The sequence below is a fragment of the Oncorhynchus clarkii genome, chromosome 24, assembly GCF_045791955.1.
Source record: "Oncorhynchus clarkii lewisi isolate Uvic-CL-2024 chromosome 24, UVic_Ocla_1.0, whole genome shotgun sequence".
In the NCBI taxonomy this organism is placed as follows: Eukaryota; Metazoa; Chordata; class Actinopteri; order Salmoniformes; family Salmonidae; genus Oncorhynchus; species Oncorhynchus clarkii.
The window spans coordinates 23,755,686-23,827,774 of record NC_092170.1 but is presented as its reverse complement, the minus strand read 5'-3'; positions in this window follow the sequence as shown (position 1 = coordinate 23,827,774).

Sequence of the window (72,089 nt, the reverse complement as noted above, 5' to 3'; positions counted from 1 at the left end):
ATCCCGTCAAAACAACAACATTCATCCGGGAGGGACAGAAAAGGCCCAAGCATCCTCCTACGAAGCCAGAAACTGGACACCTAGACATGGCCCTGGACTGGAAGATGCTTGTCGATATTGGCCAGCAACTCATTTTTCCACCTGAGATTGCTTCTACCAACCTTAGGCCAGACATGGTACTCTGGTCCCCTTCACAAAAGGCTGTGTACATCATAGAGCTCACAGTCCTGTGGGAAAACTCGGTTGAAGAGGCCTACGAGCGTACGAAACTGCGTTACACAGCAGACGCAACTCAGCGTGGCTGGAATGCAAAAGTCTGGCCAGTTGAAGTGGGATGCAGAGGATTCGTGGCTTCTTCCACCATCAGGTTGTCAGAGCAGTTTCTCAAGCAGCTGAAAGAGGCAGCCAGTGGATCTGCATCAAACGGAAGGACCCTTGCTGGGCTATAACTTCATGACCCCCCACCCACACCTGAGAACCCAATTAAGATCCCTCCATCTTGAGGAGGGCATATGAGGTATGCGGTCAGCTGTAGGGCTGGCTCTGGGAAGAGTACGCCCCTGCCTTGCATAGTCCCGTGGGAAATCTTAATTGGGCATGGGACACAAGCTAAGGCTTGATCACCGTTTAGCTGGCCACCTTTGATGAGGGTATTTAGTGATTAATGGCCGAAACACCCACTGATTTGAAGGCACACTACTGAGGATGTGTCCCAAAATTGACATCTTAACCCAGTCTAAGAAATAAACCTCCCATGTCACTCTGTCAACATCACGGCAAATCTCATGTGAGTGCATACCATCTATTGGTACAATGGACAGTTTTTAACATCTCGTCCCGTGTTTTATGATTCTGATTCTGATTTAGGATGCCTCATCTTGGGAATGTAGTGTGCTCTAACCTCTTATGTACTGTACTATAGCAGCCCCTTTGGCCTGCACCAGGGCATATTTGACAAAGTGCACCAGCATTAATTATTAACTGTGCTTACATTCCCTCTAAACTTGCCATCACATCAATCTTTAACCCATTATTGGCTCAGGGGGACTTGATGAGTTTGACCTAAACGGAATGGATTTTGCATCAGACACTGGTAACCAGAGACATATCATCAACCAAGGAAGATCTTGCTGTTACGAAAACATCTGACTCAATAAAAATGGAATCTTATTTTCTACCTGTACAATCAACACATAAACAGTAAAGTGCCAGTTGAGACAGATTGTAACAGTGAGTTGTGATGCTCCCCCTAAGTCCTTTACGTTGACACTGTTGGGACACCTTGAGCCAAACACTTAAAGTACCAAGGGATTTATAACATAATCTTCAACCGGAAGGAATCCAAGATCTGAAATCAATGGCCAAAAGAGTGCATCTATATGCCATAAAGACCTGAAAGACCTTGCAAACTGCTATCATTGCTAGACTCTAAGGCATTTAAATAGTGCAGCGTCGACACAGAATGCTGAGAGGGTAATAGCTTCCTAGAATCTTATGGGAGCCATTGCATTTACCCCCCCCCCCAGAAGGTTTCAGAGTGAATCTTTCCTAGGGTTCATATTTTTGCTGATTCCCTAACATGTAGGCAGTAGGTTTGACCCAAGCAGCCACCAGCCCATCTGTTACAGGCAAATGAGTCAGAAAGCCTTTAAGCGATTTCATCTATGCAGGCCTATACACATCAGTAGTGAATTAAGGCCCCTCCAGAGCAGCCATAGATAACACACACCATTCAGATGATGGGTTGTTGACTGAATATAGGAGAATGACGATTCCACACTGGAATTGTAGCTTCCAGATGTCTGTGCCTGATATGGAATTTAATGAAACAACATAAAAGGGGAGGGGGGGAGTGGGGAAATAGGCTTGTTAAAAGGGAGGGGGGTAAGAGTAGTGAAATAGGCTTGTTGAAAGGGAGGGGGGAAAGAGTGGGGAAATAGGCTTGTTAAAAGGGAGGGGGAGAGTGGTGAAATAGGCTTGTTTCATGCTGAGAAGCAAAGAAAAAGCATAACAAACAAAAACAGTGAGGCATGAAATCCAATCCGATGCCTGTGATTGTATATGAAAATCAACTCCAACATAGACAACAGAAGGTGATAAAGTATGTTAAACAATATCGCTGTTTAATATCAGATCGGATATGAATAATGTCTTAGGAGTTTGATTTATATTATTATTAACACATGAAATGCACACCATTCTCCTCTCTCTCTCTCTCTCTCTCTCTCTCTCTCTCTCTCTCTCTCTCTCATCTTCTCTACCTGCTTGGGCTCCCTGGGCTCTCTGACAGTGTCACATAGGTCCTCCGCCATCTCATCCTTCCCTCTCTGACTATATCAAGCAGTTGGTTGCGCTCTCATATACTGTATCTCTCACATCATGAGATTGACTGCCTGAACGGTGTCTCCACACTACTCATCTCCTCCAGAGCCACCCCCCTCTTCATAATCCTCATCAGCTCTAATGCCCCTGAATCAGAGGCACACAGGTAATTACCAACCCATCGTCTCCTGGCACTCCTCCACCCATCTATCAATAAGCCTTCTGTGGTGCTCCCCATCCCATCTACCTCCCCCCACACTCCTGTGGGCCCTATCTCATAGTCAGCAGCACTAGCCCTGCAATGGCAGCAGACAGCTTTCCACATTACTTTCCATATCCAATAGCATTCCACAGAGTAGAAGAGTAGAACTCTTTCCAGAGATCAGCACTGATGAACTAGTTTGCAGTTTGAAATGGAGCTGTACGACTTGCACAGTATGTGTTGTATGATGCGGGGTTGGATGGTTAGGGATAGATGGTTGTGATAGGGTCGATTACTGTCTGTTTAACAGACAAGACAGTGGAGGACATGGCTGTCCCACCTAGGCTATGAAGAGACTCTGGACATATGGCACTCACAGCTTAATTACAATCATATTGCATAAATGTCCTTTTACTCCGCGCTACTACATTCTTCATGGGCTTCAATTTCATTACACTCAGTTAAGGCTGACACACATTCGTGTACAGTGTATTGCAGTTCTTTGACATTTGAATAACTGGACAAAGTGGAACGGTAGTGATCCGTGGTAAAGCAATGAACTGACTTTTTAAAATAAAAAGCAGTATTGAAAAGGCACAAAATTAACTCTAAATAACAAAATGTGTTGTGATTACCATTTAACTTTCAGTGTATGCACGCATCTGTTCCATTTAAATTGTTCATCCGTATTCCTTCTCTTCATATGTGAGCACTGTGTAAGAATCTTATTTTCGCAAAGATTGAGATTTTGCCCCAAACTATTCTTGACTCGTAGTGCAGGGGGGTATATTATCCCAATTTCTGTTCTGATGCTAATTTCTCCATAATTGTTAAAGCTTTAGACTACCATAGTAATTCAACTGTCCATATTAATGTGCACTTAACTATTTATATTTTGAGTATGTCAGCACCTATCAGCAAAGACGGTATCTTCAAAAAGACACTCGAACAATCGTTACAGCTCAGAGCGCCATGGAAATAGAACAATCTCTTTTTTAGTCCACTTTGTCCTTTCCACACTGTGGAATGCCCACACAGTGACTTGGTTTCATGTCACTTCCTTTTGGTTGAGGGTCAATTAATAATGGGTACTATTTAATGAAGGCCAAATATAAATTGTAGTAAAAATGTATCGAAACATGTTGGCTTGTTAAATAATTATGGAACGCAAATCGATAGTTTGAAGTTAGACTCGGCACTTGTCATCGCACAGTTCCATGATCAGCGCAGGCAATAAGAGTATATTTATTATATCATAGTATTGTATACTATTCTCCATATTAAAATGTATAGTATACACTACTTCCAACATTACCATTAATGAACATAATTAATCAAACCACCTTTTCTTGTTTGTTTGTAAACACTCTCCAACCCTATTTTTCCATGTATTAGGATTTATGATTATTCCATGAAAAATTAAGTGAAATATGCGAGTGTTTTTAAATCCATTCATGGGTTCTGAAACGTAGACAAATACAAATACAGTTGAAGTCGGAAGTTTACATACACCTTAGCCAAATACATTTAAACTCAGTTTTTCACAAATCCTGACATTTTATCCTTGTAACAATTCCCTATCTTAGGTCAGTTAGGATCACCACTTTCTTTTAAGAATGTGAAATGTCTGAATAATAGTAGAGAGAATGATTTTAGCTTTTATTTATTTCATCACATTCCCAGTGGGTCAGAAGTTGACATACACTCAATTGATATTTGGTAGCATTGCCTTTAAATTGTTTAACTTGGGTCAAACGTTTTGGGTAGCCTTCCACAAGCTTCCTCCTGACAGAGCTGGTGTAACTGAGTCAGGTTTGTAGGCCTCCTTGCTCGCACACGCTTTGTCAGTTCCACCCACATATTTTCTATAGGATTGAGGTCAGGGATTTGTGATGGCCACTCCAATACCTTGACTTTGTTATCCTTAAGCCATTTTGCCACAACTTTGGAAGTATGCTTGGGGTCATTGTCCATTTGGAAGACCCATTTGCAACCAAGCTTTTAACTTCCTGACTGATGTCTTGAGATGTTGCATCAGTAAATACACATAATTTTCCTTCTCATGGTTCCATCTATTTTGTGAAGTGCACCAGTCCCTCCTGAAGCAAAGCACCCCCACAACCTGATGATGCCACCCCCGTGCTTCAAGGTTGGGATGGTGTTCTTTGGCTTGCAAGCCTCCCCCTTTTTCCTCCAAACATAACGATGGTCATTATGGCCAAACAGTTTTATTTTTGTTTCATCAGACCAGAGGACATTTCTCCAAAAAGTACAATCTTTGTCCCCATGTGCAGTTGCAAACCGTAGTCTGGCTTTTTTATGGCGGTTTTGGAGCAGTGGCTTCTCCTTGCTTAACGGCCTTTCAGGTTATGTCGATATAGGACTCGTTTTACTGTGGATATAGATACTTTTGTACATATTTCCTCCAGCATCTTCACAGGGTCCTTTGCTGTTGTTCTGGGATTGATTTGCACTTTTACCACCAGAGTACATTCATCTCTAGGCTCTTTCCTGAGCGGTATGACGGCTGTGTGGTCCAACATACCACAATGTAAAGATTTTACTGAGTTAAAGTTCATATAATGAAATCAGTCAATTTAAATAAATTCATTAGACCCTTCCCTACGGATTTCACATGACTGTGCAAGGGCGCAGCCATTGGCCCACCCACTTGGGAGCCAGGCCCATTCACCAGGGAGACAGGCCGAGCCAATAAGAATATTCAACCAATCCCTATCCCAATCTGTGCCCGCACATGCTTCAAGATGGCCACCATTGTTCCTGTTCCCAAGAAAGGTAACTTAACTAAATGACTTTCGCCCCATTGCACTCACTTCTGTCATCATTAATTGCTTTGAGAGACTAGGACCATATCACCTCCACCCTACCTAATATCCTAGACCCACTCCAATTTGCTTACCGTCTCAATAGGTCCACTGACGATGCAATCACTATCACACTGCACACTGCCCTATCCCATCTTGACAAGAGGAATACCTATGTAAGATTGCTGTTCATTGACTACAGCTCAGCATTTAACACCATAGTACCCTCCAAACTCATCATTGGGGTGGCAGGTAGCCTAGTGCTTAGAGCGTTGGACTAATAACCGAAAGGTTGCAATGTCGAGTCCCTGAGCTGACAAGGTAAAAATCTGTCATTCTGCCCCTGAACAAGGCAGTTAACCCACTGTTCCTAGGCCGTCATTGAAAATAAGAATTTGTTTGCCTACTTGCCTAGTTAAATGAAGGTCAAATAAAATTAAGTTCAAGACCCTGGGTCTCGACCCCGCCCTGTGCAACTGGGTAGTGGAAGTTCTGATGGGCCACCCCCATGTGGTGAAGGTAGGAAACAATATCTCCACCCCGCTGATCCTCAACACATGAGCCCCACAAGGGTGTGTTCTCAGTCCTCTCCTGTACTTCCTGTTCACCAATGACCGTCCACATCGACGGGACAGTAGAGGAACATTTTAAGTTTCTCAGTGTACACATCACGGACAAACTGAAATGGTCCACCCACACAGACAGCGCAACAGCGCCTCTTCAACCTCAGGAGGGCTTTTCATCTAAAACACTCACAAACCTTTACAGATGCACAATTGAGAGCATCCTGTCGGGCTGTATCACCGCCTGGTACAGCAATTTCACCACCCTCAACCTCAAGGCTCTCCAGAGGGCAGTGCGGTCTGCACAACACATCACCGGACGCAAACTACCTGCCCTCCAGGACACCTACGGCACCCAATGTCACAGGAAGGCCAAAATGATCATCAAGGACAACAACCACCCGAGCCACTGCCTGTTCACCCCGCTATCATCCAGAAGGCGAGGTCAGTACAGGTGCATCAAAGCTGGGACCGAGAAACTGAAAAACAGCTTCTATCTCAAGACCATCAGACTGTTAAACAGCCATCACTTACATAGAGAGTCTGCTGCCACCATACAGACTCAAATCTCTGGCCACTTAAATAAAGTAAAGTTATCACTAGTCACTTTAAATAACGTCACTTTAATAATGTTTACATATCCTACATTACTCATCTCATATGTACATACTGTATTCTATACCATCTACTGCATCTTGCCTATGCTGCACGCATTCGCACATCCATATATTTATATGTACATATTCTTATTCTTCCCTTTACGTTTGTGGGTATTTGTGTGTATAATGAAGTTCTTGTGAATTTGTTAGATTACTTGTTAGATATTACTGCATAGTTGGAACTAGAAGCATAAGCACTCGCTACACTCGCATTAACATCTGCTAACCATGTGTATGTGACCAATAAAATTGGATTTGATTTCTGACCTTGAATGAAACAATTAATAAAGTTGTGCAAGCTGTCGTTTCCAAGTGGAATAACATGTAATTTATTTTTCCCGAAATAAATAACACCAGTCTCCATGCACTGTAATTTATAAACTGATAAGAGCTATTGATAAGAGCTGGGCAAATGAGTAAGCCATTTGGATAAGGTGATTGTAAATATACATTACAATTGTGTTTGATCTATTTTACCTTATGATCGCTGGAGACAAATGTGAAACCAGTCATATAGCAGCAAACTGAAGCATGTAAACATATCCCCTTTTCCAAAGTGACGTTTATGAAATGCTGGCCTTACAACCTTGCAGGGATGACATTTGGAGACCCAAGCTATACGCTTTAGCCATGATAGTATAATGCCAAACCTACCGAGTTGATTTATGAATTGTAGAATGTTTTAATTTTACTGTATGCCCAGACTTTTCATTGTATTTAAAAAAAATGTGTATTGTGTAAAATATTAGCCATTACTGGTAGCAACTGTCAGTTATACCCACATACATTTATAATTGTCACTTTAGTGTTAGTTTTGTTACATTTTGCACGTTCCATTACATCGTTAGCTGACCTTTCTTTCCTCTGTTTTTGACCCTGAGGATTGCTAGCAATGGTGGATCATATTAGGCTAATGTATTGCAAGTTGTGCAATAATTTGGGACATGTAGCCTATTTTAATCATTATGGAACGTAGGCCATACATAGCAGTTTTAACCTGGAGCCTGGCACACGGTTCACGACGACTGCACCGTTGTCATCACAGTTCCAAGATTAGTGAGGCTTATTAGGGTAGATTTATAAAACTACTGTTCAACCCCTATTGTACTTTTCTCACCTTCCAATATTTCATGGATTGAACAATTGAATATGGCTTCTTTATACCCCTGTATTTTTTATTCACCAATATATTTAGTGTGCAAAGGCTTTGCAAACTGTTTTTATATTGTTAATAAATACGTTCCTAACCCTAAATAATGTTCAAGTTCTGAGTATTTTTAAATCTACCAATTGGTTCTGAAAAGTAGACGAATATGCATGCATTTACGTGGCTTTCTTTAATTGATCGCTAATATTCTGAACTGTTCTCATCATATATTGTAGTGAGTCTGTCGAGAAATGTCTAATTAAAGGTACACCAAATGTAAATTTAAAGGGTTGGCGTTAGACGTACTGAAAACTCCATGAGAAGATCTGTTGGCAAGCAAGTGGGAGGGTTTTCAGTGGCTTAAATGTATTCAGTAGGAACAAGGGGACCACGCCTGCCAAGCCCTTTACAGACCTGCATATTGTAAGTCTAAATGCCAACAACTGAGAAGTGTGTTGGAAAGGCATGTGTAGGAGAGACATACAAGTCTGAATCGGCCCATTGTTACCCATGACATTGGCATTGTATGTTTTAATGTAAGGTGTGTTTGAAAATCAATAGCACAAAAAAAACATCATAGCGTAATTGGAAAAAGTGCCATAGTTGACATATTCAAGGACCTGAGAAAGCTAAGGAATTTAATAGATCATTTTCTTTTTGATTACACTTTTTGAATCTGTTGTGGAATGAATTTCTTTCCAAATGAATGAATCTCCTCATACAGATGTAGGGTCTTAATTTGATCACCCTGTTGCAGGAGAACGTTCCTGCAATGTAATTGAGGTTTAAATAGGCTTCTGAATTTGTCATTTCCACTTTGACATTTCAGACTGGTTTTTCCATTGCAAACATTTATCAATCCCTATAAAAATGTCCATTAGTTTAAATAAATATAATAATTCACATTTCGTGTTGATGCGGGACTATTTTCCTGCTGTAGCAAAACTGGCTCAAATTAAGATTTTACAACTGTACAAAAGTACAGGAATTTACAAATTATCTGGTGTCTGTGCCGACATACCAAAGACTTCATCATTAAACATGAAAGAAACACAGGCTATAGAGAAAGTAAATAGATCATTAGCTGAAAATAATGTTTTTGAAAACCATCATCCAAAAAGTGTTATATTTATGCAGCAGCTCTCTGTGACTATCCATTTCAGACAGACACATCAGACTGCAAGGTCACTTCTGACATCATAGGCCTTGAGCATTGGACAGTAGTTCATGTCACATGGCCATTGTTAAGCTGTTGACAGTGTCCAGAGATTGCTTCACTTTTAGAATCAAATAATATTTGGTATTGGAATATCTACACTGAACAAAAAATATAAGCGCAACGGCTAAGGGCAACTGTACCAGGCAGATGGCGTCATGTGGACGAGTGGTTTGCTGACGTCAACAATGTGAACAGAGTGCCCCATGGCGGCAGAGGGGTTATGATATGGGCAGGCATAACCTACGGACAATGAATACAATTGCATTTTATCGATGGCAATTTGAATGCACAGGGATAAATTCCTGAGGCCCATTGTCGTGCCATTCATCTGCATGTTTCAGCGTGATAATGCACGGCCCCATGTTGCAAGGATCTGTACACAATTCCTGGAAGCTGAAAATGTGCCAGTTCTTCCATGGCTTGCCGAAACACCAGACATGTCAGACATTGAGCATGTTTGGGAGGCTCTGGATCGATGTGTACGACAGCGTGTTTCAGTTCCTGCCCGTTCCTATCCTATCCAGCTATTGAGGAGGAGTGGGAGAGCATTCCACAGGCCACAACCACCACAATCAATTCTTTATGAAGGAGATGTGTAATCTGCTTGAGGCAAATGGTGGTCACAAAAGATAAGGACTGATTTTCTGATCCACATATGTCACGTTCTGACCTTAGTTTTTTTGTTATGTCTTTGTTTTAGTATGGAGCTGCCAGAGCCGCCCGCCAATCAGGAGCTGCCAGAGCCGTCCGTCAGTCAGGAGCTGTCGGAGTTGCCCTTCACGCCGGCGCTGCCGGAGTCTCCCGCCCGTCCGGTGCTGCCGGATACTCCCGTCCATTCGGGAACCGCTGCTAGGGTCCTCAGTCCGAGGTCGGCAGGGAGGGTCGCCGCTCTAAAGGCGCCACTGAGGCGGGGAAAAAAGGGGGCAAAGACTATGGTGGAGTGGGGTCCACGTCCCGCGCCAGAGCCGCCACCGCGGACAGACGCCCACCCAGATCCTCCCCTATAGGTTCAGATTTTGGGGCCGGAGTCCGCACCTTTGTGGTGGGGGTGCTGTCACGTTCTGACCTTAGTTTTTTTGTTATGTCTTTGTTTTAGTATGGTCAGGGCGTGAGTTGGGTGGGTAGTCTGTTCGTTTTTCTATGTTGTGGTTTCGTGTTTGGCCTGGTATGGTTCTCAATCAGAGGCAGGTGTCGTTCGTTGTCTCTGATTGAGAATCATACTTAGGTAGCCTTTTCCCACCGGTGTGGTGTGGGTGATTGTTTTCTGTTTTGTGTCTTCACCAGGCAGGACCGTTTCGTTTTCTGTCATTCTCTTAGTTTTTTTTTTGTTTTAGTGTTCTGCGTTTATTAAATATCAACATGAAGACGTACCACGCGGCGCATTGGTCCTCCGATCCTTCATACTCCTCAGACGAGGACGACAAACGTTACAAAATCTCAATGTTTTTTTTAAGGTATCTATGACCAACAGATGCAAATCTGTATGCCCAATCATGTGAAGTCCATAGATTAGGACCCAATAAATTGAATTCAATTGGCTAATTTATTTATATAAACTGGAACTCAGTAAAATATATTTTTGATCAGTCTAGGTTTTATTTTGTATGATGAAGTACATGTACTACTGCAACAGCAGTAGTCAAACAGTAGGTACATTTCACTACACTCATACTAATTCACTGCCCTCTTTCTAAAACTCTCTTTTTACCTACATCGCCGCATATCCAATCATGTCAACAAGGGCGGGTTTGGAGGTACAGTAATTTATTTGCATGAATAATATTATGATTTCAATGAAGCACCTCACCTTAATTTCCCTGCTCTGACTTTGTCTCTGGGTGAGTGTTTGCCCACGGCATTACTTTTGAGAAAAGCTCTCACTTCTATTATGCTAACTTGAATATAAGGGTGAGAAAAATAATACTTCATAATCAGATTCTTGGAATGCTCGATATGACCTTGAAAAGCCCAAGAGTTGGTCCATGTGTCAATGGATAACTTCCATAAAAAACCATATATCCATAAAGTTTCAATTTCAGCAAGTAAACTATAAATCTATGACAGTGTTTGGAAAATAGACCAACATATTGTATTAAACCATCAAAGAGTTATACATGCACTTATTTATTTAGCCTCTCTCTGATATACTGAGGACTCTATAACAAATACAACATAATAACAAAATTCTACCTAATCTGTAAACTCTGGGGACCATCCTGAAATTGTTCTTCTTTGAGGTTTCTGATGGTTCAGCCGTTTGAATAAACTGCTTGTGTTCCAAGAGCTGCAGTAATTGAGGGAAGTGTGTGAGCAGGCTGCTTGTTTGTGGTTTTATGCAGATCACAGCATTTTCTCCCTCTCTTTCCCCCAACTGATGTTTCTAAGCTAATGCAGTAGCCTGGATCAGAGGAGGAATGCTGATGATGCCGGCCCCATCCTCTGGTCCTGAGAAGTTAATATGGACAAACAGAGCACTCCCTCCTCACTGCAGCCATGGCCAGCATATCTGGGATAGATCCCACTGGACTAGGAGGCGTGCATATCATTACGGATGCCTGTCATTTCCAATGGATGACCTAACTTCAGAATGTTTGTGGAAATATGTTACGTGGGGAAGCAAGAAAAGGGAGAAAAAAGTGTGTGGAAAATAAATGTTGGTTTGTCTGAACTGAACTGCTTACAATTTGTGTCACCATCCGGTGAAATATGAAACTTTCTTTAACGTTTGTTTGTTTCTAATCCCATGGACATTTTGTGCTTAATCTAGACCATTTATGTGTATGTTGAAAAAAGATAATTAGTTGTGTTCCCTGTACATAGTCTGTCTGTGTCCTGTGTGTGTCCACAGTGGGGCCAGGGGAAGAAGTCTTGTGGTGTTACTTTTACATAATGTGTTGGAAAATTAACACAAATCATCTGTTTAATGAGCCAACAGGGTGATTGTGTTAAAAGTAACACAACATGTGTCTTCCCTAACTAGACACCTGAATGTGCAACACAACGTGTTGTTTTTAACACATCTGTTCCAAGAGTGCAGGTAAGAATGTTGACGTGTGTTGCTATTTCCAAAATGATGGTGCATAGCATGGAGATAAAAATAGAGGCAACTGAATCGAGACAATATCCTCCACATCGAACAAAAGTATGAAGTCATCATTTGTGTAATGCTTCCGGAGACAGCACAAGAACCTTCCAAATAGAATGAGAAATAGGGCAACCTATGCCTTTCGAGGTGCACCTCTACAGAGATAGAGCTGAACTGGCCTAAGACTGGGCTATAACCCGGTTGTTAAAATCACACAAAGAAAACTTTTCCACCCAGTGAGTGCCTGGTCTACCCTGCCTGGTCTACCCTGCCTGGTCTACCCTGTCTGGTCCACCCTGCCTGGTCTACCCTGCCTGGTCCACCCGTCACAGAGAGGATCAAACAGCTCAGAGAAGACAAAACAAAATCCTACAGATAAAGCAACGGACTGATTCATCCAGAACTTTTTTGATGCCTAATAGAAAAACAGTGGATGAAAGAGAGGTCAGAACGAGCACTAATGAAAAATCCCACATCCACTACAAAGGTAGGGTTGGCGCAAATGTGTGTTGGGCAAGGGGGAGGAGGGAGAGGTCAGGGTAAAAATAGAGTGGATTTACAGGGCCATGCAGGGAGTGCTCTGCAGAGTGAATGGTCTGCCAAATTACTGCATGGCCCTAATAATTCATAAAGAATGTGCTCATAAAAAGTATAGGGAGAGTAGCCGTTTAATATTCATTATTGTCCCCCTGGACTACAAACCTGCAGGAATACCATTAACTTTATTTTTCAGCCATTATTCTTGTATCACCTCTCTGCACACACCGACCATAGAAAGGCTCAATTGCCTCCATATTTTCACCTTCCCATTGAAAGTCACTTCTATTTGTCGAGGGTTTTGTGGGCCCTCTAAATAGAGGGTTCCTGAGTGTGCTGTCACCGTCTCCCATTGGAGCTTGGCAGACATGTTTGATATGTTCATTATGTTACTGGCACTGCGAAGCACTGATGTTGGTGGGGCTTTGTGACGACCATGTCACCCAGGTCCCAGAATCCCATTAAAAACATTTAACCGGAGAAAGTGATGGTGTAAGCAGAGCCACCGCTGCCAGATGGCGCCCGGGAGAAGGGGAGGTATACGCTGGGTAATAAAAGACCTGGTCCTGATCAAGCAGACTTGTGTATCAAGTGCCACAACAAGTCTATGAGCGGGCACACTGACAGGCTGGAGTGGACATTATACCTTAGATGACCTGCAGTCAGGTTTTAATTAAAAAGTTGTGGGTAATTCATACCTTTTAGGAACTCACTACAGATAGTTGCCAGCTCAATTGGAGCTCTCCAAGTGGAACAACGCCAACAGAATAGAGCACATGCAGCTAGGCTGCAGCAGGTCAAGTACACTCAGTCACCTGCTCAGTTCAGCTGATACATTTCTATCATCCCTGTGAAATGAGGAGCGTATTCCTGGCAGATGAAAGACATGACGGCAGTGAGAGGAGAGATTAGGAAACAAAGACAGAGTGTTTAATTTTGAAAGGACATTATGTAGGTCCAGCTCAGGCCTGTGTTCTGCTTTTAACTGAGGAGAGAGAGCGATCTGAGAAGGGAAAAAAGGTATTTAACTTTAAGGGAAGGGGAAAGATGCCCTGAGGGAGCAGGACAGGTATGTTAATTAATACAGAAATCATAAATCGCCACCAACCTCAGCACTAGGAACCCAGAATGGCTGACTGTGTGGATGAGTGTGTGTGGGTGTGTGTTGTGTGTGTGTGGGTGTGTGTGTTGGGGGTGTGTGACTGTGACTGTGTGTGTGGGTGTGAGTGTGTTTGCGCATGTGCATGTGTATGTGCCTTTGTGTAATCCTGCACGTGTTTGTGTGTGTGCGCGCCTTCCTGCATTTTTCTGCGTTCATGTTTGTGTGTGTGTGTGCAGTTTTTTTGTTGTTGTCCGATTCTTGGTTTGTAATAGAGGACCTGCTGGCCCCCTCCTGGTTTACACCCTCCCTCTGTTCCCACAACAGCCCCCTGAGGAGGCGATGGGACGCTTCTGTTTCTTGGAGATAAAGGGTTGCTCACCGCGTCCCCAGAGCTGGCCCAATTGACACAGAGCACACTGGCAGTCTGCTCAAGTAACAAGGCATGTCACTGAAACTGGGAGAGGGAGAGATGAGTAGAAGGGGTAATGGGTATGAGAGAGAGATGGTAGGAGAGAGTGATGGGTAGGAGAGAAGGATGGTTGGAGAGAGGGATGGGTAGGAGAGAGGGATGGTAGGAGAGAAGGATGGTAGGAGAGAGTGATGGGTAGGGAGAAGGATGATAGGAGCGAGATGTGTAAGAGAGAAGGATGGTAGGAGAGCGGGATGGGTAAGAGAGAAGGATGGTAGGAGCGAGGGATGGGTAGGAAAGAGGGATGGGTAGGAGAGAGGGATGGTAGGAGAGAGGGACGGTGGGAGGGAGAGATGGGTAGGAGTGAGGGATGGTAGGAGATAAGGATGGAGAGAGAGATGTTAAGAGGGCACAATACATCTGGTAGGAGAGAGGGACGGTAGGAGAAAAGGACAGTAGGAGAGAGATGGGTAGGAGAGAGGGACGGTAAGGGGAGAGGGATGGTAAGAGAGAAGGATGGTAGGAGAGAGATGGGTAGGAGAATGGGATGGTAGGAGAGAGGAATGGTAGGAGAGAGGGATGGAGAGAGAGATGTTAAGAGGGCACAATACATCTGGCTCACTAACTTTCAGAAGAAAAGGAGCAGCAAAGACAGAAATCCAGTAGAGCCTATATCCTATTATATTTGCCAGAGATACTGTAGCTAACTAACAAATTATTATCACTTGGTGCAAACTCCTTGACGAGAAATACATTTGGATTCTGTGAAATACATTTGGATTCTGTGAAGTACATTTGGATTCTATGCCATCTGAGGCAAGCATATTGTAACATGCGTTACCATAAAGCATAAAAGTAAAAATGCAATGAGACTATTATGCAGTAGGCCTTTAAGGCTGCAGGCACTGTACAGTATGTGTCTGCAGTATGTACAGTATGTACAGTATGTGGTCCAAGGTGCCTAGCATTGTTTGCTAAAAAGATGGATTTCAGGCCTCTTTACTCCGATCCATATTACACAAATAATAGTTAAAATAGTTATTTTGTGTCTTATGTGTCTAATCAATGGATCATATTGATTTCGTTGGATTTTTGCTTGGACTTCCTACTCAAATAGTCAACCAGACGTTCTTGTAAGAATAATGTCTTCAATTACTTTGTAGATTTGCTCTTTGGACGGTTCATATATTGAGTATTGAATCATTATTTTGTTGAACCTATGATTTTTCTATCAATACACTATTGTTGCACTGAACAAGTTCCCCAAATAATGCCCTATTATCAATATCCCACGCCACAAGAAATATGCCGAACAGCATGGAATACTAGAATGGATGGAATATCCATAGTGGATGGAGGGAGATTCTAGCATTATTTTGAGGATGACCAGGTTACCCAGAATACCCAGACTGAGAAAACAGAGAGGGATGTTAAATTAAATTTAACACAGCCGCTCACATTTGTCTTTGAAAGTTTGTTGTTTGTACCCCCGTTTCTCAACACAAACTGCCGAGCCAGGCACCCGTCTATTGTTTTCACAGCTTCACAGGTGAATGTTCCGGCTGATTTCACACCGCCACCTCCGGGAGAATGTGCTAATGGCACACCTTCACTGGACGAGCTGCTGAGACAGATTGGTAACTAACAAGGGCACAAGAAATTAGAGGGTCAACTTGGACCTAAATTGCTGTGCACACTAAATCTGACCAATGGTAACAACAAAAAATAGATAATGAAATAAAGTCTGAGTAGTTACCTCAGCCTCCTATATTTGTTCATAAACACTTTTCTTCATTATTGAGGATCCATCTTCAATCACAGCCTCCTAACTAATACCAATAATCCATTAATCTCTCAAGCCTCTTCACACATGAATGCATGCGTATAGAGGGGCAAACACGCACACATACACACACCCACAGCTTTGTTTTCACACACACACACACACACACACACACACACACACACACACACACACACACACACACACACGGTCATAACCCTCAGAGACCAAACTCAATACTACAGTGTTCAGGTTTCCACTCAGGCTGATATGCCTTCACTTTACCAAATGCAGGGTGTCCTATATGTTCCACCGGTGGGAATATCAATAGCCAACTATAGTATTAGCAAAAATCAATAGTGTAGAATACATGAGTACAAATCTTTCTCCCCAGACTATTGGGTCCTATTTGATAAAGAGTCACAGTGACACGCATCCTAGCTGCTCTTATTCTGCACTCCCCTAAATCATATGCTTTGTGACCTAAATAACAACTAAATGGTCCCGTCCATTGGTGCCCAAGTTATAAGACATTTGGAGCGAAATGAAAAGGCAGTATATATGATGTCATAAAGGGAACATGAATGTATGGTTTATTACATATATTCTGAGGCATGGCCCCCCAGTTGGTTACAGTATGGAGTATACCTTGACTAGCCTGTACCCCCGCACATTGACTCGATACCAGTACCCCCTGTACATAGCCTCAATATTGTTATTTTATTGTGTTACTTATTTTTCCATTTCCATTTTTACTTTTGTTTATTTAGTAAATATTTTCTTAACTCTATTTTCTTAACTGCATTGTTGGTTAAGGGCTTGTAAGTAAGCATTTCATAGTAAGGTCTACTATACCTGTTGAATTCGGCAAATACAATTTGTGACAAATAAAATTTGATTTGATTTGATTTGGCTTCTTGTTACTCATTTATTGAGGCACCACAAAGCATGCACTCATCCCCACATGCTCTGCTGGATATACACTGCAGCAAAACAAAGACAATTAATCCCAATAAATAATTGTATTCAGAAGAGAAATATTTCCATTGGTCATATTTTTTCAACATGCAAGAAAAAAAGCAAGAAATATCCCACTTGGCACAGACGTCAATTTAATGTCTATTCAACGTTGGTTCAACGTCATTTCTTTGAAATTACATGGAATCAATGTTGATTCAACCAGTGTGTTCCCAGTGGGATGATACAAAGACACCTATGAAAATGCAAGAGCAGACAACTAGTGTACTGGTTCCCTTGGCTTATGTGTATCAAGGTCATTAGTAGGCCTATAAAGTTTGCCTTTTAGTCCATTGTTAGCATTGTCCCAAAATGTTCAGTAATCATCTTTTTCAAAATACAGAAATCATCATATGATGCTGCTGTCTTGAAAACTTGATTGCTGACAAGCAAAACATTTTGGAACTAAGTCAACAATGGACTAATGAAACAAATACCAAAGATAGTTTTTGGGTGGCGTTTTCCTTTAATTATTAATGACCATTTCATGCATTTTAGCTAACATTTCCCACTGTTTTGTTTCAGAGTGCCTGAAGACAAAACAATCCTTAAATAACAAAATGTGTTTTCCCTCTTAACTTTCAGCTTTATTCAGCACTTGGATCATTGGCTCTTTCTTAGAGGTTGTTGCCTGGGACAGATTTTACTCGGTTCGGAATGCACTTGCTCCTCAGTGACCCGGAGTGTTTAATTCGCCATGATTCATAAGTGTTTTCAGTATCAACTGTATAAATGCACAAGCAGCCTCAGAAAATATGCATAATTATCTCCATTTATTTTAATTCCTTCGTCCTCTTTCTCCTCAGTGGCATTTCTGTGTGCATACGATTTTCTGAACGTAATCACTCAATACACAGCAGATCAAAGTAATACAGTGAGGGAAAAAAGTATTTGATCCCCTGTTGATTTTGTACATTTGCCCACTGACAAAGAAATGATCAGTCTATAATTTTAATTGTAGGTCTATTTGAACAGTGAGAGACAGAATAACAACAAAAATATCCAGATAAACGCATGTCAAAAATGTTATAAATTTATTTGCATTTTAATGAGAGAAATAAGTATTTGACCCCCCCTCAATCAGAAACATTTCTGGCTCCCAGGTGTCTTTTATATAGGTAACGAGCTGAGATTAGGAGCACGCTCTTAAAGGGAGGTACACTGACTCAACTCCAGCCACTTTAATAATGTGAATTGATGGGAATTGAGTAAAATATATCACTAGCCACTTTAAACAATGCTACTTAATATAATGTTTACATACCCTACATTATTCATCTCATATGTATACGTATATACTGTACTCTATATCATCTACTGCATCTTTATGTAATACATGTATCACTAGCCACTTTAACTATGCCACTTTGTTTACATACTCATCTCATATGTATATACTGTACTCGATACCATCTACTGCATCTTGCCTATGCCGCTCTGTACCATCACTCATTCATATATCTTTATGTACATATTCTTTATCCCTTTACACTTGTGTGTATAAGGTAGTAGTTTTGGAATTGTTAGTTAGATTACTCGTTGGTTATTACTGCATTGTCAGAACTAGAAGCACAAGCATTTCGCTACACTCGCATTAACATCTGCTAACCATGTGTATGTGACAAATAAATTTGATTTGATTTTTATGTATTTATGTATGTATATTTACCCCCAAAATTATATGAGGGCTTGGAAAGTATGCAAACAATTACATTGATGGAAGCTTCAATGTATCCCCAATATTAAAGCCCCCCCCCCCAAAAAAAAAAATATATATATATATATATTAAGATCAAGTCAGGAAGGCCATTGTTGCACTTACAGTACTTAAGCTAGGGTATGTCTTTCATTGAAAATAAATGGTAACTTGCACTATCCACTCTGTGACACAGGAACTGAATTGGAGGTTGTGATGCTGTAGATTTATCCAAGCGCCTTTACTAATCACTCATATCAGTACAGTTGTTTGATAAGGTTATTAATAGACTTTCAAAATCTACGATAAAGAAAATGTGGTATAATAAGTTGATCTGAATTACTGACTGCATATCCTTATACACCCCCTTCCCTTTCCATTTTAATTAACCATCGCCTAGAGAGAGCTAGGAAGTCACTCCTTAAATAACTGGCAGCTGCTTTAAATGAGAGTTAGATTAATTTTCTGCTGAGTGCAATCATAGTGATTAGAACTGATTAGTTCCAGGATGAATTTTGAGGAAGCATCATTTCCTAAGGATTTAATGCAGTACAATATCAGGTGGCACAATTTATTTGGCTGAATTGAAATGGACTAGATTGAAATAGTGTTGTCATTTTCAGATTTAGCCCCTAATACTATAATGGTCTAAATGGTCAGTTAGGATCACCAATTTATTTTAAGAATGTGAAATGTCAGAATAATTGTAGGGAGAATAGATTTATTTCAGCTTTAATTTCTTTCATCACATTCCCAGTGGGTCAGAAGTTAACATACACTCAATTAGTATTTGGTAGCATTGCCTTTAAATTGTTTAACTTGGGTCAAAAGTTTCAGGTAGGCTTCCACAAGCTTCCCACAATAAGTTGGGTGAATTTTGGCCCATTCCTCCTGACAGAGCTGGTGTAACTGAGTCAGGTTTGTAGGCTTCCTTGCTCGCACACACTACTTCAGTTCTGCACACACATTGTCTATAGGATTGAGGTCGGGGCTTTGTGATGGCCACTCCAATACCTTGACTTTGTTGTCCTTAAGCCATTTTGACACAACTTTGGAAGTTTGCTTGGGGTCTTTGCCCATTTGAGAAGGCCCATTTGCAACCAAGCTTTAACTTCCTGACTGATGTCTTGAGATGTTGCTTCAATATGTCCACATAATTTTCCTGCCTCATGATGCCATCTATTTTGTGAAGTGCACCAGTCCCTCCTGCAGCAAAGCATCCCCACAACATGATACTGCCACCCCTGTGCTTCACGGTTGGGATGGTGTTCTTCTGCTTGCAAGCCTCCCCCTTTTTCCTCTAAACATAACGATGGTCATTATGGCCAAACAGTTCTATTTTTGTTTCATCAGACCAGAGGACACTTCTCCAAAAAGTACAATCTTTGTCCCCATGTGCAGTTGCAAACCGTAGTCTGGCTTTTTAATGGCGGTTTTGGAGCAGTGGCTTCTCCTTGCTGAGCGGCCTTTCAGGTTATGTCGACATAGGACTCATTTTACTGTTTTACTGTGGATACTTTTGTACTTGTTTCCTCCAGCATCTTCACAAGTTCCTTTACTGTTGTTCTGGAATTGTTTTGCACTTTTCTCACCAAAGTACATTCATCTCTAGGAAACAGAACGCGTCTCCTTCCTGAGAGGTATAATGGCTGTGTGGTCCGATAGTGTTTATGCTTGCGTACTATTGTTTGTAGAGATGAACATGGTACCTTCAGGCTTTTGGAAAATGCTCCCAAGGATTAACCAGACTTGTGGAAGTCTACATTTTTTTTTCTGAAGGCTGATTTCGTTTGAATTTCCCATGATGTCAAGCAACGAGGCACTGAGTTTGAAGGTAGGCCTTGAAATACATCCAATTGACTCAAATTATGTCAATTAACCTATCAGAAGCTTCTGAAGCCATGACATCATTTTCTGGATTTTTCCAAGCTGTTTGAAGGCACAGTCAATTTATTGTATGTAAACTTCTGACCCACTGGGAAATCTCTTCACAACTATTTTGCAATCTATATGTCATAGCTGTCAATTTTTTGGTCCTTAAATTAAAATGGTATATATTTTTCTTTATCACAATTTTCTTTAACCAATTTTGGTCTTTAATGCAGGGCCGACAAGTTCCTTACTTTTTCCTCCTTCTACATGCCTCTTCCGATATCATATTCATTATATAAATAGGTCCATTAAAAATTTGATTGGCTTGCCCTTCCAAATCAAATTGATTTTTTTTTTGCTGAAATAATAGAGGTTGCTAGGTGTAGGCAAGACCAATATCAAGTACGTAAACTGTGATATGACTAAAGAGTTAATCTGGGTGTTTTTTTCCACAAATTGACTGGTATTTCCCTTTCCATGGTAGCAAGATCTTATCTGTTTTTGCTAACTTTTAATTAAAATGTATGGGAGTGAGATCATTTCTTTCTTTAGGGATATGTATACCAAGCATGTCCACATCCCCATCAGACCATTTTATTGGTAAACTACACAGTAATGTAAAAGTAAAAAATGTCACTGATCCAATACGTAATATAGTACACATCATAATTTGGTTTTAATCCAGAGAGATTAAAAACAAGTACCTAGATCCTCTATGAGGCTGTGGAGGGGTTCTAATTGTGGATTTAATAGAAAACATGAATCATCAGCATACAATGATACCTTTGTTTTTAAACCCTGGATTTTGAATGCATTAATATTATTATTGAATCAGATTTTAAAAGCTAATATTTCGATTACAATAATACATAGATATGCCAATAGCGTACAACCTCGTTTTACTCCTCTTGACAGTTTAAAACTTTCTGAGAAGTAGCCATTATTTACTATTTAGTCCTAGGCTTACTATACCATTTTTACAAGAGTTTGTTCAAAATAAAAAATTTGAATGTTCCAGGCATTTATATAGAAACTCCAGTCATACTTTAGCAAAGGCTATTTCAAAGTCAGCTATGAATACCAGGCCTGGTTTCCCAGATATTTCATGGTGTTCTATTGTTTCCAGTACTTGTCTTATATTATCTCCAATGTATCGTCCATGCAAAAAACCTGTCTGATTAGGATGAATAGATCCTGACTTGATCTTTGTGATTGTAGCCTTTGATTAGCTAGATTGTCCAACCAAACTCAACACCTTACAGCAGTTCTGGCACTGCTACATTCTAAGTAGCCTAACTAGCAGACAGAGACAGACGGGCAGACAAAGAATAGATGAGGCCTGAAAAATAAATGACAGTGCATGACTGCAGCTACACAAGAGGTCTCTGTTGTTTGGTCCAGCCATTGGCGGCTTGCTTGACTAGCCTGGCTAGCTAATCCTGATAGACAAAGCAACTTTCTATCAGTCCTGACCAAATTGGCAGAGCCTACAGTCCAATGCTGGAAGCCAGACAGAGCACAATGCATCCATTGTCAGGGCCTGGGTCCTGGGCTGGTTGTCATTCTGTTGGCTGGAGCGGGAGAAGCAAACACCCAGCTCCCCCAGCCCCCCCCCCCCTCACCGTGTGGAGCAATGTGTCAAACAAAGAATCCTATAGGCATTCCCTTGCGTTTTAATTGGCACCCTTAATGTATAGATTCCCACACCGTATTATTGCATGTGATACACAGAAAAAGCAGGGAAGCAGACATACTAGTGTTAAACCCAAGGTACAATATCCCTAACAATGTACACTATACATTTTAGGTACAATGATTTGATAATAAGAACAACCATATATTTCGTATAACTTCCCTACTGCACTGGAAATTTCAAAATAAATATGGATTTATGAGCAATGAGATCTGATTCAAATGACATAGCAACGTGAGTCTCATTCTCCTACAGTAGAAACAAGTGGTTTTTACTATGCAATAAAACAAATGTGCAGCTCTAATCATTTTGTATGGAGCTGTATGGTGAAAATTGCCTATAATATGATAAGAGGGACTGTCAAGGTGTTGAATACAGACATAAATCTGTTATAGAGGATATGTAAAAATATGCTGCATAGCATTATCCACCAAATGTGCAACCTGGGATCATTACAACCATTTTACATTTAAAAGCAAATCAGGCTCCATGTACAGATATGGCTGAAAATGCATTTGTGCATTTTATGCTTAAAACAAGCAGCCCAATCTTCACCATATACTTAAACTGGCCACATGAGGACTCAAAGTATTTACATTTCTTAGTTACATTTTGTACATCTGAGAATATAGGCAATATTATTGTCGCTTTATAGTACATAACAGTTTATATTGGTGCCATTTTTACATGATCAGAAATATAAACTTTGGAAGAAACTATGACGATAACTGTAGTAATCTTACACAGTACCTTATTGAATAAACACATATACACATAAATTAAACATATCACTTTCTAATACCTTGAAGCTTTTTAAACCATGTTATACTTTTCACCACATTTTGTTTTCATTAAAAAAACAGAACAATGTAAGAACAAGAAAAGTACTACAGCTAAGTCCTTTCCTGGTATGGAGATGCAGCGGTGTCCTTCCTCTCTCACTTCACAGAATGAGGGGCTGAGGGGGATGAAGAGGGAGGGAGAGTTATTATCGGATTCTGACTCATGCATCAGTCAATATGTCAACGCCGCAGGTTTCGCGGGTCACTATACTTTGGATATAAGTCCAGGATTAGTTGTTTTGATATCCCTCCCCTTCCCTTTCTGTGAGTCATTTAAATCACTGGAATTACCTTGTACATTAGACACACTACCAGTGCATAACTGTGGCGGTTTCTACAGGAGCATGTGCAATAATGTCTGATATGACTGACGACTGATGATGTTTGTTTTGTTTATTTCATCAATCATTACATTCTTGTATAATTGGTCAATCAGTATCACATACAGTCAAATACAGGATACAAATGGTCTTCAAATTTTTTAATTTCTGATTATTCTGCAGGACAGAGAAATGTTACCAACATCTGGTTGTAGGATGTACAATATGTTTGAATTGTGTCCCAGGAGGGAAAATATGTCTGACTCAGTGCTCCTTCTACACTGACTGTACAAAACATTAAGAACACCTTCTCTTTCCATGACATAGACTGACCAGGTGAATCCAGGTGAAAGCTATGATCCTTATTTATGTCACTTAAGTTTGCATCAAGTAGATGAAAGGGAGGAGACAGCTTAAAGAATGATTTTTAAGTCAAGGAACAATTGAGACATAGATTGTGTATGTGTGCCTTTCAGAGGGTGAATGAGAAAGAAATAATATTTAAGTGCCTTTGAACAGGGTATCGTAGAAGGTTCCAGGCTACTATGGGGAGGGGGGGGCCACTCAATATTAGGTAGGTGTTTATAATGTTTGGTATACTCAGTGTATATGCCCAGAGGTCAACCTGCCTTTCCATTTGCACACCACCAATTGAAACATGGGCTATATTTAAATGTACCCTATCTTAGAGTATCCTTACCTGAGTAGAATGGTCATATCTGACTTTCAATGGTTTTACTTTGACATTTAGTGAGGAAGAAAGACAGAATGAATACTTTCAAGATAATTGAAAAAGTTCCTTTGAAGCCATTAACTTAATTAATGTACTGTACCTTCCTCATCAGTATCCATCCTGCAATATAATGGTGGCAAATGAGTCTCTCTCTGAATTGAATTGATACAGAGTACAATTGAAACCTGTCCTCTCATTTTTAAAACTTTGTTATTTAATTTTATTTAACTAGGCAAGTCAGTAACGGCCTACCCTGGCCAAACCCTAACCCGGATGACGAAGGGCCAATTGTGAGCCGCTGTCACGCCCTGACCATAAAGAGCTGTTTATTCTCTATGTTGGTTGGGTCGGGGTGTGATTTAGGGTGGGTTATCTAGGGGAATTGTATTTCTATGGTGGCCTGATATGGTTCCCAATCAGAGGCAGCTGTTTATCATTGTCTCTGATTGGGGATCATATTTAGGTAGCCATTTACCCCATTGTGATTTGTGGGATCTTGACTTCATTTGTATGTAGTTGCTTTCTTCACTGCATGTAGCTTCACGTTTCGTTTATTCACTTTATTGTTTTTGTGATTTGAGTTTTCTCTTCCTAAATAAAAGGATGGAACCATACCATGCTGCATTTTGGTCCACTCCTTACGATGATCGTGACAGCCGTACTATGGGAATCCCAATCACGGCCCGTTGTGATACAGCCTGGAATTGAACCAGGGTCTGTATTGACACCTTTAGCACTGAGATGTAGTGCCTTAGACCACTGTGCCACTCGGGATCCCTTATTAATAGCATTGACATCATCTCACAGAATGAGAAGGTGACTAATTTGACCAGGAGCCAGTTGGGACAGGGGTCCTTGTTAATGAGTTATACAGGGCATATGATGACACGGGCTGGGACATACAGTGCTGTACAGTATGTGCATCAAAGAGAGAAAAGGAGGTAATGGCACTATAGAGTGAGACATCATTTTCAGTTCCAATGTCCAACCTTTCTCCTGTAGGCCCCCATTTTCTTGTTGTAAAAGAAAATAACTTGAAGTAAAGGGATTCCGTTCCATCAAATAAGATGTTAGACGAATGCATCACCTGTGAGTTGGTTTGACAGAGAGGGGGAGCACTATATAAACTCAAGAGGCCTAATGGTATTGACCTGTCAACAAAACATCCATCATTAATACGACAGGTCAATGTCAACAAAGCCTCACTATTTTTTAGCCTAGGACACTATATCATCCCCAGAGACAAAACAACATGTTCTTTTTTCCTGTTTACCTCAGAGACAGTCAGGAGCATTACATAGTGGGCCAGTACATCTATAAGTTGTTTTTTTGTGTGTTTGTTTGCTCGTTTGCTTGTTTTCTTGATGAATACAGTAGTTGTACAAGTTGCTGGTTTGTTTGTCTTTGTTTGCTGGTTTGTTTGAAGGCTTGGTAAACAAGACGCTATTCCTTTAAGTTCTACTCTATAGAAGACTTAAAATAATTAATGTAGGTCTGGAACCCCAGATATGGTGATTTGGATGGCCTATGGATGGAGATGAGATTGGTCCAAACAAATCAACAGAATTGCTATGCGTCTTCTGGAAAACAAAAGAGGGACCATTTACTGGATAATTTATGCAGGACAATCTTGAGAAAAGGTTATCAATATGCATACTCCATTTTGAATGTGTGCCTCACTGCACTGTATACATTTCAATCTACTTTGTAGTGGTGATGATGTTTAAATATTGTTTCTGGGATGATTTTCATAGTTAATTCACTAGCACTTAATGAATTCCATGTATTTTCTGCAGTGGTGACCAGGGTAAAACCTTTCATTTTTACCTAGGTGATTTGGTCAGTCACAATATATACTGAACAAAAATATAAATACAGCATGCAACAATTTCAAAGATTTTGCTCGGTTGCAGTTCATATAAGGAAATCAGTCAATTTAAATAAATTCATTAGGTAAAAATTTCACGTGACTGGGAAGGGGCGCAGCCGTAGGTGGGCCTGGGAGGGCATAGGCCCACCCACTTGGGAGACAGGCCCAGCCAATCAGAATGAGTGTTTCCCCACACAAGGGCTTTATTATAGACTGAAATACTCCTCCGCATCCCGCGCCCACTCACCTCAGACGATCGCACAGGTGAAAAAGTTGGATGTGAAGGTCCTGGGCTGGAGTGTTTACACATGGTTTGCGGTTGTGAGGCCGGTTGAACGTAATGCCAAATTCTCTAAAACGACGTTGGAGGTGGCTTATGGTAGATAAATGAGCATTGAATTCTCAGGCAACATCTCTGGTGGACATTCCTGCAGTCAATTGCACACTCCCTCAACTTGAGGTGGATGGATTATATTGACAAAGGCTAAAATTCACACAAACAGGGATGTAAACAAATGTGTGGACAGAATCTGAGAGAAATATGCTTTTTGTGCATCTGGAAAATTTCTGGGAGCTTTTATTTGAGCAATGATACATGGAACCAACACTTTACAATAGTACCAACACTTTTTATATTTTTGATTAGTGTATAAATCACGTTTGCATTGTAGTAATGCACTCGTGATTATGGGAAAATTAGAAAGCTTCACTGTGGAAGAGAGCGGTAGAATTTCATTTGTTGAAGCAACTTTCTCATAATTTGGTCTTCTGACGTCCTCCTTGAATGCTCACAAGCTGACATGCCCTTGCTTTTCCAATTATCAGAGAGACACTAAGGAATTATGAGTAAGCGAGAGTGAGGAAAACAGGAAAGAGGAAAACATTTACACAAAAAATATAATTAAGTGCCATTCAGATGGGAAGAAACATTGCCATGCCATTATTTTTATATGTGGGAAAGAGTGATATTCAAATATATTTATATAGTCATTAATACAGTAATTCTTGCAGTACAGAAAGACTAATGAATCCTTATCATTGTACTGTGCTGAATCAAATCATATCTGCTCAGATTTCCAGATCAGTTGAAGTTATTCAGTAGATCATGCCACATGTCCTCTCATGATGAGAGGACTAAAGGCTTCTGAACATTCTATCTTACAGGCTCTTCTTCATGAATCAATACACCTGCAAAGAGTTGTCGCAAATCACTGCTTTACATACATAAAACAGCTGCATGTTCTGTTTGTAGCTGAAACTTAATGTAAAAACACTCAACTCAGTCAGTCATTAAACTATGTACTGAGCGAGAACTCAATGTACGTGTTCTACTGTTCTGACCTATTCTTATTTTGTTCCTCATTCGAACAGCTATAGTATGTGTGGATGCAGCCGTGGTACATAAAATGCTGCTCTCTTACAGGAAATACTTTCATCATTAAACTCCAGTTAACAGCTGTACATGGTCCTATCAGCCTAGCCCAGACTGTTTGTTGCTGCTCTCTCTTGTATCCCAGTTTGATATGAGTGCTTAGAGGCCTATTCTCCAACCAAATGACATCTGCTTCAAACACTTACAAATGCTTCACAGATTCCCTTCAAATACATTGGGTAAACCAGTATGTTTCTGGGAGAGAACTTCTCAAACCATATTAAGTTATTCAGAAGCAGATATATATTTGTTAGAAGAGTAGGGCTTTTGAACCAGTTATTGATTCCCAATTGCATTGGTGCTTGGTAACATTGGCAATCATTACAGCTGTCTAGCTAATAATAGCTGTTGATGTTATATGGACAGACTGCTGGGATCTGTGAAGCAGAGTCATTTCAATACACAGGGAATTACTTTAACTCAACCATGCATTTCCATGCACAATCCACGACTCAGTTTGTCCCCAACCAACAGTTTGCTGCTTTGTAAGCAATTGATGAGGCTGCTTTTTCGAATGCCAATATGCATAACGATAATGTGCACCAAATGCGATGCTCTATCTGCTTCTCATTATGAGGGGATGGATCTCAGAAGCCACAGGGGGGAAATCTATCAGAGAGCAGAGGGAAGGGGAAAATGCAGAGCCAAATTCATCAAAAGGTGTCAGTGTCCCATTCTCACTCTCTCCTCTCTCTCTATTTCAATTTAAGGGGCTGTATTGGCATCGGAAACATTGCAGAAGAAAGTGAAATACATCATAAACAAAAGTGAAATGAACAACCATTAATTAACACACTCACAAAAGTTCCAAAAGAATAAAGACATTTCAAGTGTAATATTATGTCTATATATAAAAGGAAAAATAAATAAACTTAAATATAGTTGGTATTTACAATGGTGTTTTTTCTCCACTGGTTGCCCTTTTCTTGTGGCAACAAGTCACAAATCTTGCTGCTGTGATTGCACACTGGTTTTTCACCCAATAGATATGAGAGTTTTGAAAAACTGGATTTGTTTTCAAATTCTTTGTGGGTCTGTGTAATCTGAGGTAAATATGTGACTCTAATACGGTCATACATTTGGCAGGAGGTTAGGAAGTGCATCTCAGTTTCCACTTCATTTTGTGGGCAGTGTGCCCATAGCCTGTCTTCTCTTGAGAGCCAAGTCTGCCTTCAGCTGACCTTCCTCAATAGCAAAGTTATGCTCACTGAGTCTGTAATAGTCAAATATTTCCTTAATTTTGGTTCAGTCATAGTGGTCAGGTATTCTGCCACTGTGTACTCTTTTTTTGGGCCAAATAGCATTCTAGTCAATTCTTTCCAATGTGTCACGTAATTATCTTATTGTTTTCTCATGATTTGGTTGGATCTAATTGTGTTGCTGTCCAGAGGCTCTGTGTGGTCTGTTTGTGTTTGTGAACAGAGCCCCAGGACCAGCTTGCTTAGGGAACGCTTCTCCAGGTTAATTTCTCTGTAGGTGATGACTTTGTTATGGAAGGTTTGGAAATCACTTCTGTTTCTGTGGTTGTAGAATTTAGCGTCTCTCTGCTGGATTTTGATAATTAGCAGGTATAGGCCTAATTCTGCTCTTTATGCATTATTTGGTGTTCTACGTTTTACACTGAAGATATTTTAGCAGAACTCTTCTTGCAGTCTCAATTTGTTGTTTGTCCCATTTTGTGAATTCTTTGTTGGTGAGTGGACCCCAGACCTCACAACCATAAAGGGCAGCGGGTTCTATAAATGATTCAAGTATTTTTAGCCAGATCCTAATTGGTATGTCAAATTTTATGTTCCTTTTGATAGCATGTTGACTTGTCTCTCAGATCGTTCACAGCTTTGTGGAAGTTACCTGTGGCGCTGATATTTAGGCCGAGGTATGAATCATTTTTGTGTGCATTAAGGCAAATGTGTCTAGATAGAATTTGTATTCATGGTCCTGGCAAATGGACCTTTTTGGAACACCATTATTTTTGTCTCACTGAGATTTACTGTCAGGACCCAGGTCAGACAGAATCTGTGCAGAAGATGTAGGTGCTGCAGCAGGCCCTCCTTGGTTGGGGACAGAAGCACCAGATCATCAGCAAACAGTAGACATTTTACGTCAGATTCTAGTAGAGTGAGGCCGGGTGCTGCAGACTGTTCTAGTGCCCTTGCCAATTTGTTGGTATATACAGTGGGGAGAACAAGTATTTGATACACTGCCGATTTTGCAGGGTTTCCTACTTACAAAGCATGTAGAGGTCTGCAATTTTTATCATAGGTACACTTCAACTGTGAGAGATGGAATCTAAAACAAAAATCCAGAGAATCACATTGTATGATTTTGAAGTAATTCATTTGCATTTTATTGCATGACATAAGTATTTGATCACCCATCAACCAGTAATAATTTCGGCTCTCACAGACCTGTTAGTTTTTCTTTAAGAAGCCCTCCTGTTCTCCACTCATTACCTGTATTAACTTCTTAACTGCACCTGTTTGAACTTGTTATCTGTACAAAAGACACCTGTCCACACACTCAATCAAACAGACTACAACCTCTCCACAATGGCCAAGACCAGAGAGCTGTGTCAGGACATCAGGGATAAAATTGTAGACCTGCACAAGGCTGGGATGGGCTACAGGACAATAGGCAAGCAGTTTGGTGAGGAGGCAACAACTGTTGGCGCAATTATTAGAAAATGGAAGTTCAGTTCCTATAGTTCTTGACCACGTTCGGCATATGTCCAGTTGTCATTCTGAGGTCCTTGCCGCAGGGCGGGGGGCATTGGGTGGGAAGAAGGGGCATAGGTCTGATATGGGGGGGCCTATATAGGGTGTGGCCGGGCTTTGCTTGGGGTGGTCTTAGCTGGTTGGGGTGTGGCTAGTGATGCTGTGGTCCGGGGGTCCTCTTGGCGTGGGTTCTCTCGGTGCAGGTCCTTCTGGAGGGGGTCTTGCAGGTATGGGAGGGTGTTTCGCTGGTCTAGTTCAAGATGACGGTCAATCACCCTCGGTCTGGGGCTCCATGCAAGATCTCACCTCGTGGGGCATCAATGATCACGAGGAAGGTGAGGGATCAGCCCAGAACTACACTGCAGGACCTGGTCAATGACCTGAAGAAAGCTGGGACCACAGTCTCAAAGAAAACCATTAGTAACACACTACGCAGTCATGGATTCAAATCCTGCAGCACACATAAGGTCCCCCTGCTCAAGCCAGCGCATGTTCAGGCCCATCTGAAGTTTGCCAATTGCCATCTGGATGATCCAGAGGAGGAATGGGAGAAGGTCATGTGGTCTGATGAGACAAAAATATAGCTTTTTGGTCTAAACTCCCCTCGCCATGTTTGGAGGAAGAAGGATGAGTACAACCCCAAGAACACCATCCCAACCGTGAAGCATGAGGTGGAAACATCATTCTTTAGGGATGCTTTTCTGCAAAGGGGACAGGATGACTGCACCGTATTGAGGGGAGGATGGATGTGGCCATGTATCATGGGATCTTGGCCAACAACCTCCTTCCCTCAGTAAGAGCATTGAAGATGGGTTGTGGCTGGGTCTTCCAGTACGACAACGAACCAAAACACACAGCCAGGGCAACTAAGGAGTGGCTCTGTAAGAAGCATCTCAAGGTCCTGGATTGTGCTAGCCAGTCTCCAGACCTGAACCGAATAGAAAATCTACGGAGGGAGCTGAAAGTCCGTATTGCCCAGCAATAGCCCCAAAACCTGAAGGATCTGTAGAAGGTCTGTATGGAGGAGTGGGCCAAAATCCCTGCTGCAGTGTGTGCAAACGTGGTCAAGAACTATAGGAAACATATCATCTCTGTAATTGCAAACAAAGGTTTCTGTACCAAATATTAAGGTCTGCTTTTCTGATGTATAAAATACGTATGTCATGCAAAAAAATGCAAATTCATTACTTAGAAATCATACAATGTGATTTTCTGGATTTTTGTTTTAGATTCCGTCTCTCGCAGTTGAAGAGTACCTATTATAAAAATTACAGACCTCTACATGCTTTGTAAGTAGGAAAACCTGCAAAATCAGCAGTGTATCAAATACTTGTTCTCCCCACTGTACGTTAAAGAGGGTGGGGCTTAAGCTGCATCCCTGTCTCACCCCCGGCCCTGTGGAAAGAAATGTGTTTGTTTTTTGCCAATTTTAACCACACACTTGTTGTATGTGTACATAGATTTTATTATGTTGTATGTTTTTACCCCCAACACCACTTTCCATGAATTTGCATGGCCGACTCTCCTGCCAAATTGAAGCTTTTTTTTAAATCAACAAAGCATGAGAAGACTTTTTCTTTGTTTTGGTTTGTTTGTTTGTCAATTTGGGTGTGCAAGGTGAATACGTGGTCTGTCGTACAGTAGTTTGGTATAAAGCCAATTTGCTATTTGCTCATTACATTGTTTTCCCTGAGGAAATGCACGAGTCTGCTGTTAATGATAATGCAGAGGATTTTCCCAAGGTTGCTGTTGATGCATATCCCCTGGTAGTTATTGGAGTCAAATTTGTCTCCAGTTTTGTGGATGGGGTGATCAGTCCTTGGTGCCAAATACTTGGGAAGATGGCAGAGCTGAGGATGATGTTAAAGAGTTTAAGTATAGTCAATTGGAATTTGTGGTCTGTATATTTCTCATTTAAAACCTGTTAGAGATTGTGGTTCCCAGTTGGGAACCTACCCTCCCACGTTCAGCTGGAACGGTGGGTGGCGCATGGAACGCAAAAATATTCTTAGAAATATTTAACCTCCACACATTAACAAGTCCAATAGCTCAAATGAAAGATAACCACCTTGTTCATCTAGCCAGCAAGTCAGATTTCTAAAATGTTTTACGGCGAAAACATAGCACATATATATGTCAAACCACCACCAGACACAGCTCATTTGAATAGCCAAAACATGCAATCAGCAAACGCAGGATTTAAAAATAAATCATTCACTAACCTTTTGAAAATCTTCATCAGATGACAGTAATAGGACATGTTACACAGTACATTTTTTCTTTCAATAATATGCTATTTATATCCATAAATGTCCATAAACGGCGCTCAGATATAAGCTAAATTTCTCCGTAATGTTGGAGTCAACAGAAACACAGATTTCAGCATAAATATTCCCTTACCTTCGATGGTCTTCGTTCAGAATGTTCTGGAAGGGTTCATACTTACCCAAAACATCGTTTGGTTTCAAGTCTTGTGTCTTTGTATTAGCTACTGCTAATAACATCAGCTGAAATGCACCCAAAATGTCCTCTGGTCCGGAAAAGTTGCGCATCAAAACTTCAAAATTACATATTATATGTCGACTAAACAGGTCAAACTAAGTGCAGAATCAAGCTTTATGATGTTTTAAACATACAAAACAATTTTCTATTCAACCGGTCATCGTTAGCTCTTCCCAGGAGTGCTGGAACAAAGGAATGGCCGGGACCAATTCGTGCCCCAACGCACAACGTATTTTCTCGTGGCACATACTAATTTCACTCCCATAGGGCCAATTCTCGCGGGATTTGAACGATTAAAAGCTCTACTGAATGAGGACATCTAGTGGAAGACATAGAAAGTGTCCCCAGGTTCATAGCAGGTTGGGAAGGGTGGGGGCGATGACGTCAAAGTTGCTCCAACTTTCATGACCACAAAAACTAGTTTGGAAGAATGCCTGCCCTGTGAGTTCTGCTATACTTAAACACATAATTCCAACGGTTTTAGAAGCTTTAGAGTGTTTTCTATCCAATAATAATAATTATATGCATATATTAGCAATTTTTGACAGATTTTTTTTCAGTTTACTATGGGTACCCAATTCCTCCAAAGGGGGCAGAAGTCAGCCCTATCTTTAACAGGTTTTAATTTAGGATACCATCAATCCCACAGGCCTGTTTGGGTTGGAGGGTTTGTGTTCTGTTCTGTTGTTCATTCAGTGTAATTGGGGAATCCAGTGGTTTGTGCTTGTATTTAATAGTTGATCTAAGATTTGTATTTGATCATGTATATTTTTTTTGCTGCTTGTTCTTTGTTATAGAGACAAAAAGATTGGGGAAGTGGTTTATCCATACATCTCCGTTTTTGATAGATAACTCTTCGTGTTGTTGTTTGTTTAGAGTTTTCCAATTTTCCCAAACGTGGTTAGATTCCATGGAGTCTTCAATTACATTGAGCTGTTCCTTCTTTTTCCATAGTGTATTTCTGTTCTGTTTTAGTGATTCACCATAGTGCATGCTCAGGTTTTCTGGGTCTCTATGTTTCTGGTTGGATATGTTTCTCAATTTCTTTCTTAGGTTTTTGCATTCTTCATCAAACCATTTGTCATTGTTGTTAATTTTAGGTTGTCTGCTTGACATGGTTTGATTTTATAGGGAAGCTGGGAGGTCAAATATACTGTTTAGGTTTTCTACTGCCAAGTGTACACCTTCACTATTACAGTGAAACCTCATGTCCAGGAAATTGTCTAGAAATGAATTAATTTGATGTTTCCTTGGTTGTTCATTGGTAGATATCCACACTATTTTCTTTCCATCTATAGCAAATCTTAAGAGTATTATGTTCCTTTGGCTTTGATGCTACCTGATTGAACATAGCTCTGTTCAAGTAGAGTGTGATTTTGCTGTGATCTGATAGGGGTGTCAGTGGACTGACTGTGAACACTCTAAGGGACTGTGGGTAGAGCTCATTGATAAAGTAGTCTATAGTACTACTGCCAAGAGACGAGCTATAGTTATACCTACCATAGGAGTCCCCTTGAAGCCTACTATTGACTATCTACATTCCCAGCATCCGAAAGAGCAGCAGGAGTTGTGACCCGTTTTTGCTGGTTATGTTGTCATATTTGTGTCTAGGGAGGCTTATGGGGGAGGGAATGCTGTCACCTCCAGGTAGGTGTTAACCTGTTGCGTCGACCAAACCCGGATCCGGGATTCTATTTACAGACCTAAGCTCATTACCATAACGCAACGTTAACTGTTCATGAAAATCGCAAATGAAATGAAATAAATATGCCATCTCTCAAGCTTAGCCTTTTGTAAACAACACTGTCATCTCAGATTTTCAAAATATGCTTCTCAACCATAGGAAAACAATCATTTGTGTAAAAGTGGCTAGCTAGCGTAGCATTTAGCGTTAGCATTAGCGTTAGCATCCAGCACGCAAGATTTCAACAAAAACATAAAAGCCTTCAAATAAAATCATTTACCTTTGAAGAACTTCTGATGTTTTCAATGAGGATACTCTCAGTTAGATAGCAGATGCTCAGTTTTTCCAAAAAAGATTCTTTGTGTATTAGAAATAGCTCCGTTTTGTACATCACATTTGGCTACCAAAAAAAAAACGAAAATTCAGTCCTCAAAACGCGAACTTTTTTCCAAATTAACTCCATAATATCGACTGAAAACATGGCAAACGTTGTTTAGAATCAATCCTCAAGGTGTTTTTCACATATCTCTTCAATGATATATCGTTCGTGGAAGCATGGTTTCTCCCCTCAATCAAATGGAAAAGTACAAGCAGCTGGCGTTTGCGCACCGAATTCCACACAGGACACCAGGCGGACAATTGGAAAATGTAGTCTCTTATGGTCAATCTTCCAATGATATGCCTACAAATACGTCACAATGCTGTAAACACATTGGGGAAACGACAGAAAGTGTAGGCTCATTCCTTGCGCAATCACAGCCATATAAGGAGACAATGGAAAACAGAGCTTCAGAGATTCTGCTCATTTCCTGCTTGACGCATCATCTTGGTTTCACCTGTAGAATGAGTTCTGGGGCACTTACAGACAATATCTTTGCAGAACTTCAGAGTGTTTTCTTTCAAAAAATGTCAAGAATATGCATAGTCGAGCATCTTTTCGTGACAAAATATCGCGCTTAAAACGGGAACGTTTTTTATCCAAAAATGAAATAGCGCCCCTAGAGATCCAACAGGTTAATCCCTGTGTGCTGAGGGTGTCGGGTTCTTGTCCAGTTCTGGCATTTAGGTCGCCACAGACTAGTACACGCAACTGAGCCTGGAAATTGTTGTTCTTCCCCTCTAGGATGGAGAAGCTGTCATCGTTAAAGTATGAGGATTCTATTGGGGGTATATAGGTAGTACACAAGAGGACATTTTTCTCGGTTGAGATCATTTCCTTCTAGCCAGATGTAACATGTTCCTGTTTTGACTAATTGAATAGAGTGGGTTAGTTCTGCTCTATATCAAATTAGCATACCCTCTGAGTCCCTGTTTCACACCTGGTAGTTTGGTGGATGGGACTACCAGCTCTCTGTAGCCTAGAGGGCAACCAGTGGGTCCGTCTGATTTATATCATGTTTCTTGTAGAATGACAATGTCTGTTTTCCAATTTCTTTGATGAAGTCTGGGTTCCTGCTCTTTATGCCAAAGGCAGATGACCTCAGATCTTGTATATTCCAGGATGATAATAAAAGCTTTGTGTTCCATTGTGTCTAGTGTTGTTTTTGTGTGGTTTAGGACTGGACCATCACAGTAGGTGTGAGCACAGCATAGGGCACTGCACAATTTACCCAGCGTCGTCCGGGTTAGGGTTTGGTCGAGGTAGGCCGTCATTGTAAATAAGAATTTGTTCTTTACTGACTAGCCTAGTTAAATAAAGGTTAAATAAAAAATAAATTATACAAGTGTTGAGTATCTGATACATACCTCTTAGGTCGCAGGATGGGTGGGTGTAATAGTAGTGGTTGGGCCTGTCACTCTGCTCACGGCCTCGGCATATGTCCAGTTGTCATTCTGAGGTCCTTGCCGCAGGGCGGGGGGCATTGGGTGGGAAGAAGGGGCATAGGTCTGATATGGGGGGGCCTATATAGGGTGTGGCCGGGGTTTGCTTGGGGTGGTCTTAGCTGGTTGGGTTGTGGCTAGTGATGCTGTGGTCCGGGGGTCCTCTTGGCGTGGGTTCTCTCGGTGCAGGTCCTTCTGGAGGGGGTCTTGCAGGTATGGGAGGGTGTTTCGCTGGTCTAGTCGTGGTGTCCATTGCTCTGTTGCTCCAGTGTGTGGTGCTGGGGCAACGGTTGATGGTGTCCTGGCAAAAGTTGGGATTTCTGCCTTGTAGAGGTGGACCTGGTCGTGAAGGCTGTGCAAGTCCAGGGTGGAGTGGTGGGCCAGGAACAGTAGACAATAGGTTTTGAGGCTTGCTTTCACCCGCTGTATGGGAGCAGGGTGAAAGTATTTTTGTGGTAACAGGGTAGAGATTGTGAGTTGGGGAATGTGGAAGAAGCTTTTTTGGCACCCTTTCCTGCTGGGCCCTCAGGTCATTTGTGTCCGTGTGAATTATGTTGTAGCTGGGGGACCCTAGTCTGTCCACTGACAACAGCTCCAGGGGATGCACAGTGTTTGGGCACCAGAGTTTAGCCTCTTTTTCTGCCCCCTATTCTTTTTCATGTTCATACGTTTATATTGGGCCCCACAAACTCAGCTGAAGAGAGTATAAGATACAAGTATTACTTTTTTTTATCAAACTTTTGGTTGGTCTGTGCCAGAGGTTGTTTTCTTCTTATATATGAACCTACAGTACACTGAATACAAATAGATTTTCACAACTTCAAATTAAAGCTAATAAGAGCCATCATCCACATATACCTGCTACAATGCAGAGACAGGGAGAAAAAAATCAATAATTATCATGGCCATATTGTCTTATCAGAGCGTGCTTATGGATTCTCTTCCCACCCTATGGGTGTCTTTATTGCAGGGCTAGTGCATGTAGAATCCCCTGCTGCAACATACAGTACAAGGGGAATTTTCTCATTACAGCAATAGGCTGCTGATACAGAAGTCGTAATCAATGGCGCTCGATTCTAAAAGATTGGCTCCCTCTGCAAATTGTATCGATCCCAAGTAAGAGGAGAGAAATAAATGAATGGTCAACAGATGCATTGTGTTCCTTGAGTATTAATGTCTTTCCATTCGTTTAAAGGAGAGTCAGCAGTCTGTGTTTTCCTCCTATTCTGCAGCGGATCGCATGTCGGTGCTGCCTGCCTGCCACACACTGGTTTTATAGCTCTCTCCATCCAGTGCATCCTCGGATTGGCTGTCATTTGGGAAGTCCTTGGAAAATTATGAATAGAAATGTCTACTGAGGTCTAACCTGGAAACAAGATTTGTGAAACAGCAGAAGAAGTGCATCGCGTTGCCAAGATACTGTGTGAGGCAGCGAGGTGTATCTCTACAAAATACCTTCTGAACACCCATCACTCTTTACCTCATATTTATATTATATACTGTGAGTATGTATTTCATCTGATTACATATAATTAAATGTACCCAAATTTTGTAAAGGTTGGCTATTAATATATCAAATTGGGAGACAGTTTCCTAATTTATTAGGGTAGGATATATGAGGTTTTATGACCTCTTTAATATTTTTACACAGAATAAAAAGATTGCAGACACTTTGTAGACCAAAGGACTATGCATTAATCACATTCAGTGCGTCCATTTTAAATATAACCTTTAAAGTCACCCTGTTCTGGACAGTTAATTATGGAGTTGGCATACTCTGTTGGGGCCTATAATTCTCAAAATCAGGGCACAGGTCATTGACTTCAGACAGTTGAGCCAATGTACTTGATCCTCATTTTTAGTGCCATCTCCCATATACAGCCATAAATTAATATGTTACCTCGATGAGATCATTTCAATGCATTATAGGAAACACTTGCTAAAATCTTTTTCCAGCAGATGAAATTACAGAGGAACATTTTCAATCCGATACTACTTGTACCACAGAAATGTATCAAAGTTTTCCCCCTAGATGTTGTGAGAGCATTGTTAACCGAAAGGTCATACTTGCTTGTTTACTGAAAATAAGATGTGAGGCAATGATCTTTTGATCCTCCACTTTGAGGCAGGCCATCAGTTATAAAGGCTATTCCTTGCAGAGAGTGTTGAAAGTAATTTTCTTGCAGCACAATGCCCTGGGATGATGTATCGATAGAATGATGAGCAGAAGTTTGGCCTGTGATGAGATACTGTGTTTAAAATGTACTTCCCTCTCTGTACTATGTCCCATATTCTGGAACAGCATTGCCTACTGTAGATCTTTGGTTGCTTGGGTTTACACAGATGTATGTTTTCATGTTCAGCACTTGGTTATGGTGCTATACTACGTAAATTCAAGCACATATAACAATCATATATATTTTGATATAAGTAATGGGAAAACCTTGTTATACTATTGCTATAACCTTAGTATAGCCGTTGTTACTGAGTCAGTCAATCCTGTAATACTTATTTGATTGAATAGTGTCTCTAGTCCTTCAAATACTTACAAGACCCAAGCTGTGTATTGCTTAATCCCTGTAGTTCTTGGCAAGACAAGATATGACATTTAGATAACACATGAAACACTGGGGGTCATTGAATTTCCTTATTCTTAAAGGGAAAGTGGCTTTGAGTGCCATAAACAATGACCATTATTTGACTGGTAAGAAAGACTGGCATGGAAAAAGCAATGTTTCTCCATGCTCTGGAGCACTTGGCTCATGTGTTATTTTATTTAAGGATAGAAAGAAAGCCCAGCGGACTTGAATGTTTTAAAAATCCATGATTAATGAAACATTAATCATACATTTTTTACGTAAACTGGAAGAGTTGTCACTTTCTATTTAGACCCAGGAGGAGGAGAGAAGGAGACAGGCACAGTGAATAGGGGATGTAGAGGATAAAGGGGAGGATGATTAGGGGGTGGATGTCAAGGGAGGAGTGGAGAAGGGGACGGACCAATGGAAAATGGAAGGAAAAAAGCATAGGATGTTGACTTAGTGAGCTCCTTTGAAGATGTAAGGCCTTTATTGCGAGGGAGACCTGCTACAGTACAGTATCGTCACGCCTCACGAGAGAGTGGGGATGCAGTAGTACAACAAGGCAGGCAGCATGCAAGCAAGTGTCACCCTCACCTTGGAGCCAGTGATAGTGACAGGGACAGCTGAAGCTTTAGTCTGACGCAGCGTTTCTAATGGCCAGTAATGTAGAGACAAAACCCTGCAAAGTGCTGCTGCACAAACCAGCTCGCTTCTGAGTGGTTTTGAAATAGCAGGCTGGTGGTGGTGGATGACTTTATGTGATAGCTCTGATATGTTGCTGTTCTTGTGGCAAACCACTGGAGAATGGAAAACAAATTGTTGCCTGAATAAGAGAGAAATGGAGCTTCAATATTCTACTCATTTTACTGTTATCCCTAATTCTGTTTTATTCAGTCAGAATGATTAAGGTAAAAAGTAATTGAGCACTTGCTTCTACATAAAGAAGCCTTCCAGCTACTCTCAGAGACATGAGTTTCTTTAACATCCTCCCTTAAATGAATTCCACAAGGCCCCACATACCTACAGACCCGACGAGTGACTAAAGGGGCAGTTGCCATCCGTGGGGGGATACCATTTTGGGAGCTGCTTGCATTTGAATTATATTGAATTCTGCTAATATCTCAATATACGACATTCCACAAAAATAAAGTTAAAATGCTGACACCATTGATTGAGTGCTTTTGAAGTGACAGGTTGGCATGAAACCTGCGCTGTACCAGCACAATAGACAGCGCCCTACACACTAAAGCGAGGCGGTTTTGTTAATGCATATAGGCTATAAAATAGGTTGGGTAATTCACCTATTACAAACAGCCGATGAAACCGTACACACAGCTGGCTTACCAAAATAATTAGAACCTAATGAAAGTAGTAGCCGAGATATTCATAGAAAAAACTAAAATACTACCCACATAATTAATTAAGCAGAATACCATGAACATGTTTCAAATACGTACAGTTCCATCTACAACCATGAAAACCAATAGGCTACCAAGAAAAACAGAATAGAACGCACCTGCATCTACTTCTATGATGAAACATACCGATACAGTGCATTCGGGAAGTATTCAGACCCCTTGATATTTTCCACATTGTTACATTACAGCCTTATTCTAAAATTGATTAAATCGTTTTTTCCCTCATCAATCTACACACAATTGTCACGTTTGTTGGAAGCATACTCGGACCAACGTGCAGTGTGATCTGGGCTCCACATCTTATGTATTTAAAGTAAGTGACCCACACAACAAAACAATAAAAAATGAACGAAACAAACAACGAACTGTGACTACAGAGGTGCAACATGCACTAACTCAAAACAATATCACACAAAACACAGGTGGGAAAAAAGGCTACCTAAATATGATCCCCAATTAGAGACAACGATAACCAGCTGCCTCTAATTGGGAACCATATCAAGCACACCAACCTAGAAATATGAAAACTAGACTACCCCCCCTAGTCACGCTCTGACCTTAACACCATAGAGAACCAAGGGCTCTCTATGGTCAGGGCGTGACAACAATACCCCATACTGACATGTATACATATAAATATGCAGGTGGGCACAAATTTGTTGGTACCACTCACACAAAAAATGAAGAATGCACAATTTTCTCTGAAATAACTTGAAACTGACAAAAGTAATTGGTATCCACCATTGTTTTTATCATATTTAATAGACTTTGCTTAGATTTTTTTATTCAACATTCTATTGTAAATAATAAAACAAATGCAAATGAAATGGACAAAAATGATGGTGCCCTTAACCTAATATTTTGTTGCACAACCGTTAGAGGCAATCACTGCAATCAAATGTTTTCTGTAGCTCTCAATGGGACTTCTGCATCTGTTAACAGGTAGTTTGGCCTACTCTTCCTGAGAAAACTGCTCCAGCTGTCTCATGTTTGATGGGTGTCTTCTCCAGACTGCAAGTTTCATCTCTTTCCATTGATGTTCGATAGGATTCAGATCAGGACTCATAGAAGGCCACTTCAGAATAGTCCAATGTTTTGTTCTTATCCATTCTTGGGTGCTTTTAGCTGTGTGTTTTGGGTCATTATCCTGTTGGAGTACCCATGACCTGCGACTGAGACAGAGCTTTCTGACACTGGGCAGTACGTTTCGCTCCAGAATGCCATGATAGTCTTGAGATTTCATTGTGCCCTGCACAGACTCAAGGCACCCTGTGCCAGGCACTGCAAAGCAGCCCCAAAACATAACCGAGCTTCCTCCATGTTTCACTGTAGGTATGGAAAGCTTCATGTTTTTGTCTGTGGACATAGAGCTGATGTGACTTGCCAAAAAGCTCCAGTTTTGACTAATCTGTCTTAAAGACATTCTCCCACAAGGATTGTGGCTTGTCAATAGGCATGTTTTTCTTCCAAAAGTGGAGTCCTGGACTCCCAGGTGGCGCAGTGGTCTAGTGCACTGGTCTAGAGCACTGCCACCAGAGACTCTGGGTTTGCGCCCAGGCTCTGTCGCAGCCGGCCGTGACCGGGAGGTCCGTGGGTTCGACGCACAATTGGCCTAGTGTCGTCCGGGTTAGGGAGGGTTTTTTCCCGGTAGGGATATCCTTGTAGCGACTCCTGTGGCGGGCTGGGCGCAGTGCAAGCTAACCAGGTCGCCAGGTGCACAGTGTTTCCTCCGACACATTGGTGCGGCTGGCTTCCAGGTTGGATGCGCGCAGTGTTAAGAAGCAGTGCGGCTTGGTTGGGTTGTGTTTCGGAGGATGCATGACTTTCGACCTTCGTCTCTCCTGAGCCCGTACGGGAGTTGTAACGATGAGACAAGATAGTAACTACTAACAATTGGGGAGAAAAGGGGGTAAAAAATATTTTTTTATAATAATTAAAAAGTGAGTCCTCCTGGGTCTTCTTCCATGGAGCCCACTTTCGCTCAAAAAGCGATGGATGGTGTGATCAGAAACTGACGTACCTTCACCGTGGAGTTCAGCTTGTATCTCTTTGGCAGTTATCCTTAGTTCTTTTTCTACCAATCTGGGGTCGATGTTCGTCTTGTGGCAGCGCCCAGGGAGGTTGGCTACAGTTCCATGGACCTTAAACTTCTTAATAACATTTGCAACTGTTATCACAGGAAAATCAAGCTGCTAGGAGATGTTCTTGTAGCCTTTACCTTTACCATGCTTGTCTATTATTTTCTTTCTGATCTCCTCAGACAAGTCTCTTCTTTGCTTTCTTTGGTCCATGTTCAGGGTGGTGCACACAATTATACCAAACACTACAGTGACTACTTTTCTCCATTTAAATAGGCTGGTTGACTGATTACAAGATTGAAGACGTGTGATACTAATTACAGAAACTAAATAGTTTGAAATATCACTATAATCCAAATATGTATTATATTTTCTAAGAGGTACCAAATAATGTGTCCAGGCCATTTCAGAATATCTTTGTAGAATAAGCAAAAATGTATCTCTTTTCACAGCTTCTTTGTTTTATTCTATGACATACCAAAGGCATGCAAGTATACATGATAAAAAAGTGTTTAGTTGTTTCCCTTTTCAGGAGGAATGAAGCATTATTTCAATGAGCTGTAAGGGTACCAACAAATTTGAGCACGTCTGTATATATACACTGTATACATTTGTCACATTTACATAAGTATTCAGACCCTTTACTCAGTACTTTGTTGAAGCACCTTTAGCAGAGAATACAGCCTCGAGTCTTCTTGGGTATGTCATTACAAGCTTGGCACACCTGTACTTGGGTAGTTTCTCCCATTCTTATCTGCAGATCCTCTCAAGCTCTGTCAGGTTGGATGGGGAGCATCGCTGCACAGCTTCTTTTAGGTCTCTCCAGAGATGTTCGATCGGGTTCAAGTCCGGGTTCTGGCTGGGTCACTCATGTGAACCTTCACCCCAGTCTGAGGTCCTGAGCACTCTGGAGCAGGTTTTCATCAAGGATCTCTCTGTACTTTTCTCCATTCATCTTTGCCTCGATCCTGACTAGTCTCCCCTCCCTGTAGCTGAATAACATTCCCACAACATTATGCTGCCACCACCATACTCCACCATAGGTATGGTGCCAGGAATCTTGTTTCTTGTGGTCTGAGAGTCTATAGGTGCCTTTTTGAAAATTCCAAGTGGGCTGTCATGTGCCTTTTAGTGAGGAGTGACTTCTGTCTGGCCACTCTATCATAAAGGCCTGATTGATGGAGAGCTGTGGAGATGGTTGTCCTTCTAGAAGGTTCTTCCATCTTCACAGAGGAACTGTCGGGTTATTGGTCACCTCTCTAACCAAGGCCATTCTCCCCCAACTGCTCAGTTTGTCTGGGCAGCCAGCTCTAGGAAGAGTCTCGGTGGTTCAAAACTCCTTCTGTTTAAGAATGATGGAGGCCACTGTCTTCTTCGGGATCTCCAATGCTGCAGAAATGGTACCCTTCCCCAGATCTGTGCCTCAACATAATCCAGTCTCAGAGCTCTACGGAGAATTCCGTCGACCTCATGGCTTGGATTTTGCTCTGACATGCACTGTCAACTGTGGGACCTTATATAGACAGGTGTCCAATAAATCATGTCCAATAAATTGAATTTACCACAGGTGGACTCCAATCAAGTTGTAGAAATATCTCAAGGATAATCAATGGAAACAGGATGCACCTGAGCTCAATTTTGAGTCATAGCAAAGGGTCTGAAAACCTGTGTAAATAAGGTATCTGTTTTTTTATTTGTAATACATTTGATAACATTTCTAAAAACCTGTTTTCTCTTTGTTATTATGGTATTTTGTGGTAGATTGATTTTAGAATAAGGCTGTAATGTAACAAAATGTGGAAAAAGTCAAGGAGTCTTTCCGAATGCACTGTATGTAGCTATACCCAGGGGCATCATTTCGGTTCTTGCATTGGAATTAAATTTAATTTACTCTCTTCCTATGAAACAGTTGCTATTAAATTAATGTTTGTGGGAAAAAAAACTAGGGTAGGGTAGGATTCTAGGCCAACCTGGGCTGGCTCCTCTGTTCCAAGATCATCAGGAACAGTCGGAGGTGGAGGGGGCTGTGGAAACTGCTAGCTGGAGCATCATCACTGCTGGGCTTGGAGGCGGCCATGTTGGATGTAGCTGCTGCTAATTACTCTCCAACCTTTTGGCTTTGTTTGGGTACTTTGGTGAAGCTAGCTAAATAGGCTAAGGCTAATAACACAAACTATTTTTACAGTTAGCTAAGAAGCCAGCTAAACTCCGTAGTGGTGGGGTGTGAGGCAGATTTGAGTGAAGCAGCTTTATCTGTTAACTTGACCCCACCATTATAAATCTACATCAAATATTAGAATTATCATATTCACTTAGCCAACCACAGATGAGAAGCATTTTTCCCCACCTTTTATGGAAACCCAAAGGGGAAATACCTAACCACCCCAGAAGCTTTCCATAGCTCCCCAACACATACCGTGGCGAGCTCTGTCCATTGTACTGACACAGCTTACCAGAGATACAGATGTTGCACCAAACTATCACTCAATCATTTTAACTTTTTTGCTATTTCTATGTAGGATCATAAAACTAAAACTGAGGGGGCATAAGTTTAAACTCAAGTCCTCTTTTCCCCCTAGTGGAGCCAGGCCCGCATACCTCTATGCTCTGTTTGTTAGTGCCCTACTGAATGATTGGCACCCTAGGTAAGTATGAACAAAATAGGCTTTGAAAATTGTTTTAATTGTTGTTTATCAGCTTGATCTTACCCTGAACATATAATATGAATGTAACCTATAATTGAGTAAAAATGGTTAAAAAGAAAAAAAAATGTGATTAAGAAATTATTGACACCCTTAGAAATACTTATCAACAAAATTAAATGTACAGTACACTGCTCAAAAAAATAAAGGAAACACTAAAATAACACATCCTAGATCTGAATGAATGAAATATTCTTATTAAATACTTTTTTCTTTACATAGTTGAATGTTCTGACAACAAAATCACACAAAAATGATAAATGGAAATCAAATTGATCAACCCATGGAGGTCTGGATTTGGAGTCAAAATTAAAGTGGAAAACCACACTACAGGCTGATCCAACTTTGATGTAATGTCCTTAAAACAAGTCAAAATGAGGCTCAGTAGTGTGTGTGGCCTCCACGTGCCTGTATGACCTCCCTACAACGCCTGGGCATGCTCCTGATGAGGTGGCGGATGGTCTCCTGAGGGATATCCTCCCAGACCTGGACTAAAGCATCCGCCAACTCCTGGACAGTCTGTGGTGCAACGTGGCGTTGGTGGATGGAGCGAGACATGATGTCCCAGATGTGCTCAATTGGATTCAGGTCTGGGGAACGGGCGGGCCAGTCCATAGCATCAATGCCTTCCTCTTGCAGGAACTGCTGACACACTCCAGCCACATGAGGTCTAGCATTGTCTTGAATTAGGAGGAACCCAGGGCCAACCGCAACAGCATATGGTCTCACAAGGGGTCTGAGGATCTCATCTTGGTACCTAATGGCAGTCAGGCTACCTCTGGCGAGCACATGGAGGGCTGTGCGGCCCCCCAAAGAAATGCCACCCCACACCATGACTGACCCACCGCCAAACCGGTCATCTTGGAGGATGTTGCAGGCAGCAGAACGTTCTCCACGGTGTCTCCAGACTCTGTCACGTCTGTCACATGTGCTCAGTGTGAACCTGCTTTCATCTGTGAAGAGCACAGGGCGCCAGTGGCGAATTTGCCAATCTTGGTGTTCTCTGGCAAATGCCAGACGTCCTGCACGGTGTTGGGCTGTAAGCACAACCCCCACCCCGCCCTCATACCACCCTCATGGAGTCTGTTTCTGACCGTTTGAGCAGACACATGCACATTTGTGGCTTGCTGGAGGTCATTTGCAGGGCACAACGCACAAAGGCAGAGGTAGCGGTCCTGCTGCTGGGTTGTTGCCCTCCTACGGCCTCCTCCACGTCTCCTGATGTACTGGCCTGTCTCCTAGTAGCGCCTCCATGCTCTGGACACTACGCTGACAGACACAGCAAACCTTCTTGCCACAGCTCGCATTGATGTGCCATCCTGGATGAGCTGCACTACCTGAGTGGGTTGTAGACTCCGTCTCATGCTACCACTAGAGTGAAAGCACCTCCAGCATTCAAAAGTGACCAAAACATGAGCCAGGAAGCATAGGAACTGAGAAGTGGTCTGTGGTCACCACCTGCAAGACACCCCCTTTATTGGGGGTGTCTTGCTAATTGCCTATAATTTTCACCTGTTGTCTATTCCATTTGCACAACAGCACGTGACATTTATTGTCAATCAGTGTTGCTACCTAAGTGGACAGTTTGATTTCACAGAAGTGTGATTGACTTGGAGTTACATTGTGTTGTTTAAGTGTTCCCTTTATTTTTTTGAGCAGTGTATTTATGCTCAGTGTGTCGTTGGAGTCTCTGTTGAAAAGTTTGTTCCTGTTGGAGAGTGCCAGTCCTCTCTCTCTCTGTCGGTTAGAATGGATAGTTCAGAGTGACATTCATTCATGTCGTTATGGATAGATGTTTCGGCGGTTGTCGGTCTTCCGGTTCAATGATACCGAATTCCTAGCTGCAGACTAGTAATTAATATCAAAGACTTGTTCTTATTCTGTTGGTATTGATAGTCTAAGAGTTTAACCACGTGGGATGGTTAAAAGATTCAGCAGTCTGGTCTCATACCTTGGCCCTCTTGTTATCGAGGTAAGCTTGTCTGCAACTTTTTTCCTCTCGTAATGGTGAGAAACATGGTCTGTTGAGAAATTCTCAAAGTGGGGGTTTTATTCGGGAGTTGCAGAAAAGGGCCTGTACCAGGATGCCCGACCCTAACGGACCTCATGGGCGGTCCTCTGATTTAGTTAAACTCAAAAAGGAATTGAAGTTTCCTTCATTAAACAGTCCAAAATCACATTACACAATTTTACAAACAGTATCATCCTCACTCATTCCTCTTATACAACAATTACTTGTAAACCTCATATCTGAGGCTATTACATTAACAGCATTATGGTAATGTGGCCTTATTTGTCTCCCATGAGTTTCACCAAATTGTAACAAATGGACCAGTTCATAGCTGGATTCTTCGCCGATATTTTATACCTTCTCCAGAACATAAATGTTGTTCGGACCTCAAGATCTGTGAAGTGGAAGAAATTCCTTTGATCTCTATGAAAATTCACTCTCTCTATACTGTGGCCATGAGGAGATAATCTCCTCCAGGAAATTACGACCTCTCTCTGACCACAGCAGCCTGTGTGTAGGAGACAGGGAGAGGGGGGTGGGGCTTGCTGTACCCAAAGAGGGCAACGTCATGACACAATATTATTTGTATCTCAGAGCCTTTTGCATTTCTAGATATAGTCTAATATTAGCTAGCTAGCTAACATTGAACATAGTCGTTTAGTTTTAGCTACCAGCAGCTTAATGCAGTGTAGTAACAATATGAGTTGGGATTATGGTTCATTGTTTAGCTAGCTATGTCTAAACTAAAGACTCCACTATGCAATTAACCATTTCATTGTATCATTTACACTTTCTGTTTCCTGTGCATGTAACAAATAAACTTTGATTTTATTTGATACAGTGTGTGTTTACCAGACACGGTAATGTGAAGAACAACATGATCTGCACCAAAGTCAAATTAGAATATAACGTTGGGCCAACGAGACAGTGTCCAAGTTCTAAAATTCTTCTGGTAGGATGCCTTGTTTTTATTTCGTCACACACACAACCGTAACCTATTTTCTGTAATTAGCTCACCATGAATTTATAAATAATGATCTTGTTGTGAGATTATTTTCCTTTAATAAGGAATGCAAATTAGCTAAAGTTAAGACATTGTCAGCTATATGATATGGTCATTATTAAATTAACGTCAGCTTTCTAGAAATATTGTTTAGAAACTTGCATTTAGTTGCCTGATTTTCTAGATTGACATATGCTAATCCTTTTTTAAATGGATCGGTTTATTGGTGTAAAAATACACTAGTTATGCTATTTTGGACCACCGGGCTGCTGATGTCACGCAGCCTGTAATTTTTTTGTTGATGTTTTTTCATAACGACAATGACAAGTTTGATGTTGGATGACAATAGAATGTTCATGATGTCACTGCGACAACATGTCGATTGACGTAGTATAAACCAGGCTTTAGTCTTGAAATCTTTGGTTGTTTAGTACACTACAGTGCTCACTCTGGTTCGCACTGGCCTCACATGTGAATCCTTAAAGAGATGAGTGGAGCTAAGGCTTAAGAGGGTGTGAACAATGCTGAATGGGCGTAGACAAAGAATAGCTCTCCAGTAGATTTACCAAAACATTCAAGGGCCATTTTCTCAAAAGTTGGGTTACAAATGTATCAACTTTCTAAGCAGAACAACTTTCCCATGGTTCCTCCAATGTATTATATGCTATACCATTTTCTAGCTCTGAGTCTACTTTTATCTAAAGTAAACAACACAATTTCAAATTTTGCTGCAAAAGACCTAATCAAGCCGGTCAGTCACATATTTACCTAGGGTGCCAATAATTCAGGAGGGCACTGTCATATATCCAACCAAGGGTATGCAAATCATTACATTTAAAAAGCTACAATAACACTTTTCAATATTTGTGCAGGGTATAACAGACTCCACTTCCTCAGTCTGTCTGTGAATGCAAAGTACAAAAAGGGAGTGAGGGACAGCAGGAACATGAGACTTCTCAATGCTGATGCCTTTGAGGCAAACACTTCTGTTTTGAATGGACGGAGAAGGAGAAAAAAATCACAATGAATAAACACTGAAGCTTTTTGTGTTGTCGACTTCCAGTGATTTGCAGCTCCCAAAATGTGACAGTAGTGCCACCATTGAGTGACTGCTGATAACAGAGTGAACGGTTTGAGCGAACACAACTTGACAGTTTCAGTGTCGCATACCAATGAGCAGAGTCTCTGGAACCATTGTGTTTTTTGTTTTCTGTCTATGACCTTCTACAGATGTGATAAGGGTACTGGAATGTTCACAATGAGCGATGAGGGTACTGGTATTGCACTATAAGAGTGTTCACATTGAGACACATCCTTGGACACCCACAGACAAACAAACAAATACATGCACACGTGTGTCCACACAAACACGGTTGTCTTGGGGTGAAGACAGGTATGGAGACATTGAGGGACAGGCTTGGAGCCAGTACAGGGAAAGAGAAAAACTTGGAGATAGTACAGACGGAGGGAGATGATGTGATCAAATGGCCGTCGAGGTAATCAGAGGAGTGGAGTCTGGGACAGAGGGAGGAATAGATGGAGGCAGGGAAGGTGGTGCCATTGACTTTCTCCATTTCACATTCCTGTCACCACTTGCCCTTGGGACCAAGGTACAAAGGGAGACTGAGGCCAGAAAGGAAAGTAATTTCCTTCCTCCACCAATCTAGCACTTTGGCATAGCAGGCACCTGACACTTATCCCACATCTATCAGGGGGTAATACCTGCTTGGCTCCTATAACAGGATCTTCTCTCCTTGGCCTATCCAGACTGGAGCACCAGCCAGGCACATTGGTCATGCATAGCTGGGTAACATCAAAGACATGGCCAAAGCAATCTCCTATTCTATCATCCCAACTAAATTACATCCAATCACAAATTCATTATTTGGTCTCATGTTCAGACATTCAAAGGCTCTGTGAACACTGCAGTTATAACATAACAATAATGAACACCTGAAGGAAAATGTTGCATCATGGATTATGATAATTAATACCAACATCTGCGGACAGATACAGCTATAAAATATAACTACTGACTGTCTGTGTTCGCTTATCAAAGACCTTCCTCATTTTTATTATTAGTATTCACAGTCAGATGTATCCAACTCTCAAAGGCCCCCCATCGTGTCACTCGATTTATCAAAGCAGAAATAGTGGCAGTAATATTTAAAAAAAATCTTATTCAGGAGACCAGCCATCATTTGCACAACAATCTGGCTTTGACTTAAGTTGATTTATCTGTAACGGGCGGCGTTAGGAGTGCATGGTCTATTGAGCCCATGGCCCCCTCCACCATTGTTTATTGAAAGGGATCGGCTGTAATGAAACAGGGAAGAAAATCAACGGCACCAGGTTTCCCCTGGACCTTAAATTAGGGATTGGTTGGCTCAATACCACGAAAGCAGCAACAGTCTCACATGCTATTTTTTTCCTGCCTGTTGTTTGGAAAGTTATTGCTCACTAGCCATAGTGCCTGTCTGCCTGAACTCCAGTATCTGCATGTTATGCTGAGCCTCCTAGGGGGATAGCATATCAAAATCCAGCAGTCCAGTTATTTTGACTGGATCGGTGATCTGTCCAAAGCCACTTAAAAGGTTACAAGCGTATTTGTTCGGGTAGTTTTGACACATTGCAGCAGAAGCAGAAAGAAATAGAGGTAACTGTGTAAAATAACAACACAAGCAATAAAAGGTAATGATAGACATTTGTAGAATGTCAGTTAAAGTCTGAAGAAAAACGTTCTATCAGGCAATCGTATCTATAAATCTCCAAAACAGATTTGCCATTACAGGCACAACGCATTTATTAACAAGGACACCACATCACATCTGCAGTAAAAATGGGGTTGCCCATAACAGAGTTGGATTCCAACGCAATGCCATAGAAATATCAGCACAATGCAAAGTGGTGATGTCTGATATTGAAACCACTGAGCTACAGTATCACCAGTATGAGCTACAGATATTAATTAGAGCCAGTTTGCTATCTTAAAGGGAAAAACAAGTCTGACTCTGTACCGGTACCCCCTGTATATAGCCTCGCTATTGTTATTTTACTGCTGATCTTTAATTATTTGTTGCTTTTATTTCTTTTTGGGGATGGTATTTTTTCTAAAACTGCATTGCTCGTTAAGGGCATGTAAGTAAGCATTTCACTGTAAGGTCTACATATTTTGTTTTCGGCGGATGTGACAAATACAATTTGATTTGATACAATAACACCAACATGTTGTCTGTACCATGTACACTTCACGGATCATAGAGTCTTACAGGAGGCATGTATAGGTCTAAAAAGGGCCTAAAATGGTCCAATTTTCTAAAAAAAAGTGTTTGTGATATAAATATACAGTGCCTTGCGAAAGTATTCGGCCCCCTTGAACTTTGCGACCTTTTGCCACATTTCAGGCTTCAAACATAAAGATAGAAAACTGTATTTTTTTTGTGAAGAATCAACAACAAGTGGGACACAATCATGAAGTGGAACGACATTTATTGGATATTTCAAACTTTTTTAACAAATCAAAAACTGAAAAATTGGGCGTGCAAAATAATTCAGGCATCTTCTCTGGCACCGTCTTCAAGTATGATCAGGTGTAATGTATTCCAAAAATGTATTCCAAAAATAAAGCAAATTGGATGGAAAAAGTTGAAAATGCACAACAATTGTCTCGAATCTTCAACATAGAAATGCTATCAAAAACAATTTACAAAAACTCATTACAAATGGAGTGATCCATGATTCACCAAATGACATTTAAGCATATGTTTTCTTTTCAGGCTCCTCCATTTCCACTGAATGATGTTAACTGTAAGGTTTTCTTTCCTAATAATAACAATAATGTAAAATTAACAAATTTACAGAAAAACCTGTGTGAAGGCCAATTTACAGAAGACGAACTTTGAGGCAACTAAGTCTTTTCACTTTGGAAAAACACCCGGGCTTGATGGTATACCAGTAGAGTTATATCAGACCTTTAATGATGTACTCAAATATCCATTATTAGCATGTTTTACTTTCAGGAACTTAACAAGAATGTCTGATTTCATTACTATTAAAAGAGGACCCAAATGGTAGGTATAAAGATCCAGTCCATTTAAAAAACTGGAGGACTCTTGCACTTTAATGTTGTGATGCGAAAATCCTTGCGAAATGAATAGCACATAGAATAAAAAAGGTTTTACCAGATATTGTTAATACTGATCAGACAGGTTTTTTTTACATGGATTATACGTAATGGAGATAAAATATGACAATTACTTGAAACAATTGAACATTACGAAATATCAAAAATACCAGGCCTGGCCTTCATAGCAGATTTTGAAAAGGCATTTTAATTTATATACAATTCTAGTTGAATTTTAAGAGGCTGTCCATTGTCTCCACATCTATTTATTATGGCCATGAATATAAACGGAGGAGTTGTGTCACATATGCAGCAATCGAAAATAGAGTGCCTTTCGGAAGGTTTTCAGACCCCTTGGCCAGCTCAGAGTTTGCCAAAAGACACCTAAAGAATCCCAGACCATGAGAAACAAGATTCTCTGGTCTGATGAAACCAAGAGTGAACTGTTTGGCCTGAATGCAAAGCTTCACATTTTAAAGAAACCTGGCACCATCCCTACGGTGAAGCATGGTGGTGGCAGCATCATGCTGTGGGGTTGTTTTTCAAAGGCAGGGACTGGGAGACTAGTCAGGATTGAGGGAAAGATGAATGGAGCAAAGTTTAGCGAGAATCATGATGAAAGCCTGCTCCAGAGCACTCAGGACCCAAGACTGGGGTGAAGGGTCACCTTCCAACAGGACAACAACCTTAAGAACAGAGCCAAGACAACGTAGGAGTGGCTTCGGGACAAGTCTCTGAATGTCCTTGTCTGGGTTCTGGCTGGGCCACTCTTGACCCCGATCGAACATCTCTGGAGAGACCTGAAAATAGCTGTGCAGGCAAAGCTCCCCTTCCAACCTAACAGAGCTTGAGAGGACCTGCAGAGAAGAATGGGAGAAACTCTCCAAATACAGGTGTGCCAAGCTTGTAGAGTCATACCCAAGAAAACGTAATGCTGTAATCGCTGCCCAAGGTGCTTCAACATACTGAATACTTATGTAAATGTGATATTTTTTTTAATAAACTAGTATACATTAAAAAAATCCCATTATGGGATAGTGTTTGTAGATTGATGAGGGAAAAATGATTTAATTGAAATGTCTGCCCAAACTTACAACCAATTGATTAGAGCATTTCCAAAAAATGGAGGAGGCAAGTGGAAAAAGGGAGAAGGTAAGGAACTTGTTGGCCTGCCATTTATTAAAGATACAAATTGTCTGAAAGGAATTAGGATAAGTACAAAAATATACCAGTTTCATTTGAGGACAAAAATGTTGATGGCTGCAACACACAAGTTGCTAAATAAATGGGAAGCGATTTTCGATGTATCGATTCCATGGCTCGTGGTTCATGAACTGGTACAATAAAATAACACTTGATTCAATCCTTCAAGTTTTTCATTTTAAATTATTATTCTAAATTCTTGCCACCAACAGAATGCTATGTATATGCGGCATACAACAATCTCAGCTCTGTAGATTTTGCTGCGAGTAGATAGAATCACTAGATCATTTATTCTGGTATCGCCCCTGTGTAGCTTATTTCACAACATTCACTTAAAATGAACCTTACAAATAGCAGTGTTGGGCGATTTGGAACGTAATAGTCAGTCAATAAATAATATAATAACACGGTGTAGGAAAGGTTTTCATCTTTAGCTCACAATCTCTGGATACTATAAGATTAAAAATGTTCAACATGTATGGAAAAACATCACAGCACAATTGAGAATATGTGGAAACCTAATGAGGGTGGTCTATGGTGATAGGTGGGATGGGCTGAGAGTGGTTGAGGGGTGGGATTAAAGAGCTTAGCTTTGGTAATGCATTATTGTTATGTGACTGCTTTATATAAAAGTACCATGTATGAAAAATGTTTATTCAACATACACGTATGTATGTAAAATGTATATGTAAAATGTATGTATAAGTAGCAGAAAAGCTATAAAAAAATACAAACATATATTGGGTTAATATATTGGGAAGGGTTAATAAAAAAATAAAAAATAAAAAATCAATGGCTGCCTACGATCACGGCACACCTGATGGAAAGGCATCTGACAACCTGCCATTGATTAAGCTTGGCCTATGCTATTGTAAATAGTACAATATAAAGATGCACCGATACTACATGCTAAAGCAGATTTGAACTTTCCCTTGACACTGTCTTCCAGTTCATTCTCAACAAAAGGAAATAAAAAATGCATGCTATACTTGCATAATTAATCAACTTCTCCAGTCCCAGAGCCTGGCTATCATAAACTTATTCAATAAAAAGCTCCTCTGCAGCCTCCCAAACTCTTGACAAGCGTGCATTATTCCCAAGCTCCAAAGACAGTGGGCTTTGTTCTGACTTTATTGGGTTTATCATTAATTAACTTCACGACAATATTTAGCACATGCTCTCTCTGGTCTAGTATCTATCAGCAGGTTTTTTTTTTTTAAACTAATTTTTGACTTTTTTTCTCTCAAGCGTTCATTGCAAAGGTTTAATAACACTGGCTGAGGATGACTGCTGTATAATCCATGGGCGCTCATCTACGGGAAGTCGAGCACATGCTTTCCACTATACTATTAATGTGCTTTTTTTAAGACTTTGCATTTAAATGTTCTCACGAGATTCTTCCTTTCATACGAAATGGAGACTATGAAGTCCAAACATTGTTTAATATTCATAGATTATTTTTTGTTATAAGGCATTTCCAAATATGTTTTACAGCTTAAGCCCTTCTCACATGTCTACTTGTTGATCTTGTTTTGACCAGTAATCCTTACAGAACCTAAACTGAATCACTTGCAGCACTACAAGGTCTTCCATGGTGTGTATTGAGTATTGAGGCAGTAGGTGTCGGAGGAGTAGAGACAGATCTTAAATAACATTTAGCCTGTCAGGTAGGAATGTGACGAGTTGGACAAGTGAAGAGATACAAAAAGATAATTCAAAGAGAACTGACCCAACTCAGTAAGAACTTATAATTTTCCCTAAAGTCTTCACAGTGGTTGAATAGTGATGAAGATGGCTTTATCACCTTCACTGATTACGTATTTTCTGTAATACTATCCTTGTCATATTTTTATCAATATACTTATCATAAAATATCAGCCAATGCCTTAAGAGACAGTAGTATTTGGGACATACCCATGGTTCATTCTGTTGATGGGCCAGAGGAACCTACAGTATGGTCTAAGGCTGAGACATTTCTGCTTAGTAAAGCACACTATAGGCCACCCTATTGAGCCAATTGTAAAGGCCATGAGGTATGACAGATAACGCTGAAAGCCAATGCCCAGGGGAAGTGAAGCACTAAGGGAATGTACTAAGGGAATATTCCCATCCCCTCCGTACAGTACAGTTCAATTGAACTGTGGTGGGTGGAAATCAATCCGTCCAGTGGAGAATGCTACTAAGTTATGTGTGTGGATTTCATTAAGAGTGAGAAGATAAGGAATGGGATAGGAAGGAAAAAGGGAGAGTAAGAAATACAGTTTAGAGGAAGACAGCTAAAGTGATGATGGTATTGATTGTGTTTTTTTAAGACCAAGGCTAGTGCTCGTGTCAAGGAGTATTGGAGATGAGATCTCATCAAATGTTGTTTCTGTGGCCTGCTCCCATTGATTAAGCTACCCCAATTAGTGGGGAGGCCTTGACAATTCATAAATCAGCTGAAATTGATTTTTAGACAAGAATTAAGCAGCATCAGCACTGGGTTTACATTTTCATATTCAATGTAATGTGCATGCTGCACACTGAGACGCATTTGACGAGTTGTCATCTAAAGAGTCCGTGTTAACTTTAATGACTTGATTGAATAGAATTAAATGGACACAATGCCCAGCATAACTCTTACTTTGGCAAAACTGTTCTGTTCTGACATTTGAAAATAGTGCAACTTCATCATACACGCTGCTGCTACTGTTAAGTATTTATCCTGCTGCCTAGCCACTTTACCCCTACCTATATGTATATATCTACCTCAATTACCTAGTACCCCTGCACATTGACTCAGTACTGGTACACTGAGTACACAGCCAAGTTATTGTTACTCAAGGTATTCAAGGTATTATTATTGTTCTGTTGTTTACGAAGCATGTGACACATAACAGTTGATTTGAACATAATCACACAGTGCAAAACTCATTAAAGAATTACAGTTCAAATAAGATACACTTGACACACACATCAATCAAAATAGCTTGGTTATGCAGATACTAAAGAACATAACTCAAATAAATTATTAGCAATCCAAGAAATACAATTATTTAATGTAATATGCATGCTGCACACTCACATACATTTGACGAGTTGTCATCTAAAGATTCCCTGTTAATTTGATTTAATGATTTGATTGAATATGATTCATTGGACACGAAGGCCAGAATCTTGTAGTGTTGTAATCACAGCTAAGACCCAGATGCAGACACAGGAGGCGGATAGTACGAGTCTCAGAGTTTATTACAGAACAAGGGGCAGGCAATCGGTAGGCCAATGCAGGCAAAGAGTCGTAATCCAAATCAGAGTCAGGCAGGCACAGGACAACAGGCAGGTTCAGGGTCAGGACAGGTAGAAAGGTCAGAACTGGGAAGACTAGGAAAAGCAAAAACTAGAGCACAAGAAACACGGAGCACGCTGGTCGGAAACAGGAGACAAATGGCTGTGCGACAGCGGTTTAATTCAAGATACATTAAATTGTGATGTGTACGAAGGGTGCGGACTCCATCCGGAGGGGCAGATCCCGAATGGTAGCAGGGAGCAGTGGTCCGGTGGCGGTTCGCCTGTTGTCGATACATAGAGGTGGTTTTGAGAAGAGTGGTCCGGGATCTCTTCCAGGTACAGTGACAGACGAACATCTAGGTAGAAGGTATGCTGACCTCTTCCTCTTGTTCAGAGAAGAGTGGTGGCTGATAGCCCAGGGAACACTCAAACGGCGAGAGACCAGTAGCAGATCAGGGAAGGGTGTTGGGGACATATTCCACCCACACAAGTTACTGGCTCCAGGTGGTGGGATTGGTGGAGAAGGGGCAACGAAGAGTCATCTCCAGGTCCCGATTGGCTCGCTCCAAATGGCCTTTAGACTGGGGATGAAAACCAGAGGACAGGCTGGGCGACAACCCAACGAGGGTGCAGAACGACTTCCAGAACCGGTTTGAGAACTGAGGACTGCGATCAGAGACCATGTCTACTGGAAGTCCATGGATCCGGAAGATGTGCTGCAACATAAGCTGGGCCGTCTCCTTAGCTGAGGGCAACTTAGGAACGGGGATAAAATGGAAATCCATCACCATAAGGATAGTGGTGTTGCCATCTGACGGATGAAGTCCAAGGACAAGGGACCAGGGGCGGTGAGTAACAGGGAGTGGTTGAAGTAGGCCAGCCGGAGCTTGCCGTGGAGTCTTGTTCTGAGCACACACAGGCGGCAACGAACGTGAAGACTTCAGGAACCATGGTGGGCCATCAAAAACATTGTCGGATGAAAGCCAAGGTCCGATGGGAGCCAGGATGACAGGTGAGTCTCGAGGAATGAGCCCATTCCAGGACCAGAGCATGGGCAGAGTCTGGGACAAACGTCCAGTTAGCCTCGCGGACCAGACTTTCTATTCCCCAGATGATATCAGCCACTAGACAGGAAGTAGGGAGGATCATCTCGGGGTCCGATGGTGTAGTAGTTGTAGAGACCTGAGAGTGCGTCAGGCTTCACATTCTTGGACCACGGACGGTAGGAGATAGTGAAATGGAAACAAGTGAATTAGGGCCCATCTCAACTGCCTGGAGTTGAGGCTTTAGACGGTGTGGAGATATTCCAGGATCTTATGGTCTGTCCACACCAAGAATGGATATTCTGCCCTTTCTAACCAGTGCCTACACTCCTCCAACATCATCTTAACTGCGAGTAATTCTCCATTTCCCACATCATAGTCCCTCTCAGTGGGGTTAAGACGATGGGAAAGGAAGGGGCAGGGAAGCAGCTTTGGGTCCTAGGCAGAACGCTAGGACAAGGCAGCCCCCACTCCGACATCCAAGGCGTCGACCTCCACCACAAACTAATAGGACGTGTCCGGATGAATTAAGATGGGAGCTGTAGTGAGTCACTGCTTGAGGTCTGAGAATGCCCAGTCAACTGCTGGAGACCATATGGATGGAACTTTGGGAGAGGTGAGTGCAGAGAGGTGGGAAGCAAGGGTAACCCCAGATGAAACAACAGTAGAAATTAGCAGGAAACATTGCAGCTGCACTCTGGATGTGGGTTGAGGCCAATCCACCACCACGCTCACCTTGTTAGGGTTCATCTGAATATTCCCTGCAGCAATGACGTGTCCCAGGAATAAGATGGTAGCGCAATGGAAGTCACATTTCTCCGCCTTCACGAAAAGCTGGTTCTCCAGAAGACGCTGGATGACCTGTCGGACATGGAAGACGTGCTCTAGAGCTGAACGGGAAAAAATTAGGATGTCATCGAGATAGACAAACAGAAATTGATTCAACATGTCATGGAGCATATCATTGACCAGGGCCTTGAACACAGCGGCAGCATTGGTCGGTCCGAGCGCCACCATCAGGTACTCGTAGTGCCCGCTAGCCGTGTTGAAGGCTGTCTTCCACTCGTCTCCTTCCAGTGTCCGAACCAGATGGTAGGCATTCCGAAGGTCCAACTTGGAGAAGATGACCACTCCCTGGAGCGGCTCAAAAGCAGAGGAGATGAGTGGTAGCGGTAATGTCATTAAGACCCCAGTAGTCGATACACAGATGTAGGATCTTGCCCTTCTTCTTCACAAAGAAGAACCCTGCACTGGTGGGGATTATGGACGTATAATCCCTGCAGCGAGAGAGTTCTCAATGTACCCTTGCATCGCTTTGTTGTCCGGACTCAACAGGGAATGAAGTCAAAGTGGTGTGGTGCACAGGAGAAGGTTGATAGCATGGTCATAGAGCCAATGTGTAGGAAGAGATGTGAAGTGGGCAGAGTTGAAAACCTCCAGTTAGTCCTGGTACTCCGCGGCAGGTTCCAGAATATCCAGAGTAGTGCTCCGGAGGTGGTAAGCGAGGTTCTTGGGACACCGGGGTAGGCTGGGAAGAAGCGTCGCTGGTTGCGGGGTTGCTGAGAGTATGGGGGATTACTGTTGTGGCTTGCTGCCTAGTTGGAAATCTGCAGAATTGCTCCAGCAATGTATTCAACACATGGTCTTGGCGTTCTGCCAGGGTATGGAGTCCTTCCATAAGGCTTTGCAGTAACTCCTCATGTCTTCCAATGATGGTTCCTGGGGAGGAGACAGCATTGCAAGGCTGGTCCGAGTCTGCTTGGTCAGTAATGGCCAGTTCGTACTATCACGGCTCAGGCTAAGACCCAGATGCAGACACAGGAGGCAGATAGTACGAGTCTTAAAGTTTATTACAGTAAAAGTTGCAGGCAATCGGTAGGTCAAGGCAGGCAAAGAGTCGTAATCCAAATCAGAGTCAGGCAGGTATAGGACGTCAGGCAGGAAAACGCAAGTTTAAATACACATGAGGTAATGAGAGACACCTGGTGGGGGTTGGAGACAATCACAAGACAGATGAAACAGATTAGGGTGTGACAGTTGTCGTGTCTTTGCTATGCCGGATTAAGTGATATGACATGCTACTCTATAAAAACCTTTCTCTGCTATTAATATTACCTGATTGAGCTAATCATGTAAATGTAATTAACTAGAAAGTCGGGGCACCACTAAAGAATGTTTATAGAGCTGTTGTCTTCCGAATAAACTCTTACCAAGACCTGGTAATATTTTATATAAATAGCAGTCAATTATTAATCGTCACCTTATTCAGTCTTATCTTCATGAACCCTGACTAACAAGTTGAATCAGCAATACAAAATTTGGTTTAATTATTTATTTACTAAATAATCACATAGAATTACATGTACCCAGGATGGATCATACATTGATTACTATTTACATACAAGAAAACGTCCCTAGAGGACGGAACCAATATCACAGCTGGTTACACAAAGATAGGCCGTTGGGTTTGAATGAAAGCGCAGGAAGACTGAGGAACGAAAGGATTGGGTCTCTATCGGACCTTATGAAGCTATGCCATCGTAAATACAGAATATTATGCATTCTAAATAACCCCCCATTTGAAAAAGGAAAATGCAAGAAATATTTGGTCGAAGTAGCACGTGAGGTTAACGGAACCTGCCAGTAACCTTTTAAGAGGTCCAACTTAGTTATATAAGTAGCAGCACCAACAGTGCCAATACAGTCGTCCAGTCTGGGTAACGGGAACAAATCTGGCATTGTGACAGAATTTACCTTTCGATAATCTGTACATAACCTGGACGTACCATCAGGTTTAGGAACCAGAATGCAAGGAGAACTCCAAGGGCTGGAGTTGGCGTAGCCAGGTCATTCTCCAACAAATATCTCACTTCATCCCTCATTATCTTCCGCTTAGAAGCATTGACACGATATGGGTGTTGCTTGATAGGGGCAGCATCTCCAACACTAACGTCATGTCCCAACACGTTTGTGCGAGTAGGAACGTCATTAAAAAGACGTGGACAACTGTGTAGTAGCCGGACAATATCGTCGGCCTGTCCGTCCTTTAAATTAACCAGACCTGATTGGATGGACATCAGCATTTCTGAGTTGGGTAATCTAACGCACTGCTGCAGAGTGTTGCGCAACTCCATCTACATCTCCATCAACAGCAATATGACAGCCCACTATCATAGCAGCAGAAGCAGAGGAGACTGTAGTACCTGCCTCTGTTTTTGAACTATCTGACTGGGTGATGGGTCGGGTGTGATATGCTTTCAACATGAGATTGGCGTTTTCTATCAGGAGTTTGAAGCACATAATAAGTTTCACTTAATTTATTTTCAATTAAAAAAGACCAGAGAAACAAGCTGACAGTGAAGATCCTGGAACAGGCAATAACACCAGTACTTGGTCACCTGGCTGTTGTGGACGAGAAACAGCCTGTTTATTATAGTGTATTTTCATACTCCTCTGTGAGGAAGACAGAGCTTCCTTTGCGAGAGCACAGGCTTGGTGTCGTCACTCACGAAAGCAACTAACACATTCTCATCTCCTGTACACAACTCTTGGGACAAAAACTTATTTAAGGACTTTCAGTGGTCCTCTCACTGTGTGACCAAACATTAGTTCAGCCGGAATGAACCCTAGGGACTCCTGTACAGTTTCACGAGCAGCAAACAAAACTAGAGGAACTCCCTCATTCCAGTCTTTCACAGATTCCAAACAATATTTACAAAGCATAGCCTTCAGTGTCTGATGCCATCGTTCAAGCGCACCCTGAGACTCTGGGTGATATGCGCTTGCCACACGGTGTGTAATTGACAAGGATTTTAACACCTGCTTGAAGAGCTTTGATAGGAAATTGGTACCTTGATCACTTTGTACCACTTTAGGTAACCCGAATGTCTTGAAAAATGTAATTAAGGGTTTACTCACTACCGGAGCTGTAATCCTTCGTAGAGGAATGGCCTCGGGGTATCTTGTTGCCATACACATAACCGTTAACAGAAACTGGTTACCTGATTTTGTCTTCCGTAAAGATCTAACAATCAACCACCACATGTTCGAATGGTTCACCTATGACAGGTATAGGAAAAAGAAGAGCTGGAAGAATAACCTGATTTGGTTTTCCTGTGTTATGACATGTGTGACAGAACTGAGCCACATCTTGTTTTAAACCTGGTCAAAAGAAATGTCGAAGGATCCGATCATAAGTCTTGGTGATTCCTAAATGACCAGACCACTGGTGATCATGAGCAAGGGACAACACATTTTGTCGAAAGACTGTAGGAATCACTATTTGGTAAATAGCATTCCAATCTCCATCCACGTCTACATGGGATGTCCATTTGCGCATGACGCAATTACCATCAATGAAGTACGCTACGTTCTTCTTCTTTACCTCTACCATTGAGACAACACTAGAAAAACATTTGGCAAGCTTTTTGTTAACCTTTTGGTTACTCACGAGTGACTTGTAACTGTATTGCATCAGCAATAAGTTCAATATTCTTTGATTCTTTCCTGGGCTGTTTGTCAGAGGTGATCAGCTTCCCAGCGGTAGCACACAACCCATCCTCTTGATCAACCTCTTTGAACAGAACAGTGTTTGACAAATCTATCACGTCACCCTTTTGTCGTGCCTGAGCACGAGTGACAGAACAAGCGAGGAACACAAGTGGATAAATCTGTGCCAGCTCATTGGAGAGAGAGTGGTCACTTTTATCCAACACTTCCAATACGGGTACTACCTTTCCTCCGGCAATATCGTTACCCATTATAAAGGTCACACCTTTTACTGACAACATAGGACGTACCCCCACTCTGAATATTCCACTGATTGTCTCAGAGTGTACACTCACAAAGTGCAATTGCAATGGGACAAAACCCATTTCAATACCCTGAACTAACACACTGGAACCACAGTATGTATCGTCGGATAAGGGCAACACATCAGACAATATAGACGACTGCGCTGCACCAGTATCTCTAAGGTTTTTAACTGGACGCCGAGACGCTTCGTCATTCGTTAGGGACACAAACCCCTCGAAAATGAACGGTTCATTACTGCGGTCGGCGATTGGGACTTTCAAACTACAGTTACCCTGAGGCACCTGTTTTTGTTTCAGACCTCACAAACCGTACCAACACCTGTTGGCGGCTTGGCACGAAGAGGCATCCCTTGTTTGCGTTTTAGCAGGAAGCAATCATTAATCATATGTCCCACCTTATGACAATAGAAACAGGGACGCTCATTTTTCTGGCGTGCTTGATATACTAGTGCTGGCTGACTAGGACTAAAAGTAGGCAATTCAGTTGCTCTACTCTCAGAATGAGCTGAAAACATGCTCTTGTGCGTCAACACAAAGTCTTTCAACACAGGCACATGCTCAAAGGCACGAAGAACAGTAGCTTTGACCCCTTCATAATTCAAACTGTCTTCCAGAAGTAGCGCTGACCAAACCTCTTGGGCTTTACCAGTTATTTTACAATGAAGTAATAGGCACCATACCTCTTAAGGCCATTTCAATGCTACAGCTATACGTTCAAAAACACAAAAATAGGAGTCAACCTCTGACTCTCTGAACAAAGGTACCAAGGCCTACTACTGTCTACTACTGGTACCAAGGCCTACATCTGCTTACTACTATCAAAAGTGTTGGAAGCTGCAGCTGGTTATGACGCCTCCCTAACAGTCACAGCAGTAACGGAGGCTAGCCTCGCTGTCTCTGCCTCAAGTTTCATCTGGCGCATTTTGAACTCCAACTGACGCTGTTCTTTTTCTGCCTCAATTTTACACATCTCCAACTGGAGATTTTCTCGCCTAATTTGGGCTCGCTCTTCCGCCTCCAGTTGGAACTGTATTGAACGGACATCCCTCCTGGCATCACCGGTTGACAGTGGGGAGAGTGGATCAAAACAGGGCAATGTGGCTGGAGCTTTAGCCTCGCCCTTGTTCTCAGACACCACCGGGCTTAGAGGAGCAGCAACATCCCCTACAGGGGTAGTAGGCTCAGGCAGTGGTAATACAAGCACCTGCTCTTCCAACAAAACATTTAACACTAGCTTTTTAACCTCCGTGACAACTCAACTCTGCCGAATAGCTACTGAATAATGGTCAGCCAAGGTCATTATATCAACTCTACGACATTTATCAAAAACCTCCCATGAAGGGTTATCCAAAAAGGATTTAAAATCAAAAGTAGCCATCAAGAACTACTACTAAACAAGAGCCAACAAATAGCAAACACTAATGCCACATCAGCCATGACGCTCAACTAGACCACTATAACAATCTGCACGAGCGGCATGGGGGTCTGTAATGACAGATCCCGGATGAGCCCCCACTTATGTTCCGAATCCCTTTGGCCCGGCAGTCTAGGGGGAGGGTAACGAGACCTGGAACGTAACTCATGCAAAGTATAATAGTGAAAAAGTAACAGTGGGAACGAAAAACCACAGACAACTAAATGACCATCAAACACTCATGGTTTATTTTGTAAACACCCGGGAAAGGGGGACAGGAAAAGGAGCTGAGCTGGACCCAAGGAAAGAAATAATAAGTATCCGAAAACACCCCTAAGCTAGACTACCTGCTTTAAGAACAGCTAGCTAACTAACCAAAAATACAGTGCCTTGCGAAAGTATTCGGCCCCCTTGAACTTTGCGACCTTTTGCCACATTTCAGGCTTCAAACATAAAGATATAAAACTGTATTTTTTTGTGAAGAATCAACAACAAGTGGGACACAATCATGAAGTGGAACAACATTTATTGGATATTTCAAACTTTTTTAACAAATCAAAAACTGAAAAATTGGGCATGTAAAATTATTCAGCCCCCTTAAGTTAATACTTTGTCGCGCCACCTTTTGCTGCGATTACAGCTGTAAGTCGCTTGGGGTATGTCTCTATCAGTTTTGCACATCCATAGACTGAATTTTTTTCCCATTCCTCCTTGCAAAACAGCTCGAGCTCAGTGAGGTTGGATGGAGAGCATTTGTGAACAGCAGTTTTCAGTTCTTTCCACAGATTCTCGATTGGATTCAGGTCTGGACTTTGACTTGGCCATTCTAACACCTGGATATGTTTATTTTTGAACCATTCCATTGTAGATTTTGCTTTATGTTTTGGATCATTGTCTTGTTGGAAGACAAATCTCCGTCCCAGTCTCAGGTCTTTTGCAGACTCCATCAGGTTTTCTTCCAGAATGGTCCTGTATTTGGCTCCATCCATCTTCCCATCAATTTTAACCATCTTCCCTGTCCCTGCTGAAGAAAAGCAGGCCCAAACCATGATGCTGCCACCACCATGTTTGACAGTGGGGATGGTGTGTTCAGCTGTGTTGCTTTTACGCCAAACATAACGTTTTGCATTGTTGCCAAAAAGTTCAATTTTGGTTTCATCTGACCAGAGCACCTTCTTCCACATGTTTGGTGTGTCTCCCAGGTGGCTTGTGGCAAACTTTAAACGACACTTTTTATGGATATCTTTAAGAAATGGCTTTCTTCTTGCCACTCTTCCATAAAGGCCAGATTTGTGCAATATACGACTGATTGTTGTCCTATGGACAGAGTCTCCCACCTCAGCTATAGATCTCTGCAGTTCATCCAGAGTGATCATGGGCCTCTTGGCTGCATCTCTGATCAGTCTTCTCCTTGTATGAGCTGAAAGTTTAGAGGGACGGCCAGGTCTTGGTAGATTTGCAGTGGTCTGATACTCCTTCCATTTCAATATTATCGCTTGCACAGTGCTCCTTGGGATGTTTAAAGCTTGGGAAATCTTTTTGTATCCAAATCCGGCATTAAACTTCTTCACAACAGTATCTCGGACCTGCCTGGCGTGTTCCTTGTTCTTCATGATGCTCTCTGCGCTTTTAACGGACCTCTGAGACTATCACAGTGCAGGTGCATTTATACGGAGACTTGATTACACACAGGTGGATTGTATTTATCATCATTAGTCATTTAGGTCAACATTGGATCATTCAGAGATCCTCACTGAACTTCTGGAGAGAGTTTGCTGCACTGAACGTAAAGGGGCTGAATAATTTTGCACGCCCAATTTTTCAGTTTTTGATTTGTGAAAAAAGTTTGAAATATCCAATAAATGTCGTTCCACTTCATGATTGTGTCCCACTTGTTGTTGATTCTTCATAAAAAAATACAGTTTTATATCTTTATGTTTGAAGCCTGAAATGTGGCAAAAGGTCGCAAAGTTCAAGGGTGCCGAATACTTTCGCAAGGCACTGTACAGTGGGTGGTCCGCCCAGTTCTAACTAGGGTATTTAGACAAAGTATTCCTACGGGTAATGTATGCCTTGTCTAGGTACCTCCTTTTCCCACCATCAAACAAACAGTCAAACACCATAACCAAAACAATACTCACAGGTGGAGACAAAGTGACATATAGTTGCAAAAACAAAAGACAGCTCAATCCAAAGAGAGAGAGATTTAGAGAGTGAGATATATAGAGAGATTAAGAGAAAGACACAGAGAGAATGAAACACAAAGAGATCAAGCTCCAGAGGAAACAACTGAATGGGTTTTTAAACCAAGGGACAGGGGATGTGATTGGGTAATGGAAACAGGAGGTGTGTCTTCTGATTGATGACTGCATGGTGAATGATTGGGGAATGATGATTGCCAGCTGTGAGGAGGGGAGAAGGAGAGAAAAGAAATACACACAGGATACACACACAGAATGCCTGTATCCGTAACAATGGAAGGCTGGGTTGCCCAGGAGAGATCTCCCTTGTCCTTTGAAGAATATGTCTTATGGTAGAACGGATATGTTTTAGTACTGTCGTCGTGTGGTAGAACGGATACGTTGTAGTACCCTGTCTTTCTGAAGAGATTGTCCATCCTTTCCTAGCCCACGTTTACAGCTGCTGCTGCTAACTCGACATCTAGGATGTATCACTTCTTTAGTGAATATGAGTTCAAAGTTCAAACCAAGTTGCCATACTATAAACTCATGCTATATTCTGGCCGGTATAGTCGAAACTCATCCTTCCAGCGTGTCGATCGGAACCTCCATGTTGAAATTCGCCCTTCTAAACATATGGACATCAGTCCTCACGTCAGCAGGAACACAATGTTAATTTCGTTAGGTTGTAGTCGTTCAACCATTCGCAACCAGAGCTCACGCTGAGTTGGCTTAGTTCTGTAGTTGATATTAGCCCTTTTAAACGTATGGACAGCAGTCCTCACGTCATCAGGAACCCAAGGTTGACTTTCGTCAATGGGATTTTGTAGTGGTGGAGAGAAGGGAGTTTCATAGTTCACAACCCTGAGTTTCATAGTTCACTTGGGCGGGGCCACTGAGTGAGCAGAGTTTACTTATGAAAACAATTATCTCATTTTGAAGCTACATTTGCATTTAATCTTTTCACAAATAGTTTCATATTTAAACATTTAAATTGCGCAACAATTCCATGTTAATCTGATAACTAGAATGTGTAGACTTTCCAAGATAGAGTTTATGTCATCCTATCATCAGTTATTTTATGTTGGATTACCGAAATATGGTTCCGTTCCAAACCTTTTGATGTTACCAGACTCTCTCTACGTTAACAAAAGGCTTTCCAAGAGTCAAATCTATAGAGTAGAGAAAGAAATGGGGGAATTGTATTTATGGGGGTCATAAACCTCACCAACAGCGCAACGTCATGACACAGTTGTAACCCTTACTTTGGCAAAAAGTCTTCTGTTCTGAAATGTGAAAATAGTGCAACTTATTGACACACTGAAAATAGTATTTACCTTAAGACAGATCAACAACACAAGGTCAAATAGGATACAGATGTCTCAATCAAAATAGCTAGGCTATGCAGATACTAAGAGCATAATTGCTGTAAAATAAATGATTAACTATTCGATAAAGGCAGTTAGAGCACCGTCTGAGAGTAAATAAAGTATGTTATCAAAATCTTCTAAATATTGTTGTCAAAATGTTTACAATTGATTCAATATTTTTACCCTTTACTTTCTTGGTAAACTTCCGCTTTGATGAATACTTAAAGTAACTGCCCAGTGTTTCCAGATTTCTATGAAATATGACCAATAATTAATTACAATATGTGTGAAATAGTTTTCCTTCCAAAATATTGTATGTTAAAAAGCAGCTTTTCTGTGTTTGAATGATGTAGGTGTACCCCACCAACAAAATGGTCTGATTGTATACCGATCATGTGAGTAGACCACTGATTGGGCAGCTCAGCCAATGAGCCAACACGACATCATGTTCTATGAGAAAAAAAACAAGACATTTTTAAATGTCAAGCCTGGGTGGAGTTTTTACGTGTTTTTTCTTCCATTTATGCTTTGGCCACAAATGCGAGTATAAGACGAGTCAATAACATAGTTTGGGTATAAGTTAACATAATAGAAACTTTTAAAACTGTGATTTTCACTGGATAGTTACTCATAAAACATAAAAACTGGAAGATTAAAGTGATAGTTATATGATCTTTTCTTATGACCACTATTTGACATAGCACAGTAATTGAAACCAAATACTTTCTACTGAATAATATAATTCACCTAAATTGCCTGATCTCTAAAGTATTTAAATTCTTCACTGCACAATGTGCTAATGTCACGGTCGTCCTCCTCTTCGTCTGAAGAGGAGAGGCGAGAAGGATCAGAGGACCAATATGCGGCGTGGTAAGTGTCCATGGTAAAATCTTTAATAAAGAAAGACTGAACACTATACAAAAGAGTAACAAAAACAATAAACCAAATTCGACCGTGAAGCTACAAAATGAGACCTGTGCTGACACAAGCCACTAACATAGACAATCACCCACAAACAAACAGTGCAACCCAGGCTACCTAAGTATGATTCTCAATCAGAGACAACTAATGACACCTGCCTCTGATTGAGAACCATACTAGGCCGAAAACATAGAAATGCCCCAAAACATAGAAAAACAAACATAGACTGCCCACCCAACTCACGCCTTGACCATACTAAATAAATACAATACAACGGAAATAAAGGTCAGAACGTGACAGCTAAATGCTTTAGAATGGACCATATTGTATATATCTGGTCTTCTTAACAATAATAATAATACTAATAATAATAGAAATGAATTAATTGTTTTTACGTTTATGTTCAACAGTCTTCAATAGTAATGACAGTGCTTGGGGCAGAGTTTATGCTTCTTTTAGCATGCAGGATCAGACAGATAGTTAGAACTCTGATTGTTCTGAAAATCCCTCCAGTGAAAAATAGGCCTGTGGATCCCATCCTTCTTATGACGAACCCTTTCAAGGTGAAGTATTAGAAAATAGGTACCCTGCTTGCTTTGATGCTTTAACCATTGTGCCTCAGTCAGCAAAACACTTTTCACATGTTCCCCAGTTCTCCTAATAACTATGACTAATTAGTTCACGGTAAAACCATGCACACCTGAAGCAATGGAGGGGCCTCAGTTAAGTGACGCACAATCTATCCCCGATGGAAAACCCAGTGCAAGGGAAAAACATTGAATGCCAGGACATTGACAGAGAGCGAGAAATAGACAGGGAAAGTATTGTGTAGTTTGTACAGCATATGATATTGAAGCTGCTCACTATCCTATGAATTGATCAAACTCAAACCTCTTTACCAGTTTAGCACCAACTAATTTACCTATACGTGACAAGCAGACATGCATTTCGTTAGGGAAAGTGCTACACAGCTTAATAAAGGGACATTCTAACCATTCACTGCATTGTAAAGGCTGTGGTTATGGCTCATTAGTTATAACATTACATTTTACACATATGGGCCTACCAATGACTGGCTATAGATGTTTTCAGTGAGACTATCTTCTGTTTTACATTTGAGAGATCACAATATAAGACCCTTCAGGTCATACATTACTGGTCAAATGTTTAGAACACCTACTAATTCAAGGGTTTTTCTTTATTTTCTTTATTTTGACTATTTTCTACATTGTAGAATAGTAGTGAAGACATCAAAGCTATGAAATAACACATATGGAATCATGTAGTAACCAAAAATTGTTGAACAAATCAAAATACATTTTATATTTAAGATGATTCAAATATCCACCATTACCTTTGGTGACAGCTTTGCCCACTCTTGGCATTCTCTCAACCAGCTTCATGAGCTACTCACCTGCAATGCAGTTCAATTAAGGTGTGCCTCCTTAAAAGTGAATTTGTGGAATTTCTTTCCTTTTTGATGTGTTTGAGCCAATCAGTTGTGTTGTGACAAGGTAGTAAGGGTATACAGAAGATAGCCCTATTTGGTAAAAGACCAAGTTCATATTATGGCAAGAGCAGCTCAAAAAAGCAACGAGAAACGACAGTCCATCATTATTTTGAGACATGAAGGTCAGTCAATATGGAAAATGTCAAGAACTTTGAAAGTTTCTTCAAGTGCAGTTGCAAAATCCATCAAGTGCTATGATGAAATCACATTTGGTTTGGGCTTAGTGGGACTATCATTTGTTTTTTAACAGGACAATGACCCAACACACCTCCAGGCTGTATAAGGGCTATTTGACTAAGAAGGAGAGTGATGGGGTGCTGCATCAGATGACCTGGCCTCAACCAGATTGTTCTTTTCTTTTTCTTGTTCCTTTATTTAACTAGGTCATTTGAATCACAAATTGAGATGGTTTGAGATGAGTCGGACTGCAGAGTGAAGGAAAACAGCTTGGCATATGTGGGAACTCCTTCAAGACTGTTGGAAAAGCATTCCAGATGAAGCTAGTTGAGAAAATGCCAAGTGTGTGCAAAGCTGTCACAAGGCTATTTGAAGAACACTTTTTGGGTTAGTACATGATTCCATATGTGTTATTTCACAGTGTTGATGTCTTCACCATTATCCTACAATGTAGAAAATAGTAAAAAAATTAAGAAAAACCCTTGAATGAGTAGGTGTTCTAAAACTTTTGACCAGTATTGTATGCCACAGTCCCAGTGTTGAACTCTCTTAGCCTCATCATGCTCTCTAGCTGAGAAGTAAAAATCAGGGGTGTGGAATTTTAATGTACAGTGTTTAGAAAACAATAGATAGAACAAACTTTGACTATCCAGAAACAGGTGGGCTGAAGCATGCCTTAAAACAAGATGTGTTTCTAATGGTCTTTAACAGCAGATTGTTATAATGTGGTCAAATCTGCCCAAGGTCTGCTACCCTTTTGGTTAACATGCCACTAAAAGGATAGAGACTTGAAATATGCAACTCCTCCCTTTCAAATATACCCACACAGCAGATAAAAGCAGGCATCACACTCAGTGTGTCATGCAATCTTTAGGCAAACCTGAAAAATAATAAACTAATGGGATAGTACACTATGTGGACTCTCTGCCACACCTCCTCCCTCTGTCTCACTCTCCTCCTCTCTCTTCAAAGGGGAATGGTCAGGCGCCAGGGTTAGGATCCCAGGAGGGCCCACAAGGTAAAGGACCCATGGGCCGCTGCATGTAACATTTCACAATTTAACCTCCTTGGATGATAGTTAAGGTGGATTATAGCACATTGTTATTAGGAAGACATTGATTTTCTATTTAAATGTAAATCAGCCCATTTTTTTAAATTATTATAATCCTGCATAACGTCTGGTGTAAGAGGGAAACATTTAATGGAACACAAAATCATTAAAGATCCCAGAAAATTAAGAGGAACCTGCAGGGCAGTGTGGGGCGTGGAGAGACTTTAACTTGGTCCAGACAGTGGCAATTAATAGCTGGGGGATGGTATGGAAAGACACTGTAGAATGGAACTATTCTACAAATGCAAAGTCTCGTTATCCATTAATATGGCATGAAGTATATTGCTATTCTGGAGAGTAGACAACACGTGAGAGTGATCATATTTGTTCATTGATCAATTTGAGTGCATACTGATGTTACGTGGTAGCTTCGTCACATAATTTATTGAAAGCTGTGGGTTCCTGGATGCATTTAGAAGGACATCCTGTGCATTCAAAAACAGTACCGTTTGTGTCTTGGCTCCTCAGACTCAATAGATCCTGAAAATCTATCTATCCTGTATTACACAAAACTTCCACTACCTAATCGTAATCCACACATCATCTGAAAGAATAGTATCTCAAAGGCTTCACTAACAAAAACTTCAAAACCAGCATAGCAGCCCAGACTAGCACATCAGAGTGGAGATGCTATCATGCTGTGTGAAGCAGAGTCTGTTTAAGTGTGTTTGAGATGGTGACGTTACAAAGTTGTGAACAGCTGTCAGGAACCAGATCATGCAACAGATGCCTTCCAACAGTAACTTTAGAACTCTATTGTTTGACAAACGACTGAACAACGTTTTTAGTCCTAGTTGGTTTGCTGTTCACATAGTTAGTGTGTAATCGAGAGTCCCTCACTATTGACATTAGACATGGCGTTTTGATGTCACAATAGGGAAATGAAATGCACCCCGTCCTCTGTATCAAGTGTATCTTCCTGACAGACTCCCCACTGCTTTCAGACAGTTTGGCCACATCAGAGACAAGAGCTGATACACAAGGAGCCTCCTTCTCACATACCCCTCAAAGACCTCAGTACAGTGTACTCAAGCTGCCAGACTACACTCAAATGGGCCTGGAACAACACCCGGGCGTTGAGTGGAATGGATGATGGCCACCAGGAAAGGGGCA